General features: G+C 38.5%; 2 protein-coding genes across 8 annotated transcripts; both read right to left on the bottom strand.

Annotated features, from left to right (window-relative positions):
- Positions 1 to 27,122: 27,122 nt before the first annotated feature.
- LOC127788533 (uncharacterized) lies at positions 27,123 to 54,810 on the bottom strand. Of its 7 annotated transcripts, none has more exons than XR_008020418.1 (6): positions 54,343 to 54,810; positions 43,204 to 43,273; positions 42,830 to 42,917; positions 38,685 to 38,908; positions 38,483 to 38,575; positions 27,123 to 27,424 (listed from the first exon to the last, which is right to left on the bottom strand). XR_008020418.1 is itself a non-coding variant. In XM_052316941.1 (4 exons), exons 1-3 carry the CDS (start codon positions 54,718 to 54,720, stop codon positions 42,868 to 42,870), a joined length of 498 nt encoding a protein of 165 aa, XP_052172901.1. In that variant the 5' UTR covers positions 54,721 to 54,808; the 3' UTR covers positions 27,123 to 27,424; positions 42,830 to 42,867. The 7 variants fall into 7 exon arrangements, 3 of the variants coding, with proteins under 3 accessions (XP_052172901.1, XP_052172902.1, XP_052172904.1); XR_008020417.1 differs by having other exon boundaries at positions 38,483 to 38,559; XR_008020416.1 differs by having other exon boundaries at positions 38,483 to 38,544.
- A 7,472-nt stretch (positions 54,811 to 62,282) lies between these two features.
- Positions 62,283 to 63,465, bottom strand: LOC127788149 (uncharacterized). Its single transcript, XM_052316259.1, has 3 exons — positions 62,815 to 63,465; positions 62,409 to 62,619; positions 62,283 to 62,293 (listed from the first exon to the last, which is right to left on the bottom strand). The coding sequence occupies exons 1-3, from the start codon at positions 63,463 to 63,465 to the stop codon at positions 62,283 to 62,285; spliced, it is 873 nt and encodes a 290-aa protein (XP_052172219.1).
- Positions 63,466 to 72,089: the final 8,624 nt, after the last annotated feature.

The raw sequence follows: 72,089 nt of genomic DNA, 5'->3' as shown, positions 1-72,089 counted from the left end.
ATCCACAAATTTTTCTAGGAAGATTATCAATTATTCATAAAAAATTCTAATCCTAAAAGAATTATGAAATACAAGAATGAATATCATCTATAAGAATTCTAATTTCAAACGGATTAGGAAAAATAAAGATATGTAGATGTTAGACCGTACCAACCCAAATCAGGCCTAGCCCACCCCAGCCCTATCTTGGTCCGCGACCATCTTGGCAATCCCGGACCATGACCCAATCTTGGTCATGCGCCATCCTACAACAATATCATTGCAGCTATATACGAGATATTCCCGCGCCCATCCTCATTAATGGCAGATCTCATTCCCATTAATGAGGGGGCTGTCAACACCATGCCACCATTAGGGAGCCTCATCGACACCCAGATATCCAGTCCCATCACCCTGCGATGCTCGAGGCAAGCATGCATACAGAATGACATTTCCTCTCTCTTTATATAGATTAGTTCTCTCGAGAACCAAGCTATGTTCTTCTCCAACCTAATGATACTCTGTCAATTTACTCTCTTACTCACTTGAGTGTCGGAATGCTCGTTGTTAGACTAATTCGCAAGCGTACAAATCACGCAAGTAATATAATGAATGAGTAGAGTATCAATCTCACGAGGATTGGATTAATTACCAAAATTAGATTAACTTTAATATTATTTAAACTATAAAAAGAGCTGAATTTGAATAAATTAAAATAATGAAAACTAAAATTAAACACAAATTAAAAATAACTTAACTTAGATAAAATGGAGGCAACTAGGGTATTTCAAATCCACTTATTAATCCGTCTTAATTTTCAATCAATTGGGTTTCTATCAATTCAATGGGATGAATATCTAAATTGGTTAGTTTCTTTCCCAAGATTTACTAACCTAATTAAATCTCAATTTGTTAATAATCAACCTATTTCCCAATAGTTATAACAAACCGAAATTCATTATTAAGTTCTAATTCATTATCTCTTATAAGATTCAAGTATCAAATCCCTTATCAACTATTTATCTTATGAAATTTATTACTTCAACCTATTACAAAAATCACCTCTCGGTCTCAAATCATAATACAAAATCAATTAAATGATAGTTAAATCACTTAATCACATTAAGAACAAGTAATAAATAATTGAAATCATGGAAAGAAACCCAATTAATAAAAATCAAGAATTAATAACAAGCTTCTTCTCAAACCCTAGTTAAATAAAATTAGTTCATGATGAAATTAATGAAAACCCAGAATAACAGTAGTTGAAAAGAAAATAAGAGCTCCCTGTGCGCTGCTTTAATACAAAATATGTATATATATTGTGTGCGCAGCGGCTTTCTCCAATCTTCAACGCCTTCTGTGCACCTCCAATTTCTTCAATTGCGTCCACTGTGCCACTGAGTCTCACCAAAATCTTCAATTTCTTGTGCGGCACCAGCCTTCTCCTTCCAATTCCATGTTCCTCCATTATTATATAATATATATAATAAAGTATGATGCTGCCGCTGCCATCCTTGCTTCCAATTTCCGCCGCGCAGCAACCTCCAATTTTTCTCCCCCAAGTGCCCTTATTTTATTTATATATATATATATATGATGCATATGGCAGCCCTAATCCCTCCTTTTTAATCTCACGCCACTGCCACATTATTATATATATATATATAAATAATATAATATAATATATAATATAATACATATATATAAATATTATAATTTAATATATAGTATAATATATAATATCTAATATACTATTAATTATAATAACTTTGATTATATTATAATGATAATAATTATATAAAATATTTATTTATTTTTATTTATATTAAAATATTTATTTTAAAATTAACTTTATAATATTTTCTTTTCTTTTCTTTTTACGTCCAAATTTTCGAAATAATATCCTTCGCTGAGTTCCTACAAAAAGAGATTAAAATGATGTAAAATCCATATAAACACGTTTTATGTAGGAAAAATCACATAAGGTTAAGATAAAAAATAGATAAAAATATGCATACAATGAAGTCCTATCACTCGCTAGTGCCAACCACCCCCCGACAGATCGATTGCCAGACCCCATTCCCTGTCGTTGCAAGCCCATGCCCAATCACCCCTTTAGGCAAGAAGGAACATTTGGTGCCCACTGTGGGGCCTGATAAAACTTACCTACCCCCATAAGTCCTATCAAAACATCTCATACCAATCTCAATTACCTTCCTATGGTTAGAACCAGAAGCTTCCCTAACCCAAAAGACCCAAACACTACCCGTCTTCCAAAAAATCCAACAACCATGGAGGTCCTCCTCCAAACCATTTAACAGTTTCGAAACCAAGTTGTTGAGTTAACCCAAAATGAGCAATGTGACCAACACAGCGAACGGGTTGACAACGACGCAGAGGGTAGTAGCCACCAACACAACCAAGCTACCCATACCCCTATTCCCCCACCTTCTACGCCCCTACATTTTTCAAGCCACCACTTCTCAAAGTTTATCGTGGTTGTACCTTTTCCATATGACTTCCGCCTCCCCGGTACCTTGGAGCCATATGATGGCACCACCGACCTACAAGAGCACCTCACCATGTTCAATGTTGCGATGTTCCTAAACGGAGGTACAGACCCAATCATGTGTCGATCATTTCCCAGCACATTGAAGAAGTCAACCATGTTGTAGTTCTCCTCCCTAGAGCCAAACTCCAACCATGACTTTTCTGAGCTGGCCACCCGCTTCCTCACTCTTTTTTCTACTAGCCAAGCTCATCATAAGACGTCGGCCAGCCTTATTAACTTGAAGCAAGGAGAGCACGAGCCACTCTAGGCATTCCTGAACATATTTAATTAGGAGGTCATTTAAATCAGAGATCTCAATCCGGCAATTTTGCTATTATGGCCAGGCTGAAACCAAGCTCCTTGCCAATTCGCTAGCCCAGAAGCCCCCCCGTCTGCCTACATGATCTCAGGATACTGGTTGCAAGTTATATAAACATGGAAGAGGCATCAACTACGACCGGGCACAATGACGCCCAACCACAAGCTCGGCCACAGCCAGTCCACCAACCGAGGCCTTCCACCAGACACCAGCGGAATCCTAAGAAAGACTCCAGTCGAAGGTAGGAAAACAAATACCGCAATAGAGGACAAAGGGAACTAGCTCGGATCCCTGAGCCACCTCGGTTGCGTTACGATAATATACTCCCTTCATAACAAGGTGAGATCAAATTTTTCAGGAGGTCTACAACTCGAGGGTTATCCCCCTCCGAGACACCAACGAGCAATGACCTCCCGTGGCAACATGATACTAGCAAGTGGTGTGATTACCACTGCATGTTTGGGCACACAATTGAAAAATGTGCCGCCTTGAAGGACCAAATCGAACGCCAGGTCAAAGAAGTCAAATAGCTAGGGTCATCAACACCATCTTTAGAGAGTTCGCAAGCGGGGGAGACTTGAGCTCAGCAAGGAAGTAACACCTTCAAGCAGTAATCTTGGTAAGTAACACCGAGGGAAATCCAAAAAGGATTGAACAGCACCCGGTGATCTCTTTCACCCACAAGGACTTCGAGGGGATTGACCAGAACCTTGACGACCCCATGGTAATCTAGGTTGTCACCACCAATTTCTTAGCAAAGAAGGTCCCCGTCGACCAAGGGAGCTCGGTCGACTTGCTGTATTTATTGACTTTAAGAAGGAAGGGAATCCCAAAAGAAGGGTTGAAGCCGTTCCATGGGAACTTAGTTGGTTTCTTCAAAGAGAAGGTATGCGTCAAGGGGTACATCGATCTACTGACTATGTTTGGAATGACCTCGCTCATCAAAACTATCAGTGTTCGATACCTGGTTGTTGATTGTCAAACGCCATACAATGCACTCCTTGACCGCCCATCCCTCAACACTTTGGGTGCAATTGTGTTAACTCCCCACCTAGCCATGAAGTTCCCAATATCACCTACGGAGGTTAGGGTTATTCATGCCGACCAAAAGGAAGCCCAGTAGTGCTAACGATAGCCTTAGGGCTCGTAGCCCCAGACCTACCAAAGACGACGAGGGAAACCAAGCTAATGGAAATAGTAGTCAAGTTACAAGCACTAGCAACCAGGCTTCACACCACAGTGTGTACATAACCGAGTTGGACCCACAAGGTGAGCTCTCTTATAGCCGCCCCCAGCCCACAGAGGAAATTTATCCTGTAATTCTGGGTCCCCTCCCTGAGCAGGTCACCCACATCAGCTCTAGCTTGTCGGACGAGCTGAGAGAAAGACTATTCAGTTTGCTTTAACAAAATACTGACCTTTTTTCCTAGACACTTGCTGATATCTCAAAATCGATCCATCCTTAATCTATCACAGGTTGGCATTGGATTCAAGTGTAAGACAGGTCGCCTAGAGGAAGAGGAAGCTAGGAGAAAAAAGACAGCACACATAGTGGCCGAAAAGATAACAAAACTCCTTAAGGCCGGATAGAATTCATACCAATGTGAATTCGCTTTTTCCTTCATTGAGAGTAAGGAATTTGAAAAACTTAGTGGGAGGCACTATTTGATTTAAAGACTAAAATAAGATAAATAAGATGTCTAACAATCTATTTATTCTCTGCAAATGCATCAATGGTTTCAATTAACCCACTTATCAAATACTTAATAATAATCGCATAAATTAGACCAAATTTAAATGATTGGCTCCGTAATTTGAAAATTGTTTTCATTTTAGAAGGATTACTTATGTATTGGATGTGCTTGTACTTGTGGCCACGACTCAACTAATTGCTCAAGGAGACTAAGATACTATTAAAAGTGGCGAGATGATTATCTCATCACTAGGAGTTATATGCTTGCTTCAATGAGTATGAGTTGTAGCGTCAACATGGAAGATGTTAGACGTATACTCTATGATCACTTGCCTGCAATAGTTGTATGGTGAACAGAGTCGTACTGCTAGATATAAGATATCTAAGACACTCTTCAAGGTAAAAGATGTCACTGGGAGGATCTGTTAGACAATATGTTCTCAAAATGATCTCCCTAACTGAAAAGCTAAAAGATTTGGAGGTTAAGCTTAACGATAACCTACAAATTGATTTAATTTTCTATTTTTTAGATTCATTTGGAGGTTTTATTTCAAACTCCTATATAAATAAGATGGAGTGCACTCTGCCTGAGCTGTTGTACATGCTCAATAAGACGCAAAGTAATTTGAAAGCATGTGTTGTGATGGCCATTGCCTCTTCTAGTAAGACTATGAAAAGAAAGGAAAGAAAAAGATCATACAAACACCAAGGGCATCCAAAGGGATAAGTGAAAAGAAGGGCAAAGCTTTGGTTAACAAAGGAAAGTGTTTCCACTATGGCAAAGACGGGCATTGGCCTATATGTAACTAATAACAAGCAATTGTGTGTCATTAACAATAAGAGACCAAGGGATAACCCAAATCCTAAACATTCCATGGCACTATCGATTAGGTCATATAGGGGATGATAGAATCACTAAATTGGAGAAAAATGGGATTTTAGGCCTATTAGGTTTTGAACCATATCCAACTTGGGAATCTTGTATCCTTGGTAAGATGACCAAATTGCCCTTTGCTAGGCAAGGGATTAAGGCGATAGAATTGTTTGGGCTTATACATTCGGATGTATGTGAGCCTATTAATGTAATAGCCCAAGAGGTTATTAATACTTCAATATCTTTATAGGTGATACATCTAGATATGGATTGTTAGGATTGTATAGCAATGGCACCAACACCCAAGAGGGGGGTGAATTGGCTTGTTTAAAAGATTGATTGAACTTTGAAAATCTTTTTGATGAAAAATAAGATTTTAGTGCAAATGAGAATTATTAAAATGTTTGGAACAATAAATGAAGTAAAAAGCACAAGCAAAGAAGGAACACAACAATATATAGTGGTTCGGTTTAAACCACGTCTAATCCACTACCTTAACTCCTCACTAAAGATTTTTCAACCAATTCACTAAAAACCTCATATCACTCCAGATAAGATTTCTCTTGGTTTATTTGAATCATCCATTTGACTTTTATTTATAGTGTCTTGAGAACCCATTCATGAATCTTGCCGTTGGAAGTGGAAAGAGGTACTTGAGAGAAGTGGACAAACTAGTCGTTGGGTGTTTCTGCAACACAAACGGTCAACAGATGCAAGACATCAGTCGATAGATGAATAAAAATTTTAAATCCGGTTGACAGTTGAGTGAAAATGGTCGACAGATGCAAAATTACATTCTGCTGGTCGACAAATGGTTTTGGCCGGCCAACAAGTGCAAGGCAAGAATCACGTATGGCGACAGAAAGGAGAAAATTGATTAATAGTTGGAGAACAATCAATCAATAGATTACTATGTATATTAGTTTGCACGCATATATGAACAAAGGAGCTTCTAGACTTGAGGCTTAGTGTAACACCCAGTAATACTGGTGTTAAGAGAATGAGAAATGAAGTGAGAAACTTCCAAAAATACCCTTAAGAAGGTGATGGATCCTTGAGAATAATTGTGCCCTATGAGAGGGGTATTTTGGTAAAATAAAAATAATTTCTAGGTGGAATTCAATAAGTAAGTGAATTAAATTCTTATTTTTGTATTTATGTGGTGATAAGTGGGATTAATAATTCACAAAGGGTGTTTTGGTAATTTAGAGCATAATTCCATGAGGGAATTTAATTATTAAGGAAGGAAATTAATTATAGTGTGTTACTATGTGAGAAGTAATTTATTTTTCCCTAAATTGAAGATTAAATGTGGTGGAGTCACATGAATGGCCAAGATAGAGGCTTGGAAGCCAAATTTGGTGTCAAGGATTGACACTTGGTAAGCTCTTGGCCAAGAGAAATGAGAGAGTTAATTAATGAAGAAAGAAATGAAAAGTGGTCATTCTTGCATTAATGGGGAGCAATAATTGTGTGCATTAAAGGAAAATCCAAAATGAAAATAAAAATAGTCTCTCATTAATGCTTTGAAAATGTGGGATTTACTTAAATGGATAAGAAAGGATTTATGTCTCTCGTGGTGATGGGTTGAAAATAGTCCAATTAAATTAATTGGAAATAAAATAAAAACTCCCAAGTGATCCAATGGTTGTGCTTGAGTCTTGGAAGAAGAATTGATCCAATAGCTAGAACTGGATATTGGAGGATGGCATGGATTGCCAACTTATTAAGAGTGTGTTTTCTCTTAAGGGTGGAGATTAATTCTTCCAAAATGAATGGATGGGATTGTGTCTTGTAAGGGCACATGGATTGTGCTTAATTGGAGGGTTGGGATGCATTCTTCCAACTTAAGTAAAATCCTAGGGCTAAGATTTATTCTTGCCATGGAAATAAAATAAGTGAATAATGGGGATTATTTTGGCTATAAAAAAGGAGGTAGAGAAAAGGGCTAAGCTTTTTGGCCAAGTGTTTAGTTGAGAAAGAGAAGAAGAGGAAGAACAAAGCAAAGATTGAAAGCAAGGAAGGCCTTGAAGTTAAAGCTTGTGGAAGACTTCAAATTGGTGCTAAGGTAAGGAATAGCCCCATGGGATGGTGGCTTACAAGTTGTAAATATGTGCTTAAACCTTTAAATGTGTGCATTTGCATGTTTTTCTTGTGTTCAAGGACCTATGGCTATGAAGTTATGTGGGGTAGGGTAGTTTAAAGGCTCAAACCAGGGTGGTTGTGAGGATATGGAAACCCTAACTTTATTGCATTGCATGCATTTGGCATCACATGATATGTTTTTGTTCATACTTATTGTCATTGCACCCTTGTTAAGCTTAATAGCTCATGAGGTTTTTACCCTCGCATATAGGTTGTAAAGGCATCGGAAAAATCAAGGCAAAGTGGAATGGCATGTGAATGCATGGGAATGAAGATCCAAAGACATTGTATGGCTTATGGGAAACCTATTATTGTTGTATTGATTCGTGTGTTGTATTTTTATTTGGATGGTTGTTATGTAAGCATCAAGAGAGTTGTGAAAACCTTATTGTGAAATGAAAGGGAACTTTGGAAGTATGTTTGAGATTTATTTGGTGTTATGGTTTTTTTGTGAAATGAGGCTTTTTGGAATATGAAAAGTGGTTATTTAATTTTTGAAAAATTTGGGTTGAAGGGCCAAAAGAAAAGAAAAAAAAATGGGGGGTAAGATTGGACGGTGGCAGCAGTCGGGGCCCACGTATGGCCCGCAGAGGGCCACAACTGGTAGCAGGTGGCATAGCAAGCGCGCAGGGGCATGCCGAGCTGGGCACGCAAGGGTGTGCCGGGCCGCGTGGCCGCGCAGGTGTGAGGCCCCGCGCGGGCGCGTGGCAGGCGCACGTGGCCCTTATGGCTGGCGCACCGCGAGGCCCCGCCGGCCAAATTTTTTTTAAATTTTGGAAATTTGAGATTTTTAGGGCATTTTTTAATTGATTTTGGGTCCGAAGGAATTTTCAAAATAAAGGGATTTTCGGGCATTTATTAAGATAAATGCCAAATTTTTGAAAAATGGAAATTTTGAGTTTTTTCTCGAATTTTGGGATAATCAATGGGTTGTTTAAAATGGTATTTTTTATGGAGCCCAGTGGACTTCTTGGAAATAAGAAGAATTAAAATAAATAAAAATGGCGATTGAGGCAATCTTAATGGAAATTAAATAGCCAAGTGTAGTAAGGTTAAAGCTCAAATCTGCTAGTGAATCCTGGGGGTGAGGGAAGGGAATGACGAATCCTAGTTCCCATCTAAGGCGTTTCATATTGAAACATAGTATATCCCTCATGGAAGGCCGGGCATGTGAGCAATTCGGTTGATTGTTCACGAGTGGCACCCGTAAGTGGGAATGGAACATCACACTGAGGCTTTGGTTAGATCAAAGGTTTAAGTCAAGGGAGCAACAACACTGGTTTTATTTTTAAAACTCTTTGAAAAAAAAAAATTTTGGAGCTTTTTTTAATCAAAATAAAAATCATAATATTTCAAATATAAATTTATCACATTATAAAATTAATTTTCACTTAAGAAGTATTATTATTATTATTTTAATAAAATAAGAACATAATATTTCAAATGACATTAAGAAATTTATCACAATATATTTTGACATTGGATTTAATTTTTATTTAACAATTTTAAATAAAAACACAATATTTCAAAAGTCATCAAAAAATCTATAACAAGATTTTTAACATTTAATTGTAAGATTGAATTAATTTTTATTTTGGTGCTTAATAAATCACATAAAAGAAATTTAGAGCACCAAGATAATAAAAATTAATAAAATAATTATATCATAAAATACAATTGAATTTCATCATTAAAATCATATCAAAGACAAAAACATCAATCTATAAAGAACATGCATAGTCTTTTGCCTTTGAAAATATTTTACTTCATTTATCCAATGATTCAAAATCAATTTGTACAAATCATTTAGAAAATTCTTTTAAATCTTAATACTTGTTTTTGCAAATCTCCATATGTATAAAAATGTAATTAATTTGGTTTTCATTTTAACAAAATAATACTTGATATTGAAATTAATTTTTTGTTGAAAACCATAAACTTGACTCATGACTTAGGAGATCAAAATCAAATGTTATTTTTCATCATCAAAACTAAACACAGGTGTGACACATCATGGATATGTTTATCTAATGAAGCATAAGTCTGAAACTTTTGAATTGTTCAAAGAATTTAAGGCTAAAGTAAAAAATCAAACCGGTAAAAAGATAAAGGCCTTACGATTAGATTGTAGAGGCGAGTATCTAAGCAACAAGTTTAGAGATTTTCTTAGGGTCTCAGGTATTATATCACAACAAACACTGTTAGTATAGGTGCTTTTGACCCAATTAGATTATGCGCAAATTGTACACTGACATTTGTAATCATATTTATTATTGAATAAAAAGTTTTTTAATTTCACAAAAAGTCGTTTTATTAGTTTCTTGTTATTGTTGTAATGACTAGATGAAACTAGATAGAAATTCATATGATATATATTGTGATTAATCTATAAAGATGTGAGATGATGCATCACAATTTCTAGATATTATTAAATGTCCCAAGTCATAGCAATGTCAAGAATTTACATTGACAATTACAATAAGACTTGTATGTGCTATGTTTTTGCTATGTGATAACGATAGGGGTTTCACACCCATAGGTATGGGGATGCCTCAACAAGTACATAGGTGACCAATGTTGGAGAACGTGTCACTGGACATGACTCACCATGAGAATCCATTTTGGTTATATGTTGATGGAATTCTCATACGAGATGGGTGTAACTAATCCTTGGACCTAAGGTTGTCACAATCATCTCATAAGAATACCGATATGCTTTGATATCATTTCGATGGCCTAGACAAAGGCTGCACATGGGCGATCGTTGGGCATATCGTGAGGCTTATGGAGATGGGTGCATAACCAAGATGAGACTGATATATCCCTTGATAGAGGATGATGTATCTAAGGCGCATTGGTTGATATTCACTTTAAATCCATGGTCATGGTGAAAAAGATCAATAAGTAGTTATTGATTCACTTTCTTTTGAGTGAGGATATCTGAATGACCAAAGGGAACTCATGTGATCGTAATCAAGCAACAAATCGCCAGACTCGAGATCACATAAGATACATTGACGAGAGGATTGAATTACATGGCAACCATGCTTGTGAAAGGTTGTTTACAGATTATGAATCTTTCTAAACAATTAGGTAGGCATGATACCTTACTAGAGGCCAATCTTATCTTATGTGTTCGTACCAACACATTGTCAACATATTCAGAATCCTAATAAGTCATATGCAATAGGTACGGTCACTGATTTAAATCAAGAGAGCAGACGTATGGTTAGTGGGACACTTCGGCAAGGAGTTGTGCCATCGTAGGTTCTCACGGAAAAAGAACAAATAAATTTAATGACGTTGATATGACCAAAGTCGTCATAAAGAAAAGAGTTTCCTAAATTGGAAATTGATTAAATTATGAAGGAGTTTCTAATTTAATAATTTTTTATTTATTGGAGTAGCAAATAGGAAATAAAATATATTTGGGCTTAATTTAATATTTGAGATAAATAAAGTATTTTGGCCAAATATTAAATTAAATATTATATTTGGACTAAATTAGATTTGGAACAAATATTTTATTTAAACTTATAATTGGATTTGCCACTTAATTAATTACTAGTTGAACTATGATAAATGGGCTGGTCCATATCCACTAGGGTTTTAGAAAGCCTAGGAAGTCATGCTCCTCTATAAATACCCCTTTTAGGGGTTCCCCAAATTAACGAATGGTTTTTTGATTTTTCAATAGTTGAAAAAATTGCCATTCACTCTCTCTCTTTTCCTTTCGCATCGATTCAAAACAAGGAGGTTCTTTTCATCCATACACAAGTCTCGAAAAGGAGAGAAAGCTAACACTCCCATTTCGCTCTTCTCACCAACGGACGCGTGTCGTGTATCATGAGTTAGAGGCCAAATGATTGGATGGCTTGGATCTACAAATGACTTAGAAATCTAAAGGTTAGATTTAATTTTATGTGAATGATTTGATTTCAACATTGATCTAGTCGTCAGGATCGGGATAAGGTTCAAAATTTTTTAACTACATTGTTTTCCCTGTAGCGATCTTCCTTTACTTTCAGACACCACCAGGAACACCTCAACTGAATGGAGTTTTAAAGAAGAGAAATTAAATTTTATTAGATATGGTCCGAAGCATGTTGAGTTATACAGACTTACCATTATTCCTAGGGCGTGCTCTTCTAATAACTATTTATATATTAAATAGAGTTCCCTTTAAATCAGTTTCTATGACACCATATGAGATGTGGTTTAGTAGGAAACCAAGTTTTAAACATGTCAAGATTTGAGGATGTACGACTTCTATGAAAAAACTTAAATTAGAAAAACTTGAGACATGGTCTTTGAAAGGTAGTTTCATAGGTTATCCTAAGGATACCTTAGGATATGAGTTCTATATTCTTGAACTGCAACAAATAGTTGTTAGTAGGAACACCATTTTTCTTGAAAAATAGTTTATTCAAGAAGGTGGCAAGGAAAGGAAAATAGAACTTGGCGAAGGGTTTGCCAAACCTGAAGCTATTCCACGAGACATCTAAGTACCTATCGAGGAGCTAGGGCTGAGTGTTGCACCTCCTAATAGAAGAAGTGAGAGGATACCTCGACAACCCGAGAGATATGGTTACCTAAGTGAGCAAGAGTTGATCACTGTAGGGGACAATGATCATTCAGATAATCCCACCACTTACCGAGAGGCCATATCATATAACGATTTAAATAAATGGCTAAAGGCTATGAAATCCGAAATAGATTTCATGTACACAAACCAGGTCTGAACTCTTTTAGATTCACCAAAAGATATAGTACCTATTGGATGTAAATGGGTCTTTAAGAAGGAGATGGGTTTAGATGGAAAAGTAGAGACTTACAAAGCAAGACTTGAGGCGAAAGGTTACCCCTCAAAGGCAAGGTGTTGACTATGAGGAAATCTTCTCTCCAGTCGTTATGCTTAAGTCCATCAAGATTCTACTAACTATTATCACTCATTATGATTATGAGATTTGGCAGTTGAATGTGAAGACAGCTCTCTTGAATGGTTATATAGATCAAGACATCTACATGGAACAACCTAAAAGCTCCACACCCAAGGATCAAGTAGGGAAGTTATGCAAACTTAAGAGATCCATTTATGGTCTTAAGTAAGCATCCAGAAGTTGGAATATCCGTTTTGATGATGAAGTCAAATCGTTTGGTTTCATCCAAAATGTTGATGAACCCTGTGTTTATAAAAGGTTAGTGGGAATGCGATTGTATTTTTGGTGTTATATATGTTAATGATATCCTACTCATTGAGAATGATATAGGATTGTTGTCAACAATAAAGGCATGATTGTCAAGTAGGGTTTTTTTTTTTAAAGTAAAAAAGATATGTATAGATAGAAAGAAAACATTTGTACAGAACACAAACCAGGGCATACCCTAGTATACAATATCACAGAAGTGAAAACAACCACTCAAGATCCACACACGACTAGATCTAAACAACATAGAAGAAAAACAATAGAGGTACATGGAATAGAAAGTGATGAACAACTCCAGGTGAAGTCATCTCCAAGGCCAAAGGTGTTCCAATGCATGTCTTCTTGATCAATGGGAAGACCAGGAACAAACAACGAACATGAAGGCAGCCATAGAAGAGCCACCAAATTGACAATGTGTACAGAGTGAAAACTAGGATCAGAGGGATGTACATGTAAGTGTCACCAAGTGGCCACGGGACACATACAGGAAGACACACTCAGGGCTAGAACCATCAATACATGGAGCAACTTAGGAGTTATCGTTTCACTATGGAGACACATAAGGGTTCTACCCATTCCAAGTTACTAAATATGCCGACGTACCGTTTGACTGTAAAGGCGCACAAGGGTTCTGCCCACTCCAAGTTACTAAGTAGACAACCACCTGAGCAGGCAAGATCAAGAGGCAACCAAGCCACTCTACACGACATCATGTACAAAGTAAGATCTAGGATCGAAAGGATAGCATCAGCTTCGATCACTAGAGTCTCGCAACTCTAGGGAACTTGCTGACACACCCCAACAATCCAAAATCGTTAAATTATACCTGGCATTAGGGCCATCCACCGTTTGACTGTGGAGACATACAAGGGTTCTACCCACTCCAAGTTACTAAGTAGAATTGTTTACCTAAGCCAGGAGTGCTGGTCAGCAGGGAGCCACCAGAAATGCCACAATGCACAGCTTTGTAAAGTATGGGGAAAAGGGATGGTGACGAACTGTGCCCACATGGCACACTGTACCTTTGGGCGAGCTGGTCTGCAGATCACTCGAAACCTTACCAGAACCTATTGTTGCTCTCACACCACAAAAAATAGACCATTGCCTGCAAGACTAAGCGATTAGCAACATGCCAAGGATTTTTACCTTTCCACCGAGCCGCCGCCCATCAGACCCCCATCTCCCATCAACACCAAGGCTATGCAAACTTCTTCGAACGCGAAAAAAAGGACGCCACTTGCCTAGAAAAAGAACACTCAAAGAATAAATGGTTGTGTCTCTCAAAATTTGCCTTGTAAAGATAACATCTATTGGGAAATGGAAGAAACAGGTTAACACGGTCAAGAGTATATAATCATTCCATAACTGTTAACCATAAAATAAATGAATACACAGGGACTCCATACCCAAACCACACAAGTCGATGCCATGGGACCCGGTCTTGTTGCTCTAACAACCCTTGTAAGACAAACTTAACAAAAAAAGCACCATCTTGAGCTGGGGTTCAAACCAATACATCTATTTGGGAGAAGCAACCTACATTCTTGGTATACAAATCTATAGGGATAGTGTAACACCCCGTCTCCTAGAACTGCCCCAGAAGAGGTGCTACTGGGGATAATAAAATAAACCAACTGATAACTGAATTCTGATACCAATACTGTATATATCAATTAACTGTAATAAGACTCTGAGTCAACAAAAACTGAAATCATAATTGCATCTAAGGGAAATTCCCTAAACTGGAAATTAAAATGAATCTAAACTGATCAAGCACTAACTAACAACTAATAACTCCCAGACATCTTTGGTCTTGAGCGGCTCCACGTACACACACTACTGGACACTGCTGCTAGGCCCCACGTCTGGTACTCCCCCACTAGGACCTGGAATGGTGAAGAGTACAAGGTGAGCTATAAAGCTCAGCAAGTAATAAACTGGAAAGAATAACTGAAGCTGAATCGAAGAATATCGATACTAATAAAAATACTTACTGAACTTGTACTGAGAGATATAATAATCACTGGATGGCATTTATAAGATGTAATGCACATAAGCTGTAAACTAAATGCAGGTATGCAACTTTGGCCCATAGGCCCACATAACTGTAACACATACCTGACTGATCTGAGTCCTGCAAACATAAAAACTGTAAGCACATACTTTGGGCAATATGCCCCTAGCTCCCTGGTCGACATCAGGCGAGCAACTCATAACTGAGATATAATTGTATTGATACTAGTGGGATCCCCGCGAACAAGCCGCCTGGCGCGCATAATGCAATGCTCATATAAATGCTGGCACACGATATGTAGTGCTCCACATAAGTCATGCTCAATGCTCATACAATGTGTATGCACATAATCTCACAAAATAATGCTGACCATGTCATAATGAACTGCTAAACATGGTATATGATTTTTTACTAGAAATATTGAGATTCAAATATTCTGAAATTTCTAAGTATAGGCTCGGCATATTGGATTTTATGATATCTTGGCATAAAAATTTCAATATTTGAATAATTGAATATTCATACTAAATTTAAAACTTCAATCAAGAATTTATTGGAAGCTATTTGGATGTCATTTGATACTATTTGGATGATTGAGAAAGTCTAAGGAGGTAATTTGAATGAAAAAGTAGCCCATTCGAATGAAAAAAGGGATTTCAGCAAGCTCATTCGAATGGCAGAAAACTCATTCGAATGACAGGGACTCATTCGAATGACAGAAGGCTCATTCGAATGATAGATGATATTTCAAGGCTATTCGGATCTGATCTGGGACTCATTCGAATGACTCTCAAATTCATTTGAATGAATTTTGAAAATTTCCAACATTTGAACTGGCAAAACTCGACTCATTCGAATGCAACAGTAACCTTATTCGAATCAATTTGAAGATCATTCGAATGACAAGAAGGCTCATTCGAATGCTAAGCTATACAAAGCAACAACTTACTCACATCTTCAAGGGCTCATTCGAATGACAGTCTAAAAACCTCAAAAATTCATACGAATGATATGATAACACATGACTCATTCGAATGACCAAGAATTCATTCGAATGACTGGAATATTATAAGGGAAAAGCTTACGATAACACTGAAACTTATTCGGATGCTTTGAAACTCATTCGAATGACACAAGACTTATTCGAATGACTGGAATCTTATCAGATATACAGCTTACGATATCAGAGATCATAACTTGAATCAAAACTTATCTTCATTACACCATTCCAAAAGAAATCTTGGGAGAACAATCCCAATTGATAAATAAACAACTTGAGAATGATTCAACAACAATATTGATGAGAATCGCTGAAAGGAATTATGCATGCCTACTGTGAACTCACTGTACGCATGTAAATATATATATATATATATATAACATGCACTGAACTGATATAACTCACTATAACGCACATATATGAATATACATGCACTGGAACTGATTCAATTATGGAAATCTGATATCCAACTCAATCAAGACTTGTAAGAAAGGATTACAGGGGAAGGATACTTACCTTATGATCTTCTTGATCGACTTAATGATCTCACGAGAGCCTTCTATGCAAATCCTTGAACTCACTGATTGCTTCTTGGCTCTCTGTTCTTGCGGCGTGAAGAACATATGGCTTATGGAAGTTTATATATGTATAAAGAGAAAACAACCCTAAAAGCCTTCACAATCTCCTTATACAACTAGGAGTCTTCCAATCCGAATCCTCCTCACGTATGGATTCATTAATCCTTTAATCACACTAATTCTGTTTAACAATTAAACTCTAATATCAAACCCTTAAATGACCCTTAAGTCCTTGCATTTAATTTCTCATAAATAAAAAGAATTAAATGCTATTTAAAAGCTATTTTCTCAATTAAAATCTCTAAATTGCCATATTAACAATTAATTGGCAAAAATCCTCTAAACAATACTAATTAAGAAATTCAGAAATTTCTAAATAAAATCTAAACCCTCCAATGGGTCGTTACAGATAGAACCAAGAGATTGATAAGACTCTTTCAAAACCAAGTACATAGAAAGAGTGTTGAAGAGTTTCAACATTGAGGATTCTAAGAGAAGACTACCACCCTTTAGACATGGAATCAATCTCTCTCGTGATATATGCCCCAAGACACAAGAAAAGAGAGAACGCATGTCTAGAATTCCTTATGCTTCGGCAATAGGAAGTCTAATATATGTGATGTTATGTACTAGGCCTAATATCGCTCATGTTGTAAGTGTTACAAGCAGATATCAATCTAATCCAGGTAAGCAACACTGGATTGCAGTTAAGAACAACCTTAAGTACATGAGAAGGACTAAGGATTTGATTCTTACCTATGGGGCAAGAGAACTTAAAGTGAAAGGTTACACAGATTTTGATTTCCAATCAAATGTTGATGATAGAAAGTTAATCTCAGATTATGTGTTTACCTACAATGGAGGAGTATTTAGTTGGAAGAATTTCAAACAAGAGACTACTTTCGATTCTACGACAGAAGACGAATATATCGCGACATCGAATGCTGCAAAATAAATGGTCTGGATTAAGAAGTTTGTGATAAAACTTGGAGTGGCTCCTTCTGTTGAGTCTTTCGTGCCCTTGTTCCGTGACAACAATGGAGCTATAGCGTAAGCTAAGGAACTAAGGTCTCACCAAAAGTCTAAACATATTGAGAGACATTTTCACCTCATCAGAGAGATCATTGGTAGATGAGATGTTAATAAACAAATAATAGATACATCAGAGAATGCAACAGATCCACTGATTAAGGCCATGAACCAAAAGCAACTAGATTTTCATCTAGATAGGTGGAGATTGTTATATATGAGCCCTTAAAACCAATTCTAGTGACACAAAGGGGCTCGATCTTATAATTCTTTAAATGTTATTTAAATGGCAAGTTTATGTTTTATTTAAATTGTAATATGGTTTAAATTAAACATATATATATCCTTTAGTATAATAAGGAGTGGATATCATTTTTAAGTGTTAAGATTATGCGTGACGGATAATCCATAATTCATTATACTATAAACATGTTCCTATCCATAGAGTTCTTAACCTAGATATTAGCAAGTCGCAAAGGCTAACACATCATCTTCCTCCTTATTTAGTATGAGATATTGAAAGATAAGATTGGTGACTCTCATGCCATTCTATATGAGATATAGAAGGAAGATGAGTGGGTATTCGTTATAGAAACAAGTTCACTAAATGGGACTGTTAACACTAAATCACATAGATTTTATCTCACGAGTCAATGATTCAATGTTAACTACAGATGTGCAACTAGTCCTTAGACTTGAGATGATATGGATATATGTGTATTGGTGGATCAGGTTATCAGAAATACTATATGGTCGTTCTAATTAGGGACAATCATACGTATCTATGTGCCTAGTTTAGTGATGCTTAAGGTATGTGTGCATCAGATATGGAATCTATCACCTCGAGATTTATGAGGAGAATATCCTATGCGATCCAGTAATCACTTGACAATAAATCTTTGGCCGAGGTAATATGACGATGGAATGTGTGTTTCATAATGATTGTGTCGTATTAGTCAAGATTGATTTTGGATTTGGTCATATGACGAGATTAAGAGATTTGACTTGCCGACCATGATCCCATATCTTGTGGGGATATAGGATTATAGAGGGATTGTATTGCATAGTATTGTAGTAAAAGGTTCACAATATCCACTTCACATTAAATTGGGTAATCATGACATATTGTTAGATGTCACTCATTATTTATGGGAATTAATAATTGATTAATTCTCGTTTCTAATTTAATTGTGAACCCAGAAAGTCCCACTCAATAAGAAATCACTTTTAAAGAGAAGAATGATAAATTAGTAATTATGTAATTACTAATTATGGTGCATTTATTTATTAGATAAATAAAAATAATTAAATGATTATATTATGACTATAATTATTTAATTATTAATAATTGGATCGTGTTTTTTGCTAGCACATTAAGCTCGGCCCAATGGCACCTAGGGTTTTCAATGGTGCTCTATAAATAGGATCATAAACCCTAAATCAAAAATAAGTGAATCCATTTTTCAGTAAAAAATTTTCAGAAAATTTATGTTTCTTCTCTCAAGTCTCTTGGATCAAGGTAATTTTGAGTGGACCGACAAGGCATCCTACATTTGGAAGATTTTACAACGGGTTACCAACTGGTAGAATTTGATTTCGTTAAAAAGTATTCTTCTGTCTAGTCTTCAATTTTGTAAATTGTATTTTTTGAAAAATGTGATATCTGTAAAATCAGATTTTGTTTCCACTGCGTATGATCAAATCATAATTTCCTAACACAAGGCTCTCAGTCATCTCTTTCCTCGCCCCTTACATATCTTCAAAAATGTCCTTCCCAGATAAGTGCCTCAATCTGGTTTTTTAATTCTTAACACTGGTCAGTGGAGTGGGCATGGGTTATATGGTATCTGCAGTACTCATCCTAATTCTTCCCCATAGGCCAATAAGCCTTTTTCGGGATCCTTATGAGGCTCGATCCTTCCACTATTGCTAGTTTTGTCAATCGGGCTTCATTAAGCTGAGTATAGTGATGTAACTAAGGTCAAGGTCTTTCTGGCCTCCTAACCTTATCCTATCGTCGACTAAGGCCTTCATCCACATCTTTCTCCTTCCTTTTTCGGTCTTTCTTTTCATTCACCCCAATCATCCTCATGACCTCCAAACGGTGTATGTATTTGTTGGCTCTCAAACAAGTCAGTCAGGTTTGTAGACTGATCTAGCGTTAAGGATTCTTGCAAGGGAATAGACCGCATTCCTTGTAGCCTAACGACCACCACCACTCTAACTTGCAAGTCATGGACTTCAAGGGTTGAATTCCAGAACCTGTCCACATATTGTTGAAGGGATTCTTTGCCTCCTTCTCGAATATTGAGGAGATAAATGGCGTCCTTTTTACTCTGACTATTGATAACAAACGCCTTAATGAATTTCGATCTCAACTATTCAAAGAAGGACATGGACCCTTTAAGCAAACCATTAAACCAAGCCCAGGCATACCCAACTAGGGTTAAGGAGAAAGCCTAGAACATTATTTCATCTTCCCAGTCATAGAGCATCATTAAGGATTCAAAGTTCTATATATGATCACAAGGATCATCCTTGCCCAAATAGGGGGGTCTTTGGAGGCATCTTGAATTTCTTTGGCAGGAGATTTTCCATTACATCCGTAGTGAATGGGAATCTCCTTCAGGACTGCTCCTTCGAGGCTAGCAATAGTCTCTTCTACTCAAGTACCTCCTTAATCATTTTCCTCATATCAACCATCTCACGAGCACTAAAGGTCGACCTCATTGTTCCTCTTTCTCATAACTCTCAGAAGGTTTCCATCTCAATCAATGGGGGTACTAGCCATGGTTTTCAAGTATTTCCCCTTTCAGGGGCTTCACTTGCTCTCTCTTGCCCTCTGTCGATCATCTTCTCCTTTTTTTATTTTTGTGAAAGGGGAAAGTTTGAGGGTGAGTTCCCCGAGAAAGGGATCTTAGTTGATTCTTTTGGGGAGGAGTAGATTGTGACTGAATCTTGGGAGTGACCTCCTAGTAAGAACTATCTCCTAGCACCTCATGTTGGGTCCTATGCGATGGAGCCACTTTCGAAACAAACTTCCTCAAGATGGATAGCATCACACCTCGAGGTACTAGGTTTTGCAACATTCTTGCCATTTCTCGAAGCGCTTGCATCCCCTCAATGTGTTGTTGTTATAGGGCTTCATATTCAACCTAAGAGACCATAAGCGCAACTTGTTCACTTAAGCCTAGATGACCAGAGGTGTAACGCCCCATTTTTCGAGCGCGTTATAACTCAAGACAATTCTGGGATAATTTTTTTTTTCAATACTACTAAAACTAAACCATGTCAATCCTTATATCCATCCCAAAATCTCCATACATTTATCTCGAAAGAGAATCATCATAAATATCAAATGCGGAAGCTATAATTGAACCTAACATCATAACATTAATCATAAATCAGTTCTTACATCACGGGAACATAAATTTCTCAAAATGACTTAATACATAACATAAGTTCTCAACTAACATTAACCCTAGATAGGGTTCTACATCATCATTTCTCAAAACGTTCAGAATTTGAAGTAGCAGAACTTAAATACATGAGCTACATAACATACATTCAACTGATCATACAACTCATCATGCACTTTGTTAAGTGTCATTTCATGCCTCATTCATCCTCGTTTCTGCTACAATTTCCATCTAGAACGTTTGAATATTCTAGAGACAAAGCCTAAGTTAAATGTAGATGATGAATCATCTAAGGGAAACAAAACATTTAATGCTCATGTATGTATATAATACATATAACATCATAACTCTCATTTTTGGCTCGATTGCACCTTAAGATTACCTGCCATTTTTTCAGTCTCCCTACCAGACCAAGGTGTATGGGTGCACCCTTGACAAAGTAACGGAACCAGTACCTAATCCCAAACCCATGCAACGTATGATCGTGAATCTCATCATGTTCATATACATATTTCATATATCAAAACATGTAAATGCAATCTACATGACATACTCATAACAAGGCATGACAACATGATAAGATCATAACACTTAGTCCAGTTGGGAAGTACCACTTACCTTGCAAAAAGATAATTTTGTCCCTAACGTAATTTTGCCTCAAAATTCACCTCGAACTTCTAATCATACTCAATTATGAACCTTGGCGTACCCTGGGCATCATAATTATTTAAGAAAATCATATTTCTAATTTTCCTAATTTCTCTCATTTTCTCCTATTATTTCCTTAAGATTATGAAATAAATATTTCCTTATAAAATTTTCTCAATTTCTCTTCTTAATAATTCCTAAAGCAATATTCCTAAGCCCTAAAAATTTCCTCATAATTTTCAGAATCCATGTTCTATTTATTTCTCATTTTTTCTTTGATTTTCAAGCATCTATTGCCTCAAAAAATCAATAATTAATACCAATCATGCATTTCTCTTCCAATTTCATCGTCAAAAATTCTAAAATATCATTCACATATTTTTGAAATTTTTGAAGATAACTTACCTTCCCCCGGAGCAATTCGGTATTCTTCAATACTGCGATGAAATCTCGATTTGCGTATCCAACAACGCCTTCTGTCACAAATTTTCACACAAACTACTAAACCCAGCCTATAGGATTTTTCTAGAAATTTTTGGTATTTTTCTCTCTCTATTTTTTTTTCTTTCTCTTTTTCAAATCTCTCTCTCACTCTCAAATCTTTCTTTCTTACAACCTTTCTCTTTCTAATCTAAGTCCTCAAACCTTTCAAGTTTCCTCTATTTATAGACGGTTGAGTTAAGCTTAGCATAATTGTAGTAACCCACTATCTTTAATTATTTTGTCACATTTCTTAATTATTTTTCATTAAATCTCACTCATAATCTTTAATTATTTATTCACACCCTACTTTATCTCCCACATTTCTCAATTATTTCACCCATTATCTTTTATTATTTGTCCACACCTTACTTTGTCTCCCACATTTCTCAATTATTTCATCCATTATCTTTAATTATTTTGTCACATTTCTTAATTATTTTTCACTAAATCTCACACATAATCTTTAATTATTTGTCCACACCCTACTTTGTCTCCCACATTTCTCTATTAATTCACCCATTATCTTTGATTATTTGTCCACATCCTATTTTTTCTCTTACATTTCTCAATTATTTCATCCATTATCTTTAATTATTTTGTCACATTTCTTAATTATTTCCCACTAAATCTCACCCATAATCTTTAATTATTTGTTCACACCCTACTTTGTCTCCCACATTTCTCTATTAATTCACCCATTATCTTTGATTATTTGTTCACATCCTATTTTGTCTCCCACATTTCTCAATTATTTCATCCATTATCTTTAATTATTTTGTTACATTTCTTAATTATTTCCTACTAAATCTCACTCATAATCTTTAATTATTTCTCCACACCCTACTTTGTCTCCCACATTTCTCAATTATTTCACCCACTATCTTTAATTATTTGTCACCTTAATTATTTTTCACTAAATCTTCTATTAAATAGATTATTATTTAGTTCATTAATTTTAAGCCCACTTTTTTAGCCTACTAACTCTAAGCCCATTTACTTGGCCTTTATTTTTTTCAACTTAGCCCACTAACTCTAAACCATTAGTTTTCTCAATTATAATCTCTAATTGATGTCAAAAAATCTTTTAAATACAAAATTAATTATTATCAAAATACTAGGATATTACAATAGAGATGAGTCTCTTATGGGACATGTTAGACGTTGATGTACGAGACTTGGAATTAAGTCTCTAGTGGGTAAAGATGCCCTATAAAGGGTCATTGACCCTCACGCCAGTGTTGAAGGTGTCATTCTGTATGAGAAGGTCTCTCACATGGATGAATGAGCATCACGAGAGAAAGTCTATTAGCTATTTCTTGTTTGTGCCATCCTAAGTGAGTTTTCTTTAGTTTTTGTTGATTTCCCACAAACAACACTAATTGTTGTTGTGAAACTACAACAATGTATTTATAGTATGGGAGACCATCTCAAGGTGGCATACAAGTGACCTCTCGAATTGAAGGTGACCCTCTTGTGATGAGTAACCTATTGAGAAAGAAACCAGTTAGGGGCACGAGTGAGTATCCCTTGCTTAAACCCTTCGATGCCTCAGTTAATCTCTAGAGAATATTGAGTGCATGTGCTCAATGAAAGAGTGTGAGTGTGAGAGTGAACGTCCTTGAATGAATGAAGGACTCCCCATATTTATAGTTGTTGTGGGGTGCCCTAAAAATTTCCTAAGTTACAAGAAGTATCCCGCTAAGTCTAAAGACCCCAGATAGTCTCTGGGGAAATAATCCCCCGGGGCCTCCAAAGAGTCCCTGGGATGGTCTGACCTTCTCATTTGCATAGCCCAAAGACTCAGAGTCTCCTGGGCACAAGTTACTCAGTAGCCTCAAAAAGATCTTCGGGACCACCCAGAGACATTTATCGAGGCACTATCACCCCGAAGATTTCTCCAAACCCCCCAGCCTCTCCTGATGCATCTCCCAAAGGAGTCTGAGAACTCATCTCTAGACCCTAGCAAGCATCTATAAATACTTGTTGCCTCCATGGAAAATGAATCTTGTTGGATCTTTTGGAACCTTTTTGGACCTTCTCTCTCTCTCTCTCTCTCTCTCTCTCTCTCTCTAAGACTCACCTAGAATACCTTCTCCCTACACTACCATTCGGGACACCAAAAGACTCCCTAATACATAGCATGTACGCATCTCTCACTCTAAGACTCACCCAAAAGACCTTCTCCCTACATTACCCTTAAGGACACCAAAAGGTTCCCTTAAACATAGCATATATGCATCTGCATATTTTTATAGGATCATCACAAACTACATTTTTTGACTTAGGCATCAAAAGGCCCACGTGAGGAATATCCACGCGTGCCTTTTGATTGTCTCTTTGGTTGTAGATCCATCAAGAGCCAAAGCCACGTATAGTGACCGAGGGCTCCTCTTGGAGACCTTCCAAGACTCCACCAGCCTTGGCCTCCAAAAGACCCCATAGACTCCCTCCGTCCCCCAAGTCTCAGCTCTCCCGAACAACAATTTTTGCTCAACCCTTTATGGCACCTCAAACCTCACCCTCCTCACCTGAACTCTACTTTGGTTGTTCTCAAGACAAATAAATTTAATTATTATAGTTTAGAAACAACAATAGTGATTGAGGAGACCAACAGGTAGTGTGTGACTTGATATTTTCTGTGAGTATCTTAGGGGTAGTTTTGATTGGGTCTCATAGGGTTCGTAATCTCCCGGATGGGTTTCTTACATGGCTTGGAGAGAGACTCACAAGTTTAGGTGGCCCATGAGGGTCTCCTAGTGTCTTCGAAGGAGGCGACTTGTGGATCCCCTAGGAAGGTCTCTCGGTGATGCCTTAAGAGAGGCTCCCTGAAGGTCACTGATGTGCTAATATTTTCTATACCATTCTTACTTGATTTTATGTTTAATTCTTATGCTTATATATATTTTTTATATTAATTTTAGGTAATTTATCATGTTGACAGGATTTAAAGGAAAAGTGAGAAAGAAGAGCAGAAGTTATGGATTTTCGCTACTCAATGGTCTGATTAAAAATAAAAGTTGTACCAATTGAAATGTCAAAAAATTATGAAAAAAAAAATACGTGAGCTCTATATTCTAATTTTCTACGCTTCAAACGGTGCATAAATTCAATTTTTTTTACAGAAAGTTATAGCTGTTGAAGTGACATAAGGTCAAAGCTATCAAAAATTCAGCATTACCTACGAATTTTTCATTTCATTTTCTCCAAGTTGGGCTAATTTGTAGATGGATTAAAAGGCCTTTTAAGGGTTATTTGGGCTACCTCTTTCCTGAAGAATTAGGCCCAATTGGACCTAAGAAGGCTAGCTCAAAAATCTAATCAAATTAAGCCCATATTTTATAAAAATTCTTAAATTGTAATTCTTGATATTTTGAGGGATTATTTTGTATTGAATATGGAAACTAAACTTTTGAGTGGACATGGGTGGCATGAAACGTGGAGAGAAAAACATGGAGGAGAAAACTATGGAGGTAGAGTATCCCATGTTTTAAGAAAAAAATTAAGAAAAAATATGAAATTGAGCAATATAAATTGAAAAGAGAGATTGAAAAAATAGAAGAGTTGGAGGTGAGAGAGCTTGAAGAATTGGAGAATTAGAGCATTCTTGGTGGAATATTTCTTGTATTTTTTTTAAGAATTTATGACTATTTTTGGAGAACGAAATCTTACATATCAAAAGAGTTTTATTCTCTTCTTCCTTTTGCTTTAAATTCTATATTTATATTCATTTGTTTTGTTATAGATTCTATCATTTGTAATATGAACTAAACTCTATAATTAGCGTGCTTTGATATAATCTAATTATGATAATTTGATTTTCATGGATTAATTTTCTTTATTCATGCAAGTGTTTATTATTATGCTTAATGCTATCAAATACTTGGTCAATGTTTGATTGATATATTGATATAGATTTAGATTGGAAGAAAAAATTCATAACTTGATCTAGTTAATAAACAATAATAAAATTAGAACAGAAGTAAAAATATGACTTATGTGGTTAATTACTATTGTATGAATAATTAAATTTAGATTATCAACTATTTAAATTAAATTAGATTAATTAGGTGAAATCGAAATGTTCCAGTGTTCTCCAAATCTTGAAACTCTTCATATTTACTTTATGTGTTATTATTTTGTTTTCTTAAATTAATTTCCGTTAATCAATTGTTTAAATAACATTTGAATTAATATAATTTTAATAATTGTCATCCGATTCTTGTGGGAATGATATTCTACTCACTATTCTATTACTTGTACGATCCGTACACTTGTAAAAAATTGCCATCAATCACTCGAGTGTCTTCCACATGGCTCATGACTTTGGTCTGGTTAGGGTCTCTTAGCATAGGGGTTTCTCGGTGCATGGCTTACATGGCTCTCGCATGGGCATGGTGGTCTTCAGGCGTGAGTGTTTGCTCGGACACAAGGCCCATGGGTGGCACGAGCTAGGCTACATGGCCATGTGTGGATACTTGCATGGTCGTGCAGCTTGTGTGCACTTAGCCGTGCGGTTTGCACGGTGGGGGGCTCATGGCCTAGTGATCCCCACTCGACTATAAGCCCAAGGGTGGTCTCTCGGCATGTACAGCTTGCAAATTGCGAGGGTGACCGCCTCTTGCGTGGCCTGGTTGCACGTGTTTGCCCGCTTTGACTCTTTTGGTCCACTTCGGCTAATTTTTGGCCCGATCATACGGTGGGCTTATTTTATCAGGCATAACAAAATCTGTAGTAGTAAATTACTAAATTCAATTCTACAGGATGAGAAATTAGGAGGCCCAGAGGTTTTTTTTTTTTTTTTTTTTTCTTTTGCTAATAATGAAAAATAGACACAACAGGAATAAACCATTTAACCACATCCACTACAAATACCATCATCTTGACAACAGCAGGAACTGCAAATATAATCAAATTGCAGTCCACCGAGCCATAAATCCATTCAATTTTAGCTGCCATTCTGTCCCCAAATAAGAACCAAGACTACATGAAACTGGTTTAGTTGATGAAAATGAGAAGCCAACTAATTTTGTCGAACAGAGTCTCTTATGCCGAACCATTTTGATTTAAGACTTTTATGCATGGACAAAAGAGAGAATTTTTATCTCACTCGCCAAAATCAATCACATCTCTGGTCAATTTACAAAAAGAAAAAAAAAAAAAGATTATGGTCAAATCCATCATTTAAGAAACAATAAAAAGGTAATTTTACAAACTCTGAAAATTGATCTCATATACAAAAAAGCAAATGATAGAATGTCTCAGCAATGTCTGCTTCCTGCTTCCAAAATAATCATCAAACAAAAGATAATCAGAAAACTCAAATCTGTAACCAATCAGGCCCATAGAGTTCAATTGTTTCCTTAACAGCAACAAACAGTAAAACAATTTTATCTGTGCACAAAAACAAAAAGAACTTTTACAGAAGCTGGTGATATTTTCATGGGCAAATCTATCGAAGCAAACATGTAGAAAGCCAACGGCCCTGCAAAAGATAAAAGATGGAAGAAAAGATTAAAATAGGACGTGCAATTCAAGATTCCACTAAATTATACATCTTAACATGCAAATTGTGGAAGGCCATATCAACAAGAATAGGTTATTGAAAAGCGAATCAAACATGTTATGAAATAGAGAATTTTTGTAGAGAATGGAGTTCAGGATTAAGCATCTTGGATTGGAGAAGTACCTTAAATTTACAGAGGCATACGTAGAATGAATCCAATCAGCATTAGTGACACCAAGACAACAGCAACCAAGATCAAGGGGCGAATGAAAAGAGTCTTAAGAAATCAGGGTTGTAATTCCAGCGGGTTCATGTAACTAGGATTTTTAGTTCCATTGGTATAGGGCCCAATTATCCTTTTCTTACCCAGATAATAGTATGAGTAGCAAATATGGAAGAGGTGGAATGAGGAAATACAATTCACCAATCTTCTCGTCTTTTCTTCTTTCCCTACTCTCATTCCTCCCTTGTCCTCCTTCAGCACAATAAAACTCAAAACATACGATTTTATCAATGGTGTAAATTTAGCATGAGGCCCTAGGATGGGCCTGGCCATGCCTAATGAACGATCCCCTATGGCTGAGTAGAGACTTGAGTTCATGGTAAACCAATGGCCATCAGTCCTAGCAATTAAAAAAATAAATAAAAAACAAAAAAAGAAGAGAAAGGAAAAAAGAATTTACTCCTCATTCCACCCTCCTACTACTACGTGGCCTATCCCTCTTACCACTTTTATCTAGTCCACTCATATTATTTTTCAAATTTCTATTTCCTCTATTTAGTAGGCATATAATCACCAGCTCTCTACTCTGCTCATGTTATACTAAATGTCTAATTCTCATAACCACTGATTAATATCTTTATATAATTTCTAGATCCTCTATTTGTTTGGTACATAATATCTAGTTCTCTATCATCACTCCTATTTCACTTAATGTCTAATTCTCTCAACTACCTAGTTTTATCAAATCAAAAGTTCCACATAATCTTGGTTTTGAGGGGCAAGTTATGCTTTAAGTATCTTGTATTGTATTTGAAAAGATTTAATTTATTTATTTATTACTTACACTAACGTTAATTTATTAATTTGGGCAAATTTCACATACCACCCTTGAGGTTTGCCTAAATTGCACCAACTACCCCTATGTTTACACCAACCTCCGTCGTCGTTAAAAGAGTACTGCAATTGACAATTTAACCCCTATATTTCCCTCTCTTTATCCTTTCCCTCTCAAAGATACTCTTTTCACTGTTGGTCACCACCATCTCTGCTTTCACTTCCTGACCTCCCTTCATCACCATTGGTTGGGTTCCGACCTCCCTTCATTGCTAGTCACCACTACATCTACCTTCTCTATCGCCAAGTGAGTTCCAATCAAAACCCAAGTTCTAGAATGGTAAGTGATAATATCAAAGAAAACAAGATATGACAAGGACAAACCATGTCATTAGTCAACGCCAGGTTATTTGGGACTTTAAATTTGACTAGAATTAGATTTCTCACCTAAAGGCAGTCAAATTAGTCTCAACAGTGAAAAATGACTCCAATCAAACTCATCATCTTAACAAAAACCAAAATAGCGAAAGACAAGGAGATCCAGTAGAAGTATACTCCAAATAAGGATAAGTATATGATCTATTCAACATCAAAATTACATTCCTAGAAGCAGACTCTAAAAACCTATTGGGGTATTGGGGTATGCCCTGATCTAAGGCAATCCTAACATCTAGGAAGACGATAGATTCACACCTAGTCAAGGACAATCAAGGGGTGTGTAATCTGGGTTCCAATAATGCAACGTGTCCTTACCTTTACAATCCAGGTCAAGATAACAATAACTAACTTAGCAATCACAATTCAACTGCATTCCGAGCTTGTGTAACAAAAAGGAATCAACCCACCCTTTACGATAAGGGTAGGGCAGGCCACGTTTATTATCATCCTCAGCCAAAGGGTATAAAAACACCTCAAGGGGAGGACAAAAGTACGACATTCATACCAACTCTCATAGCTCTCGAAATCTCAATCCAACATTTCACTAGCTTAAGCATCAAAGGAGTAATCCTGGTAAGACCCAAGCCAGTCCGCATTGTTTTTGTCTACGCAAATAATTCAAGTCTAGCTCATCATAGTTCATGATCCAAGTCTCATACAAGTCATATATTGGTGACCAAATCTTAGTGTCATCAATGAGTTTCTCCCCCCCCCCCCCCCCCCCCCCTCCTTTCTGTGTTCAATGAACCTAGATGAATCTGGCTGTTAAACCCTTCATCTAGTCATCTCGAGATTCATCTGTGCCCGACAAACCCAAATTCATTTGCTTGAACCCCATACAAGTTTGGGTTCAAATGAACCTAGATTCGCTAATGATGGTGATGGATTCCAATGATGTCATCATCAATGATACCATCTCCAACCACCTGTTTTTTATTTTTTGTTTTCTTTATTTTTTATAATAATAGTGGGCGATGGGCATTTGGAAATTTAGAAATACCAGGTGTTTTGTTAATGGTAGAGGGTAAATGATTCACGTTTATAAAACTCAAGGAAGGTATTATGTTATTTTAAAAAACATAGGGGTGGTCTATGCAATTTAGGCAAACCTTAGGGATGGTCTGTGAAATTTACCCTATTGTTTTGTGTTAATTGTGTAATTACTTCTTTCTAGTGATTTGCACTAGAAAATAATGTAAAATCAATGTCAAGGAAAACATTGTCAATATTGAAAACTAGTCATTATCTAGATTTAGTGTCAGATCAACATATAAAAGGAGAATTATTCATCAAAATGAAATGCTAAAGACAATTCTCCAAGTCATCACAATGATGTTTTATCTTTCTATCAAGTAAAATTGAAATCAAGAACACAGATGGTGTGAAAAAGTGTGACTGGCTAAGCCAAAAGGAAATTATCTAGTATTTTAAGAGATTCAAGAATGCACCCATATGCAGTATATCACCTAGTTTTCTAGCGCTTCCCCTCACTGCCACATTCTATTAATGAGAAAAATTTAATTGCAAGTGGTAAAGCATGAGAAGCATGGAGTAGGTATTCATTACCAATGTTAAGAAGTAATATACCTCATCATTACTATAGCATGTTGATAGTAAGATACCCCTAATTTTGGCATCATATAACCCCCTTCACTCTCCCAAACCATCAAAAAAAGAAAGAAAATAAATAAAAAACCACCACAATCAACTGGGAAAACAAGGTTCCAACTCATTCTTAGATGGTGCTTATGACACCACATTTCGCATACACTTAGCTTAATACTCCATTTGTTCATTCAACCAAAAATATTAGAACTTAACTTCTTAATATATGAAATTGAACTACCCTTTTACCTAGTCTTGGATAATAAAAACCCCAGATATATATTAGTGTCATAGGCAACTAAAATAAAATCTGAAGTGGTATTGTTGTTCCATTCCACGCGCATTAAGCTATCCATGTATCTATGCTTGCTAATTGTGCGTAAATCATTTTATTTCATATTACAAAAACATTGGATAGATTTATTATTTTTACAACTAATAGAGGCAATGGTATGGAACAAGTATATAAGAACAGAGGTAGAGGATGATAAAGAAAAACTTGGTGGGAGATTCTTAGATAAGATATGAGCAACAACAGTGTTTTAAAAAGTGCACTTAACTCCCTCTTTAAGCACAAAGTGCAAAGGCCAACTCCTTTAGAGCTTTTTGTGGATGAAGCACAGTGACTTTCTTTTAACATAGTCAAACAACACTGAGTTGTGCTTTTATCTATGCTGTGAAGCACTCTAAAGTGAGCTTTTAATATGGATTGTTGGATTTGTTTAAATTTGTGTTTGGTGTGATTAATGTTATGGAATCCTTACCCAGAAACATCTGTCATCAGATCTTGAAAAGATCCGAACAAAGTGAAATAACAAAGTGAAATATGTATTTATTAAAAAATAAGACTTCAGATTCCTATAAATGCCAGACTTCTAATGGAAGATGAAGAGTTCAGCATTTCAATGAAGAGTTTAGACCTTTCATCTTTTCTTTTTAATGATTGCTTTAATAGTGTATACTTTTTATGCTTAAAACGTTTATACCCTTTATTTCATTTGTGTGTTCCATTTGGCTTAAGCATGCACTTGGGTTTTGTGCTTTGCACTGAAGCTCCGTAGGCCTCCACAATTATGTATGCTTAGCACTTTTGAAAACACCTAGTGGCAAGGGACTTATAGAAGAAGGTAAGAACATAGATAAACACAATTGGCAGGATAGAATTCACCTGGTTAACACAGTGAAATTAAGGCTTCATATGTTGTTTCTATTGATTATTCAATAACTAAAACTTGCCAAAGCTAATGATGGTATCAAAATCCCAAGGATGCCAAAACATGCATGTCTAGTCTTAACCCAAGGCCACAAATTGATGATAAGACAACTTCTCAATGTCTTCTGTGACAAAAAAATTTGGCCTGCCAGGCACATTTTATGAGGACATTGTTTATTTCAACACCTAGGTCCCACAAGGATCTTCTTTAAATGATAAATTATACAGTTGTGTCATTCAGAGGTCCAATGTCTTCTTCTTGGAAAAGACAGTACCTGGCTAAAGGAGGGAGGCTTAAGCTTATTAAGAGTCTCTTTACTTGTGTCCCTATTAATATATGTCCTTAATAAACAACAACAACAACATATCCAGCCTTTATCCCACTATGTGAGGTCGGCTACATGAATTCTAGACTTCCATGTATTTCTGTCTTTTGTCATATCCTCATTTAGATCCATATATTTCATATCAAATTTTAATGTCTCTCCCAAAGTCTTATTGGGTCTACCTCTACCTCTTTTTGTGACTAATTGTTCCATTTCATCAACTCTCCTCACAGGAGCGTCTCTTAGTCTCATTCTCACATGACCAAACCATCTTAGTCTAGTCTCTCTCATCTTCTCCTCGATTGGCACTACTCCTACCTTATTACGAATAACTTCATTTCTAATTTTATCCTTTCTTGTATGTCCGCACATCCATCTTAACATCCTCATCTCCGCTAAGAGATGCTCCTGTGAGGAGAGTTGATGAAAGAGGTGCTTATGGAGGAATTTACAGAGATACTTCTGTTGGAAGAGGTGCTTATGGAGGAATTTAAGCACCAGTTGTCTCCCTGGGATAAGGTTTCTTTCCCTGGGTGTAAGAGAGGTTTAGGTATTAGCAAAGTAATTTCTCAAAAATGCTCTCCTAAGAAGTGGAAATAGAGGTTCATCACTAATAGAGACTTTTTTGAGACATATGATAGTAAGTTTGGCTCTCTTTGGGGACATTGGCAAATAGGACCACCCACTTGCTCTTATTGAAATGAATCTTGAAGGGAATTAATGAAGAATCAAGTTGAATTCTTCACATTTGTCTCTCCTTTAAGATTCAAAGTGGGAGAAGAGTTCGATTCTGGATTAACAGGGTCCTTTGATTGTGTTATTCTTAAGAACAATTTTTCACAACTGATTCTAGCTTTACTTGACTTTCTTCACATTCATTACTTCCACAAGCCTCTTAGTGACAAAGGCAGATTGTATTTTCTCTGAGATTGTAAGGAAATAGAGTGTGTTTACCACGATTTTCTTTGTTGTCTGGATGGCCACACATGGAGCCATTTTGACAGCTAATGACCTGATGAAAATTGTAATTAGCTGGTCCCGTTTATGTAAGCTAGGATGCTGGGACCAAAGGAAGGTGGAGAGATAAAACAAGAACTGAAGTGGAGGAGATACAGAAACTGAGAAGAGTTTCAAAGAGCAGAGAAGCAGAATTTGAGGAGGAGAAACAGCGATGAAATGGGAACGAGAATACCAAGGAAAAAACCAAATTTTCTATTCAATTATCAGTAATCAAAATGTGAATGTTGGAAGAATCCGACGCGTGAAACGTGGCATACATGGCACCGATTAAACTCCTAGATTAAGAAGGAGTTCTGGAAGATAATGCTAACTAAAATCTAGGAATGTTTTTAGATATTTCTCATGTACATTTGTAATTTAAATGTATATTATCTATTGCTGTAAAGTATAGATTTTAGAAGATATCTTAGGAGAGATTGTAGGAGATTTTTTAGGACTTTTGCTTTATAAATTTCTCCCTAAAGCTGATGTATCATTCACGGGTGAAAGATTGATTTTACCCTAGCTATTTCTTCATGGTATCAGAGCCATCTCCTATGGCGCTTGATTTTTTTCCATTAATCCATCTCAAGAAGTCGGGTTAATACTCCAAGATGACAAACGACTCCAACAGTGAGGTGACCACCTCTAATCCTCCACCGGTGAGGACTTTTACTTTGGTTCCACCTCTCTCAACAGCCTTACACAGTCCTCTCCAAATTACACAACACAAATTGAATGGAACTAATTTCCGATAATGGTTCCAATCAATCTTGTTGGTTGTTAGAGGCAAAGGCAAGGAAGGCTACCTAACTGGAGATACAGCAAGGCCAAGTTTAGAATCTGCTGCTTCAAGTGTATGGGAGGCCGAGAATGCCATTGTTATGGCTTGGTTAGTTAATTCAATGGAACCTAAAATCGGTAAGACATATCTCTTCTACAAAACGGCTTGTGAGATTGGCAGGCTGCCCAAGAAATATACTTTGACTTAGAAAACAATACTCAATGTTTTCAAGTTCGATCTCTCATTCGAAACACAAAACAAGGTACAAACTCGGTCACTGAATATTTTAATATTCTAACAGCTTTGCGGCAAGAGATGGATCTCTTCTATGAGATTAAATGGAAGTGCACAGCAGGTGGTAAAAAATATGGTAAGATGATGGAGAATACGAAAGTGTTTGATTTCCTTCATGGATTAAACTCTGAGTTAGATGAAGTTAGGGGTCGACTACTAGGGATGAAACTTTTTCCAACCATCAAGGAAGTATTTGCTGAAGTTAGGAGGGAAGAAAGTAGGAAGGAAGTCATGTTCTTGGAGTCGAGACACTCTTCTAATGAAGTCTATTCCCCTACGTCAGCCTTAAATACTTTTAAGGGAAAGACTCCTCTATCTTCTAGAGGGGAGACTGCAAAAGAAAAACAATGGTGTGACCATTGTAACCGACCCTCACACACACGAGAGACATGCTAGAAAATCCATGAAAAACTAACAAACTAAAGCCTAAGAATCAAAGAAGAGGACAAGCTGGAGGCCAATCAGCCTATATGGTGGAAGCCGAGAAAGGGAATCCAACACCTCTTACCATCATAGCAACTCAATTGGAAGTATTACAACAACTTCTCAACCAAACAAAGGTGACTAAATCAGAGAATACAGAAAATCCTACTCCTACAATTTCTTTGGCCACAAAAGATAATATTGCCTATTCTCTTATATCTTAAAGAATACCTACCAACAGTTGGATCATAGACATTGGTGCCTCATATCACATGACAGGTTCTTTAAATTTATTATCCAATTTTGAATCATGTGATAAACCTATAAGTGTCTCTATGGCTGATTGTACAGTATCCTTTGCAAATGGAAAAGGAACAGCTATGGTAGGAGGATTAATATTTAAATCAGTCATTTATGTCCCGAACTTGCACTGTAATTTAATATCAGTAAGCAGATTTACAACTGACAGGGACTACAGTGTGATATTCTCCACAAATTTTTGTGCTTTTCAAAATCTATCCTTGGGGAAGATGATTGGCAGTGCTGAGATGAAAGGAGGGCCCTATCAAATACCAAGCCATGATCATTCTACTGATTCTAGGACTCGGTTTTTAAATTCTTTAGCTCTTGTTTCAAATTCAGACATTATGTTATGGCATAAGCGGTTAGGACACCTAAGTTTTGAGTATCTTAAACTCTTGTATCCTTCTTTATCGAGCAATAAAATTCACAATCATTCTTGTGAACAGTGAATCCTTGCAAAACAGACCAGGTTACCTCATCCTAATCACATTTATACTTCCTTCACACCTTTTCACTTAGTTCATAGTGATATTTGGGGGCCTTCTCGAACCACAACCCTCACCAATACATGATGGTTTATCACCTTTATTGATGACCATACAAGGGTGTGCTGGGTTTTTTTTATGAAAGAAAAATCTGAAGCCTTTTCTATATTTAAAAGGTTTCATCATATAGTGCAAAATATGTTTCAATCCTCAATTCATGTTTTGAAAACTGATAATGACAGGGAATATTTTTCTAATGAATTCAACACATACTTAATTGAGCATGGTATCATTCACCAAAGCTCATATCCTTATAACCCTCAACAAAATGGAATTGCCAAAAGGAAGAATCGTCATCTGCTTGAAATAGCTAGAGCAATGATGTTTACTACTTCTGTTCCAAATTCATATTGGGGGAAGCCGTTTTGACCTCTGCCTATCTTATCAATCGCCTACCTTCCAAAATCCTAAAGTTTAGGACCCCTTTGGCTGTCCTCCTTGATGTTTTTCCTCATCATGCTAGAGTTCTAAACTCTCTCACTCCTAGTGTGTTTGGATGTACTGTTTTTGTACACCAAAATCCATTCACTCCATCCAAACTCGATCCTAAGGCCATCAAATGCATTTTTGTGGGCTACTCTCCAACACAACAAGGATACAAATGCTACAATCCTAGTACCCAAAATTTGTTGTTTCCTATGATGTTTCTTTTCTTGAAAACTAGCCTTTCTTTCAGCCTCACTCTCAACCAGCCCATGTTCCAGAAACAGCCACCAGTTGGAATTCTCTATTTTTTGATATAGCTCCCTCTCTTTCTCTTCCTACTGTTAATCCTAATCATGTGCCTAAATTTGATCAAGAGGGAGAACATAAGAGAGACCAAGCCCAGAAGAGTGATCAAATTCAAGCTGAACCACCCTTATTGGTGTATTCAAGAAGGCCTTGTGACCCTCAGCATCAGCAGCAGCCCATGTCATCTGAACCGAAATTAAGTCTAGAAAAGGCAAAGGAAAAAGAGGTTGATATTACTAACAAGGAGAATAGAGATGAAGTACAGCAGGAGCATGAGTTGGAATATGATCTAGAAAATGCCTTCTTGAATGGTGAGTTGGAAGAAGAAATCTACATGAGAATTCCCCCTAGTTTTGAAGAAAAGATACAAGAGGAAAGGTATGTAGATTGAAAAAATCCTTATATGGCCTAAAGCAATCTCCTAGGGCATGGTTCAAGAGGTTTAGTGACACACTAAACCACTTAGGATACAAACAAGAGCAAGCGGATCACACTCTCTTCACAAAAGTTGATAGCAAGGGTAAGAGAACAATCCTAATAGTCTATGTAGATGATATAATCATCACCAAAGACAATGATCAAGAGATAGAAAGATTAAAGCAACAACTGAAAGTAGCATTTGAGGTAAAAGACTTGGGAGAAATGAGATATTTCTTGGGAATTGAAGTAGCAAGAAGTAAAGAGGGTATTTTCATATCTCAAAGAAAATACACTCTTGATCTGCTAAAAGAGACAGGAAAGCTTGGGTGTAAGCCTGCAAGCACTCCATTAGAACCCAACTAGAAAAACAGAAAAGAGGACAACGAGGAACAACCAGTGGAGATTGGAAGGTATCAACGTTTGGTGGGGAAATTGATTTATCTTTCACTTATGCATCCAGATATTGCATATGCAGTGAGTATAATTAGCCAATTCATGCATTCCCCAATCGAAAGACACCTAGAAACTGCCTACCATATCCTGAGGTATTTAAAGGGGACTCCCGAGAAGGGAATGCTATTCGAGAAAAGCAAGGATAGAGGAATAAGAAGCTTTGCAAATGCAGATTGGGCTGGATCCATTGAGGATAGCAGGTCTATATCAGGGTGTTGCACTAAGATTTAGGGGAATTTGGTCGCATGGAGAAGCAAGAAACAACAAGCTGTCTCTTGTAGCAGTGTTGAGGCAGAGTATAGAGCCATTGCACAATGCATTTGTGAGGTAATTTGGGTGGAAAGGTTCATGGAAGACTTGTCTATTCCTATAACTGAACCTAAAGTATTTTATAGCGATAGTAAAACAGCTATAAGTATAGTAAATAATCCAGTCTAGCATGACCGAATGAAACATGTTCGAATTAACAGGCATTTTGTCAAGGGGGAGCTGAAAAATGGAGACATAAACTTGACTTATGTTCCCACCAAAGATCAAAAGGCAGACATCTTAACCAAAGCAATACAAAAGCAGGGTTTTGAAGGTGATTAGAAGCAAGTTGGGAATGATTGACATCTATTCACCAACTTGAGGGGGAGTGTTGGAAGAATCCGAGGCATGAAACGTGGCATACATGGCACAAATTAAACTCCTAGATTAAGAAAGAGTTTTGGAAGATAATGCTAGCTAAAATCTAGGAATGTTTTAAGATATTTCTCATGTATATTTGTAGTTTAAATGTATATTATCTACTGTTGTAAAATATGAGAGATTTTAGGAGATATCTTAGGAGAGATTGTAGGAGATTTTTTAGGACTTTTGTTGTATAAGTTTCTCACTAAAGCTGATGTATCATTCACGGATGAAAGATTGATTTTACCCTAGCTATTTCTTCAGTGAACAATCCGTACATTTTTGAGGTATTTATATAGTCACAAACCCTGGAGAACTGGAATCCAATCTAAGCCAGGAAACAAATAGATACATTGAAAGAACTCATCTCTATGATTCTCCATGATTGAGTAGAAATCTCATCCAAAAATATATATATATATATATATAGTGCTACTAAGAATTATTTGAGATAAAAATAATGGATCTACGCTTAAAAAATTGGCATGGTATCAATTTTGATATGATTAGATAACTCCATTAGTCATCTTGGAAAGGAACATCATCTCCAACTGGCCTTTCTCTGACATTCATGCTGCTGGAATTCCTCTGTTTTTCCCCCTTTAACAATTGGACAATTGGATCTTTAATTACCCCACCTATGGGATTAAGGCTTCATGTGTTGTTGTGGATTGCTCAGATAAGTTGCAGGCAAAATATCACAGGTCATGCGGATTAAAAAACCAAGTTGGATCAAGAGTAATTGGTACAACTTTAAGGGGTTAACAAAACACCTTTTCTTCAGCATCTTTCTCCTCACAATCACAAGAAAAGGAGCCCTGCGTGTATGTGTCCTCTGCATCAACATCATCTGGTGAATAAGAGGACTGGAAAACATTTGGTCAAAGCAAGAAAACACCAGTGAAACCTAGTTATAACTGTTTTGCTGACCCTGTACTTCTTGTGAAGCTGTGATTAAGAGAATGGATGATGAACCTGAACAAGGAGACGGTTGCTGGTGCTGCACCTCTGCTGTAGGTACCTATTTTCTCTACGTTGATACATTTGATAAAGTAGTCAGCTGATGGCGAAGGGAGATTGTTTGTGTATTCAGTAGTTGTTGACTATTGATTCTGTAGTTTCTGTAGTTGTCAGCTATTGATATCTGAGATGCTGGGATACTGTAACAGCAGCAACTTTATGCCCTCAGCAAATGATGACTACAGCAGATGGTAACAATAGATCAAAACTGAGCTCTGATACAAATTAGTGTGGGACCAAAAGAAAATGAAGAAGAGAGAGAAAAGTAAGAAAAGAATGAGGGAAGGATTTATGCCAGAAGCAGAAGAAACTGAGAAGAGTTGCAGAGGAGAGACAGGCAGCAGTTGAGAGGAAGAAGAAAAAGAAAAAGGGAAAAATCAAAGAGGGGGAATACCAATAAAAAAGAATCCATATTTGGTATTCAATAATCAAAATCTGAATAACCACCACACTTGGGAGGTATTTATATACATAGATAATCCCTACCAAATTAAACTAAGAAACTAAAGCACAACATTCACAATATTCTAAAGTTCCAAAATAAATAAAATTTGAAAATAATTAGAACTTGTCTTCTATGTTAGATGTGGAGTTGATGGATCATTTACACCTTGTATTATTCTAGCAATGTTCATATTTGAAGCTTGTTCTTTTTCTCTTTTACTATTCAGTGGGAGCTGACTATAGGCATGAATACCATACCATGCCACCAGTACCAGCATGCACCGTAGTGGAGCTAATCCAGTACATCAAAACACATTTTTGTCCAGGCTGGAATACCAGTTAGTACGGGCCAGTATCAGCTGCCACTGGTCAGTACTCCGTGAATACTGGTATACCAGCTGGTGCCAATGTGTAAACATTCCTGGACTGTTTTAATCTGCAGCTCTTATGTACTTTTATTCACCACTCAAAGAGAAAGAAAAACAGAGATTGAGAGAGAGCCCGAGTTTTTTTCTTTTAATTTTTCTTTTAAACAGATATATACAGAAGGCTGTATATATTCTCTGAATGCAAAAAGAAATTCTGTCTCCCTAAGCAGTAACCAAGATCTTGTGTATGTATATTATATAAGTGCTGTTAATTTCTACAAGGTCTCTTCATTTGGTATTTCAATAATCTTTGTTTTTGATTTTTAATTAAATTGATCTCTGCAGGTTGAGAAGCCCAACCAAAAGGTTGAAGACAATAGATTGGTCTCACCAGTCAAAATGAGCTTATGAGGTTTTGTTGGTCATGTTGCCATGCTCGGCTTTGCTGTGAGTAGTGAGTGTCTCTCTGCCAGAGAGAAAACATTACGGGCTTTACAACAACGAAATAAGGGAAAGCAAAGAGAAAAAGTGCAGAACGCCCCCAACAGCCAAGGAAAAGAGAGCGGAAGGCAACCAAACTATAACTTTAACAGGCTTTCCACAATGGGGTGCAGCATCACTGGCAATTTGCATCCTGGACATATCATATGTGTATATATATTATAATATATAAAAAACATATCAAGCCTTAACCTATATATATTAAAAATCAAAATTTATATACCGTGCGAATTTTAATTTGGATTATGTTATTTTGTTGTATTTTTTTAATATTAAGGTAAAGAACGATAAATTATTTTATTAAGTATTATTTCTTTTATATAACTTTATATTCTTAAATTGCTTAGTTTATAAACTTATTCGTTATAGATATTTTTTAGTAGAGATTTTTCATTTTGTGACTTCTATTTATTTATCTTTTATTCCCTTAATCAACATATCATATCATATCAATAACAAATTCAGTATTATTCGATAAATATACACAACTATAATATATATTTAAGTTATTCATGTAGTATATCAATATATCCAAAATGGTACCCTAGTACTATCTGGTATCCGTACCATACCAATGACAAGTCAGAAATCTTGTCTAGTATAGCATTGCTCACAGCTTTTGGTATGGACTTTTTTTTTTCTTTTTTTGGGTTTAGTAATACTCATGGAGACAGAGTTCCCCACCTAATGGGATAAGGTTTGATGTGTTTATTACTCATGGGGATGGTCTTGTCTGAGTAGGAGACAAGACTTTTGGAATGTGAGTCCTTTTTGAGTTTGGTGGCATCAGTGTTTTTAAAGGCTATAAGCATACTTAAGTGCAAACGCCTTCTAGAGCTTGCACAAAGCATGAAGCGCAAAGCACAAGCATGTGGTTAATTGAAGCAAAGCACAAATGTTAGAAAGAGAGATAGAGAGAGACAGAGAATATATAACAACTGCAACTAAATTACTAGATAATATTGCCAAGACAAAAAATTCATGCTAAAAGAGAACAAAATAGAGTTTTCTAATTAATTTTCAACCATTTAGTCGATAGTGAGAAAGTCATATTCATCATTAGACTTGTAGTCCTCATTATCTTCCTTATCAGTGCCATTTAGCTGACTTCTTCAACCAAAAATGGTCTTGAACGAGAAGTTGAAACGGGTGTGCAGTTGTTTCATTGCCTCCTTAAGTTGCTTCTAATATTAAATCTAGACTCTCCAACTCTAGCTATATTAGGAACAACACCCCATGTCACAAGATCATGACCACATATTGAATCATTCTCTTCTACAAGACTCCAAGACATTTATATAATGGTTGTGTTTGATGTATTAGGGTACACAATAACAACTCTTTTTTTTTTTCTAACAGTAAAACAAGACAAAATTAAAAATAAATAAATAAGCATGCACGTGTTTTGCACTTAACAAAAAGGCATGCAGTTAAGTGATAGGATTCCAATAGAATTCCAATACAATCTAATATCAATATATTCTAATCCCTTTCAACAGAAAAACAAGAATGAAACAGAGCATTCGAGAGGCCCTAACTCTCCCAATTCTCTACCAAAAGCTCGCTGTCCAATTCTCCATCTCCTATCCTACTTATACCCCCTTCCCACGCTTTCCTAACAGAATTCCCCATTCACACTGTTGATTATTCCTTCAGCAGTGTGGATTACAACTTTACCCCTCCTTCCCCATGCGCACATGCTGGTTGTTACACCTGCATGTGCGGTCCCCTTAATTCCAGCGTCAAGCCTTCAATTGCTTGTTACGCCTATGATAGGTTTGTTGCACCGGCGGCCTATCATTAAGCTGCGATTTATGATTTGCACTTCACTTTGACAAGAAAAAACACTAGAACTGTGCTTTGTGCTTAAGCTCACTTTTACCAACACTGGCAGGTTTGGTTGAGAGAACTGGGAGAGCTATATACAAGTATTGAGAATAATTTTCTTTTTTTTATTTGTTTAAGGAAACCATTTTTTTTTTCAGGCTCTTGCTTAGATTCTTGACGATCACCAAAGTTGCTTATTGGGCTTCCTTTTTTTTTTTTTTTGGCTAGTTTTTTTTTTTTTTTTTTTTTTGTGCGGGGGCAGGAGTTGCGGAATCAACTCAACGGTACAAAACCACTTCCATGGCAGCATATTTGCAACAGCTACAGAGAGATAAAGCCAGCACCTGATGCATTCAGCACAAAGGTTCCAGGTAATCTCACTTGGTTTAAAGAATGGATATTGATTTTATTCAAGTTTCTAAAAGATGATCATCCACCCCCAACGGAATATAGAGGAGACTATTACTAAAAAAGAAACTGAAACTTATAATCATTCTTAGCTACTTCTCTTGCATAGTTATTTATCTTCCGGAGACATGAAATTACCAAGAACCGATATATGAAATTCATGACAAAGACTTCCTTTCTCTTGTGCTTTCACAATAAAAAACCCCTAAAACTCTCAAGGAGTAATAACAACAGAAAAGAAGTCTTCTTTCACAACAATGTCCAAGTTACACAACAGAAAAGTAAACACAAATTATCTGCACACAAATATATGACACATAAACCATCATATATTCTTTACCATAAGAAGAAATCTGACAGGAAATAAAAGTAATACTCTGTAAACAACAAAACATCAAAAACAACATATCAAGTCTTTACCCACTATGCAGCATCAAAAAACAAAAAAGGCGGGAGAATTAAGCAGAGAGCCACCAAAAGAACATAAAAGCAGTGGAATGAGAAGATTTTTTGGAGGAAAAAAAGGAAAAGAGTGTTGGAGAATTCACGCACTTTCAAATGCACTGGTTGGAAACGCCAAGCTGGTCTAGTCAGGAGTTGCCATTTAGCTCATCTGAATCAGAATCACTTGCATTGTAACCTACAAAGGCCGAAAGAATCAACAAAAGAAGAACAATGAATAGCAACATTCCAGCTAAATTTGCATGTGTAGGGGCCACAAGCATTTGCACGCATCCCCACACACACACAGACCATTGGTGTCTGTTGCAAATTGCCAAACAATCAATAACTACTCCCTTCACCACCAGCCCCGCCCCCCTCCCGCCCCAAAAATAATAATAATAATAATAAATAAAAATAAAATGCATGCATGAGTTAGGAAACACAAGCAGCATATGCAGACAAGGATAGAGCAAATAGACTACCTGGGCGTTTATTGCTCACTTTCCAAACTGAAGATCGGACTCTCGAAGCTCTCGTCATCCAAATCCTTCCCTGAAATCAGAACATAGGAACTTGTGGAAAAATATGGCAATAATTTTCACTGAACTGTTAGACACATATACATACGATGCTTACCTGACTATGGAAACAAATTTCTTAATTGAATAATCTTCTATTTACAATAACTACATATAATCATATCCTAATTACAGCTTTTAAATCTATAGAATATTGACCAATCACACATATAATCAAAGTCTTGATTCACGACACTCCCTCTCAAACTGATGAATAGACATTAATCATTCCCAGCTTGGCTGTAAGCTTGTGAAAGACCTAACTATTGAGTTCTTTGGTTAGAACATCAACTAGTTGTGATTTACTTGGTATATAAGGTGTGCAGATAAGACCACTGTCCAATTTCTCTTTAATAAAATGTCGATCCACCTCGGTGTATTTTGTTCGGTCATGCTACATAGAATTGTGTGCAATACTAATAGCGGACTTATTGTCACAATAGAGTTTCATAGGGCCATCCCACTTGAGTCTTAGATCTTCCGGAATAATCTTTAACCAAAATAGTTCACATATCCCTTGTGCCATTGCCTGGAATTCTAATTCTGCACTTGATCTTGCCATGACAAGTTGTTTCTTGCTCCTCCAAGTAACCAAGTTTCCACCCAAGAAAGTACAATATTCCATGGTAGACCTTCTATCAACCATCAAACTTACATAATCTGCATTAGTGTAAGCCTCTAAGATAAGTCTACCCCCCTTTTTGAATAAAATTCCCTTTCCTAAAATAACCTTGAGGTAATGCAAAATTCCATAGACTACTTGCAGGTGAAGTTCCTTGGGTTTGTGCATGAATTGACTTACTATACTAATATCATAGGCTATATCTGACCGTGTGTGAGATAGGTAAATTAGCTTGCCGACCAACCTCTGATATGCCTATTTGTCTATCTCTATCTCCTTTCGCTTCACCAAGTTTGTGATTAGGGTCAATTGGAATGCTAGATGGTTTGCAAGCCATTTTGCCTATGTCTCGCAAAAGATCAAGGACATACTTGTGTTGGGATATAAATATCCCATGTCTAGACCATGCCACTTCAATACCTAGGAAATATTTCAAATTCCCTAATTCCTTGATCTCAAACTCCTCAGCCAAACATTTGTCCAAGTTCTACCTCTCCTTTTCGTCATTTCCTATCACTATAATGTCATCAACAAAAACAATAAGAGTTGTGACAGAACCTAAACCTGAGTGTTTTATGAATAAAGTGTAGTCCCTTTGGCTCGATTTGTAACACATGACCTGCATTACTTTGGAAAATCTCTCGAACCAAGCTCTAGGTGATTGTTTCAGGCCATATAATGCCTTCTTGAGTCTACAAACCTTAGTCTCAAGTCTGTTTCTATTGAACCTAAGGGAATGTCCATGTAAATTTTCTCAAGGTCTCTGTGCAAGAAAGCATTCTTCACATCAAACTGTAATAAAGTCTAGTCAAAGTTAGTTACAAGGGATAAGAGAATTCTCACCGTATTCATCTTGGCTACCGAAGCAAAGGTTTCTTCCGTCTATTCCATATGTTTGGGTGTAATCTTTAGCTACCAACCTACCTTTGTATCTTTCAAGCATCTCATCTGCTTTATACTTGATTGTGAAGACCCATTTGCACCCAAAAAGGTTTCTTCCCTTTTGGTAAATCCACAATCTCCCATGTATTATTCTTCTCCAAAACCAGCATTTCAACATTCACGCCATTCCTCCAATTTTCACAGTTTCAAGCCTCTGATAATGTGGTAGAAATGAATGTTGTATGAATGTTGGTAAGAAAGCTTCTATGAGATGGAGAGCATTTTTTAAAGAATACAGAGTGGGAGAGTGGATATAAGGGATATTTCATGCACTCTTAACTCCTTTCCTTAGTGCTATAGGTAGGTCAATATCAGTCATAGAATCAACATTAGAAGGTGAGCCAAGAGATGTTATCTCGTTTCCAGACATTGGACTTGATGATAGGTACAGCCTTGGTTCAGGTTCTAGATTAGTCCTTGAGTAAATCTAGAAAAATCATTTGTCAATGGTGGCCTCTCTGCTTGTAATTTGGAAACCAAGTTGTAGGGAGGATTCAAGTTCATGAGTTTGTGGAGTAAATCAAGTGCAGGTTCCGACAATAGGTCAAGAGGAGGTTCAAATGCAAGTTTGGTGGATTTAGATGCAGGTTTGAGCAAAGGTTTAGGAGCTAGCAGAGGTTTAGGAGCTAATGATAAGTTAGGAAGGAACAACTCATCCTCATCTTCCATACTTTAGGTCTCCCTCTAAAAAAAATGGTGAGTAAAATAGAGTTCAGTCTCAACAAAGGTAACATCCGCAGAAACCAAAAAATTTTTAGTTGGAGTATGATAGCATTTGTACCCCTTTTTGTGTAGAAGAATAGCTCACAAGGACGCACTTAAGAGCTCTACGATACAACTTCCCCCGATTAAGGCTGTGAACATGAACAAATGAAACACACCCGAATACCTTAGGGCTAAGTTGATTAGTGGTAGGAAGAGAAGAATACAAGTGGGATAAAATTGCCATTGGAGTCAAAAAATGTAACACTCTAGAGGGTAACTGGTTGATGACATGAGTAGCTGTGAGGACGACTTCCCCCCAAAATTGTTTAGCACATTTTTTTTGAAACAACAATGCCCTAGTAGTATCCCGAAGATGGTTGTTCTTTTGTTCTATAATCCCATTCTGTTGAGGGGTAGAAACACACGAGAACTCATGAATAACTCCTCGTTGAAGTTGAAGGAAATAAGTGGAAAGGGTTTGGTTGAAATAATCCCTTGCATTGTCTAACCTAAACCGTTTGATTTGTCCACCAAATTGATTGTGGATCATAGAAAAGAAATTGGGAAAAATATCACTCACATCATATTTCGATTTAAGAAGAAAGACCCATGTAACCCTTGTGCAATCATCAGTAAATGAAACAAAACCAATGTGCCCTAGAAACATCTGGAATGGTTAATGGACCCCAGATATTACTATGAATTAATTCAAAAAGAAAAAGAAAACCTACAACACAAAGGACAAAATTTACGTGATTCTACAAAGAATCCCTATATCCACGACCGCACAAGGTGTTTTTCACTATTAGAGAAGGTTGCAATTGCAAGAATTACGCCCACATATTTATAAACGAAAACTAGGGCAAATAGAACTCCAAATTCGATCAAAATTTCTAATCTATTTAGGATTCTTCTGATTCTAGTTGGTCTTGGACATAACTTCCCATGTAGAGGTCACATTATTTCTTGTTTAGGTTTTGAGGGCTTCACCCTCAAGTCCCCTCAAGGTGCACTACCCCCTTAACCCCCTCCTACTGACCGAGCAATGGGACTCCCATGTCAACTCTACATAGGTGTCAAATCGAATCAGTCTCCACATCTCCAACAATCTTCTACTTAGAGACTAATCTTTAAACAAATCTTTAAACAGTGGCAAACTCTTGTAACTTTGCTTCTTCCTTGTAGCCCAAATGCTCCTAGTGAGAAGAAACAAATAATGAACCTTTCGACATGTCAGAACCCTAGGATGTATAAGAGCTTACAGTAGGTTGAGTATAGCAAATTATTCCTCAAGAGGAGTAGTTAATTCTGTTGAGTTGTTACAGTTAACTACTAGTATTTTCTATTAAGCTATTGTAGCAACTATAACAGGCTGTTGTAATGGGGATTATCTAGAATAGCAATTGAACTTCTGATTTTTCTCTCCAAACTCTCTCCCTCTCGGACCTGTCTTTTCTCCTCCTCAGCTTCTCTTTCTCCCTTCCAATTCCTTTTGATTCTCCCTCTATTCTCTCTCTCAATCTCCCTGTTTCTTCCGCCTCTTTCTATTTTCCCCTTTCTTTCTCACATTCTACCCTAATTTTTCCTAAAATTGGTCATAATTCTCTATTGAAACCCTAGGAACATGATAATTTCGTATCTGAGCAATTAATCCTTAACTATGATTTTGATTCGATCTGAAGGTGAATAGAGCCAATCGTTCCTTAGTTGTGAATTATGGTAGTTCGTGTTCAAATTTTGCAGGTGAAATCAGTTTTAAAGATCCCGACGGTGGAATTCTCAACTGAGAATCTAGAATTTTTAGCAACTGGTTCACGATCACTACAAGTGACAACGGCAAATTAGTGGAGCTGATACAAAGGTGACTTTCCTGTGGCTGTAATAGAGCAGTTGATCAGAAATTCCTATTCAGCTTTTTAAGGCGTCTTGGCCAGGCGGTTCCGACAGTGTTTCCAATGATTGCTATAGTAGTTCAAGTTATCAAAAATTGTAGGCAAGCAAACGAGGCAACTCCGATTGGAAGTCCGACAACTCATAGAAGCAGAATAGCAAGTTGATTCGCAACTGTTTTTTAAGGTCGTTGTAGTGTGCATTAGTAAGGCAAACTCGACAACAAGCAGAGTCAACGAATTCAAGCATTCCAACGAGATTGATTGGTCTTGACTGTTGAAATCAAAGACTGAACATAACCAAAAGGAAGACGCAACTCTCAACTCAAAAATTGCAGTTGGTTTTGACTAAGATTCCAAACAATTTTAAAGTCGATCTAGGAAGGCGAAGTAGATTCAAGAGATTTTGTAACCCTAGGTGATAGTAGTAGGCCGTAAGAAGGCGAAATCAACGGTGGAATTTTGGTGACCACAATCATTTGCGATTGAGATTGAATTGTCAAAGCAATGGTGTTTAATTGCTGCCCGAACCTTGCAAATTCCTCCCAAATTCCTCTTGAAGGTGGGAGAAATCTCCTTGCAAGTTCCTCTCTACTACCATCGTCTCTACGCATCCTCAACTAACCTCTTCTTGAGTTTGTTGGAGGCCATGTTCCATCGTCTCTAGCCTTTCCTCAATTTGCTCTCGGTTCTGACGGATAGCCACCTCCATTGCATCTAACCGCGATTCCAATTGCTTCCCTCAGCCATCATCGTTTCTTCTGCTAACAACCCACAAAAACAATTGATTGATGAGAACCTATTGTTTTCACCTGGGTCGCCGATTATAGGGCTAGGGATCGCCTAGCTCTGATACCAATTGTTAGATTGTTGAATCTAAAAAAGGGTATTTGAGGAGCAACCAAAGGGAATTAAGAGAAGAGAGGGGGGAGGGATAGAGAGAACGAGAGAGAGATAGAGAAGAAGATATGAGGGAACTAGAGAATATTTAGTCAATTTTCCATTCATAAAATCCAACCTCCAACTGTGGCTCAATATATAGGCTCACAGTTGTAACCGCTTAGCTACAAGATAAAGGCATGGTTACCGCCTTAGCTACAGGACAAAAGAAATAAAGACAAAAGAGAAAATATCCTAACAGAATGTAGGGACACAATTACATAGCTACCCTTGGGCATGTAACACTCAGTTGACATGTTAACTACAACTTAGTTGCCAAGTTCACGGATTGGTTGGACTTGATTGGTGTTTCCAATGTTTGAGCTAGCCCTAACGGACTTTCTTGGAGAAAGTAGAGATATCTACTAGTTGTTTGAGGTACTAGGTGTGAGATTTAAGAGATGTCTAATCTTCCATGTCTAGAATGTGTATATAATCAGCTGATGATTAGATGATAATTAGGATAATTAGCTATCCTCCCATGATTAGCTCCATCATTGATTGTAATTAGCCTATAAATAATAGAATTGAGAGGCTAATCTCTCAAGTTTTCTCTCCCAATCACTCTCACATGGTATCAGAGCCTGTGTTGAGAAAACCCTAAAAAATTTCCCGTTGTGTCTCCATTTCCAGCAAAACTCAAACCCTAGCTTTTCTTCTACCCGCAATTTGTCGAATCTATTAGCACATTGTCCAGTGGTAATTTCGAAAAACCACCCATACCATCATCCTCGAAATCTCTAGATCGACCGACCCCCGGTGCCATGTAGCCATCGAAAAAGCCACGTACCCCCACATGTCGATTGCTTCCGCCTCCACGCGTCGGCGCGTGTAGGCACGTCCATTGTTGTTTCACCTCCATCCGCTCCGGATCGAACCTCCGGCATCCTCCAAGCCCATCTCCATTGTTAAAATTGTCACCATGTCAAACTTCAATGACACCATCTCTGCCTTTGGTGCTTCTGTTTCAGCATCTGATGCCTCTGAAGTCTCTCAAACCTTTGTTGTCTCCAATCTCAGTACACCCAACATCACCACTATCAAGTTGATATGGTCTGCCAACTATCTCTCATGGGCAATCTCTATCAAAATGTGGTTTAAAGGACAAGGTCAAGTTGATCATCTTACCGCAAAGGCTGAAAGTGTGCCGGCAGCCAACCGAGCTAGATGGGAACAAGTTGATGCCTAGTTGTGCAGCATCCTATGGCAATCCATTGACCCATCAATCTTGCAGCTCTTTCGCCCCTTTGAAACTTGTGTTGATGTATGGAAGGAAGCTGAAGAGTGCTATACGAATGATATCCAACGTTTGTACACTGTGATCTCCAATATCAAGAATCTCAAGCAAGAAACATCCATGGAATCTTATCTAGGACAGGTTCACGCATTCATGCAAGAATTTGATGCTATTCTTCCTCTTACTACGACCCACACCGAACAGATTACCCAAATAGAGAAGTTTTTCATGGTTATTGCTCTCTCTAGACTGAAACCAGAATTTGACACCATCAGGCATCAAATCCTGACCAGCTCCACTAATCCTACCATGAATGACTCTTTCTAAAGGTTGTTGAACATGACAGGTGAACATGGTGTGTCCTCTTCCTCTACTATTGTTCCTCCAACCAAATATTTGGCTCTTGTATCTCAAGCCTCCAACTTAGGAAAAAATAGAGGACGTAATAATAGTTGCCCACGTCCACAATGTACCTTTTGCAAGAAAATGGGTCATCTTGAGGAAAAATGCTAGAAGAAACATGGTCGGCCAGCTGCTCCGCCTGCATCATCTACTAGTGCAGCTCATGCGTTTCAGAGTGATCCTAGTCCTACCCTATCTCCACTGGGTTCACAGTTGATACCTATATCTGCAGCTGAGTACGATGCTTTCCTAAAGTTCCAAGCCACACAGTAGTCCCACCCTAGCAATCTCGTTGCTTGCGTTGCTACAAGCCCATCTCTTGGTCCTTGGATTATAGATTCTGGCGCCACTGACCATATGTGTGGTAATGAACTTCTTTTCTCCTCACTTACCTATTCTGATACCTGGCCCAATGTTACCCTGGCTGATGGCACCAAAACTGCAATTAAGGAGTTAGGCCAAACCACACTCACCTTGTCTTTATCTTTAAATTTTGTTTTATATGTCCTTGATAGTCCTTTTAATTTGATCTCAGTTAGCCAACTCACTAAAACCCTTAACTGCTCAGTCACCTTAACTCCTAACTCTGTTTGTGTACAGGACCAGGGTACGAGACGGACAATTGGCGTCAGGCATGAGTTGCAAGGTCACTACCATCTAGCTACGCCTAGTCCACCAGTAGCTTCCACCGGTATCACCTCTCCTGAGCTCTTCCATCATCGTCTTGGTCACCCAAGACTCTCTAAATTCAAGAAATTGGTTCAAGTTTATCTTCTTTATCTGTTTTCAATTGTGAGTCTTGTCAATGTGGAAATTACACTCGTAGTCATTTTCCACATCACATCTCCAATAGAGCTAAGTCCCCTTTCTCTCTTATTCACACGGATGTATGGGGTGCTAGTCATGTTCAATCTACTTTGGGTTTTTCTTACTTTGTTATCTTCATTGATGACTATTCTCGTTGTACTTGACTCTTCTTATTGAAAAGTCATTCAGAATTATTTTTCATGTTTCAAACATTTTGTGCTAAAATAAAGACTTAGTTTGGTAAAACCATTTGTACCTTGCGTAGTGATAATGCTCTAGAATATTTTTCCTCTCAATTTACAACATTTATGGCTACTTAGGGTATTTTACATTAATCTTCTTGTCCATATACTCCACAACATAATGGCGTCGCTGAAAGGAAAAATCGTCATTTGATTGAGACTGCCCGAACTCTATTATTGCATGCTAATCTTCCCTCTCAATTATGGGGTGATGCAATTCTTATTGCCTGTTATCTTATTAATTGCATGCCCTATTCTATTCTGCAGGACCAAATCCCTCATCGTGTTTTATTTCCTACACAGCCGCTTTCCTTCCTTCCCTTTCATGCCTTTGGTTGTGTTTGTTTTGTGCATCATCTTTCTTCCAAGGAAGATAAGCTTGCTACTAAGGTTCTTAAATGCATTTTCTTAGGCTATTCTTGGTTAAAGAAGGGCTACAAATGTTATTCTCTTGAGTTATGCAGATACATCATGTCTGCTGATGTTACTTTCTTTGAACAGCAATCCTTCTTTCTAGTTGCTCAACCCGACCTGCAACGCATTGTCAGGTTTTACCCATTCCCTTTTATTCTCCTTCCTTGTCTTTAAGGGATTTGCATGTTTCTTCTTCCATCGATCCTCCTCTTCTCACTTACCATCGTCATCCTCGTCCTACTACTGATGCTAGCCCACCAACTGCACCGACCCGTGTGGACTCACTCTCTCTGCCAAATGTCCCTCCTCCCATGGATCTGGACACATATAGTCTCCCTATTACCCAACGCAAAGGTAAACGGTCTACTCTCAATCCTTACCCTATTTATCATTTTTTAAAGTATGATCGCCTACCACCTACCTATTGTGCCTTTGTTTCAAGTCTTTCTTCAGTCCCTATTCCTAAAGATACAGGTGAAGCTTGATCATATCTTGGTTAGCGTCAGGATATGCTTTGATGAGATGAAAGCCTCGCACCCTAATGCAACATGGGACCTGGTTCCTTTCCCGTCAAGAAAGAATACTGTTGCGCGTCGATGGATTTTTACTCCCAAGATTGGCCCTGATGGAACCATTGATTGCCTCAAAGCACGTTTGGTCGATAAAGGGTATAGTCAAATCTTCAAGCTGGATTACAGTGATACCTTCTCTTCGGTGGTGAATATAATATGGCCTTTGTTCATCTATTCCTTTCTCTAGCTACTATGTATCATTGGTCAATCCACCATCTTGATATTAAAAATGCATTTCTTCATGGTGACTTGCAGGAAGAAGTATACATGGAGCAACCATCTGGGTCAGTTGCTCAGGGGGGGTCTAAATTAGTTTGCAAACTTCGTAAGTCACTCTATGGATTAAAATAATCTCCGCGAGCATGGTTTGACCAGTTTAGTATTGTGGTTCAGGCCTTTGGAATAACCTAGAGTGAAGCCGATCATTTTATTTTTTATCGACACTCACCATCGCAACAATGCATCTACCTCGTGGCTTATGTAGATGACATTGTCATCACTGGGAGTAATCGAGTAGGCATACAATAGCTAAAGGAACATCTGTTCAGACATTTTTAGACAAAAGATATGAGGCAACTTAGATACTTCTTGGGTATTGAGGTGGCTCAGTCAAGAGATGGTATTTCTATATCATAGAGAAAGTACGCATTGGATATCCTAGAAGAAACTAGCCTATTAGATTCCAAACTAGTCAACACTCCAATGGATCCTAACATCAAACTTCTACCAGGTTAGGGGAGCCATTGTTAGACCCTAGAAGATGTCGAAGACTAGTGGCAAAGTTGAATTATCTCACAGTAACAAGACCAAACATCTCTTTCGTTGTGAGTGTAGTCAGTCAGTTTCTCAACTCTCCATGCAACTTTCACTGGGATGTTGTTCTCCGTATTTTGAAGTATATCAAGAGTGCACCAGGGAAAGGATTGCTCTATGAGGATAGGGGACATTCAGAGATTTGGTGCTATTCAAATGCTGACTGGGCAGGATCTCCCTCTGATAGGAGATTGACTTCAGGGTATTGTGCTCTGATTGGAGGTAATTTGGTTTCTTGAAAAAGTAAAAAGCAAAATATGGTAGCAAGGTCAAGTGTCGAAGTAGAGTACCGAGCTATGGCTAATGCAACATGTGAGCTTATATAACTCAGACAACTTCTTCAAGAACTAAAGTTGTGTAGAATGTCTCCTATGAAACTTGTGTGTGACAATCAGGCCGCACTCCATATCGCCTCAAATCCAATATTTTATGAAGGACCAAGTATATTAAGATTAACTGTCACTTTATCAAAGAAAAACTAACTGAAAGTATTATTGTCATTGAGTTTGTCAATGCCAATAATCAACTAGCAGGTGCCTTCACAAAGTCACTCAGGGGTTATCGGATAAACTACATTTGTAACAAGGTTGGCACATATCATATATGTGCTCCAACTTATGGGAGAGTGAGATTTATGAGATGTCTAATCTTCCATGTATAGAATGTGTATATAATCAACTCATGATTAGATATTATCAGGGTAATTAGCTAGGTTGTAATTATCCCAATCACTCTCAAAGTGGGATTCAACCAATGGAATGGGGAGATTTCTTATGTCTTGAATTCTAATCATGGGCTTGACCGCACAATAGCTGTGTTTACACAAGTAGTTACTTCCTTATGAGCAGGTATAGCTATAGTTTATTTTTGAGTGAAGTGAAAAAAAGCCAGTGAAAAGTGGGTGTGAGAGAATTGATTTTCTGATTTTGATGAGATTTTTGGTATTCCCAGAGAATTCTCATCTTCGTACCTGATTACTTTTAATTAGTGGATTTCTCTCCCTTTGGCCCTTGGATGTAGGACAAAGGCTGGACCGCATCACATCATTTTCTGTTGATTCTCTTCTATTTATATTTTCTTTGTTTTCTCCTACGTTCTCTATCAAAATTTTGGGATATTCTGCAACAAATTTTATTTTTGTTTCAATATTCTTCATCTTGACAAACGCTAGTTCCTAGACGGCCAAGAAACACCTCGAATGAAAGATATAATTCTTTCTTTTTTGCTCAGTTATGCATACAAGTGTTCAAATGTTCCTTAGGGTAAAACAAAAACAAAAAACCCGTTGTGTTGGTAGGAAAAAATAGACTCACCAAACCTCGGAAACTCAGAAAGCCGAATCAAGACATCCAAGTCACATAATCGGCAGATGATGGTAAAAATGGAAGCATGAATCCAGTTCGGCGTGAAGAAATAAAGGGGGGGGGGGGGGGGGGGGGGGGCGAGAGAGAGAGGAGACCTTCTGGGCATCCTTGGCGACGCCGTAGCCGTTGTAATACATCTGGCCGACCAAGACCTGCATCGAGACGTCTCCGGCTTTAGCCTCCTTGAGCGTGTCCTGGAACCACCGCTTCACGCAATCCGACACTACCCCTGACAGCGGCGTCCGCCCTAACTGGTTGCTGCTGTTGCTGCTGCTTCCGCTTCCGCCGCCGCCGCCGCAGTTGTTCTCCATCTTCCTCTTCTTCAAATTCCGCCGCTCCACTTGGCCGCAGCCGGTCCTGGCAGTATCCGCCGGCGATATGGGTTTAGTAGGACTACTGATAAGCTGCGCTGTTATGCCACCGAGCTGTCGTAGCGTAGCTGTCGCTGCGGCTTTGGTCAGAGGTTTTCCCATAAACTAAACCGCCTTTGGCTTTCGCCTTTGGAAAAAGACGCACATACAGAGAGACAGAGAGAGAGTTGAATTTTTGGCGACTCGGGGTCGGGTTTGGATCCTGGTAACTGGTAAGATAATACGAGAAATATTTTAGGAAAAATAAAAGAGGTCAAATTAATCCTAATTTTTTTTTATTTTTTGTGAATTTAAAATACCTCAAATTCATTTTAAATAGCCTAATTTAAGGTGAATTTAAGCTAAACTAATTAGAATTAAATGAATTAAAAAATCATAATAATAATAATAATATTTGCTTAGAAAAAGTCAAGTCAAAAGGCTGATCTGTCATTACCGCGGCTTTGCCCTCAGCGCGGTTTAGGCTTCTTCTGTTAAAGGATCAATTACCGGAGTTTATAAATAACTATTAACTAGTGCCTTTGACATGCAGCAATAAATGTGAGATCCCCCCTCTCTATTGGTGAGTAAACAAATTACAATAATCACTTATAAAGTTTGATCAAATCTACACAAGGAAATAAGTAAACAGTGGGATCCAACACTTTTCAAACTTTTAGCACTTCAACCAATACACTCTCCTTCACTTGTGATTAAATAGTCATTCCCGCAAGCCTTACAAGTCTTTCTTAATACCGGATGTACTTGACTTTTCCAACAAGAAATGCATCCATTGGAACCTTTAGCTGTAACCCAAATTTGAATTTCAAATTCAAAAGATGTTGTATCTCTTTCCCATTAAAAATTTATCTTGCTTTTTGCGGATAATTAAATCAAATATATTCAACCAAAAAAAAATTGCCTTCAAATAGTTAGTGTTTAAGTTTATAGACTAATATAATAGTTTAAAAGCCAAGTAAAACTATTGTTGCATAGCCTTTAGGAGACCCTTCGACATGGTAGCTTCCTTGGAGGCACTGTGTTGTGGAAGAGAGTCTTCAAGGACCTCTGAAAACCCATCCACATGCCCCTTCAAGGTTGGTTAGCCTCGAAGGGGCAGCTGGCTGTGCACTATAGCCTGCGAGATTAATGGCACCTCCGGAGACATTCAAAGAGATCCTCCAATAACTTAACCCATGTCCTCCCTCCCGAAGACCTGGTTGACCTTCTTTTTAGGGCTTTCTATACTTGAAGGTCACCTTTTAGGCATTTCAGGGCCTTCCAATCCTAGCCGGGACATCTAAAGGCTTGGTGCTTACACCCAAAGGGTTCTACTAGATGCCATAATGCATGTGTGCCACGTGTTCTCATGTGCCACTTATCCTTATCATCTAGTGACTATAAATACCCCCTAGACCCACACATTCGGGAACTAGGATAGAACCTGAAGCCTTGGCTCATCAGAAGGGCACAACCCTCATTTGAAGCCTTTGCCTTTTCAAGCGCACCCTATTCAAATGGTCTCAACCTTCCGAAGACTAGCTCACTACACCCACACTTTGCATTTGCGACCCCATTTGCCTCATTAACATGGCTAACTTGGGCACCAGAAGACCCACGCAGGAGGAATTCCTGCGTGTCTTCTAACTATCCTCTATTTTTGCACCTCCAAACCTAAAAACCCTTTTGGGACAACCCATTCGTGAGAGCCGACCTAGGATTCTTTAGACCCATCAATCCTTTCTGAGTTCTGCCACCACCAAAAACCCTTTTAGGGTTCAACCACAGAAACCAGCCCCCAAAGCCTTCATTAGGTTATTTACCCACCAAAGACCCTTCATGCCTCATCTTTTTCGAATACCTCTACAAACTACCACCTCTAAAGACCCCTTTGGGACCAACTAGCTACCAAGCCTTTTGTAGCCAAAGACCCTTGGAATCTGCCTCCATCCAAAGGCCTTTCAGGACCCTATTCCAAGTAACCACTCAAGGCAATTACCGAGGCCTTCTCATCACTCTCCCATATAGTGGATTGAGCCAGTCCCCAGTCATCTCCCTAATTCCTCGTTGTCTTACCTCCGCTGACCCCTAAGTTTCCCTTGAGACAAACAAGCTTCAATTGTTGTATTATAATAACAACAAATTGTAGCCATTTGTGAGAATCATACTAAAGGCCTTCAAGATGATGAGGAAACCCCGATCCACCCATGCTAGTAGCCAACAACACAAAGAGAAAGAATACTTAACATCATAACAAGTCAACCCATATCCTCACAAGCTTCGATTGGGGAGCCCCCATCAACCCATTTGTTACAATAATCCCCAATTGGTCCTTCAAAAGAGGCGAGCCTATATTTTCTTTCTCTTCAAGTCCTATTACATGCTTCGATCAAGTTGTACTACAACCCCCACGCGAGTCTTAGAACCAATCATTAAGGATCCAAAACTCATTTCGCTAGTTGAGCTCTAGGAGCTCGAAAGGAATTATGCCAAGTTATAAGAGATAAATTACCTAGTAGCAACTCAAAAAAAGTTTTATGCTCCTGAACAACCAATAACCTTGAAAATACATTATTATAATAAATCCACTATGATTAACGAGTGTAAGATCACTAAATGTCAGTATAGCAAGTGAACTCACGTCATGGTTCGAGATGAAGACACCAATTGCCCTCTTGCTAACCCACCTATCCTACTCATTATCCACAAAGATATATGAGAACTAAATACATGTCATCATACACAAGTTCTTAAGTAATAATTCAAAATTTTAAAGAAATCATACATTTCATTCAAAATTGTAGCTTATGCAAATAAAATGGGAATAATTACAATAGTAAATAAGTTGCAAGTGGCTCATCAAATTTTATAAAAAACGGAAGTAAAATGCAAAAATTTCATAAAATATTAGGCTTAAGGGCAATAACCAAGAAAGTTTGGTTAAAAGGGTTACCTAGACAAATTTAGATATTTTCTGAAAATGATAAACGTGTTCTTGTCTTTTCCAAGGAGTTCATTCATTGTCGATAACCACTCAGGCGCGTTTTGATGACAGCAAATGTCACACCCGTAACTTACTTACATGCTTAATGATAATAATATTCATATAAAAATATTCGGAGCTTAAAACCAAAAATCATACTTCCTTTAAATCAAATAAAATTCCAAGACATGCTTTATGGCATACATATAGGAAAAGATCAGAGTTCAACCCTAAAAACATTGTTTTCAAAAGAAAACTAAACTTAAGTTCTTGAAAATCCTTTTTAGACAACCCACCACGCTCCACGTCCATGTCCTGGTCTCCTCATTCATGCTCACCTGGGGGAGGGGGAAACATAAGGGGGGTGAGATTACGCAAATCTCAGTAAGTACAAGAGAACCATCATATGTATTTAAACAAGTCATGACATAACATAACATATCGTATGGAGACACGAGAGGTTCCACCAACTTGCAGGGGTAAGAACCCTCGTGCGTAGCGCTACCGAGCTCCGGTCCCGAAACTTGCGTGAACATAACATAACATGAGGGACCACATAACATAGTTCATAGTCATGCTTAAACATCATAAATAGTTCATAATGTACTTACCTTAACTTGGTTTGATGAGATTTGAATGCTGAAGGCTTCACCTTTACAAAAAGCTCGAAGCACTCCCGTCTAGCACGAATTTATCCCAACTTAGAATGAGGAAACTCTTGGCCATGAGCCCTATTTATAGGCTTGGAAACTTGGTCACCAAGTAAGTCACAATCATTTCAAATCTTTTCTAAACTTTCAAGATATTCCAATCATTTCAAATCTTCTAAAATATTCTCTAATCATTCCATATCTTTTAAGATATTCTGCAATGATTCTTATCTGAATCAAATCTTATCCACATAAGATCTTATCAAATCTTATCCAAATCATATCAAATCTTATCCTTAAAGTCATCATGAGCCTTCATCTTATCTCTAATATCATCATGACTCTAATATCATCATGAGGCTTCATCCTTATCTCTAAAATCATTTATAAGGCTTTTCTTGAATCTCCCAAATGCCCTTAGGAAAAATATTTCAAGAATTACACTTTGGCCCAAACTTTTCAGGTAATTGCACTTAGACCCTTTTCAACTTGGTCCCTAGGCCAATTTTTAATTGCATTTTAGTCCCCGAAGAAAGGACTAATTACGCTAATACCCCTAGTTTTTAGGTAAATTACACTTTTACCCGAACCTCAATATTTACGATTTTGCCACTGGCTCAAAAACTGAACCTTTGTCTCAAGGCTTCTATAATCCCTTGAAAGGACATATTTGCTCAAGTATTAGAAGCTAAAAATCCCAAGTATTACATTATATTTCAGTTTAAAAATCTTGGGCGTTACAATCTACCTTCCTAAAACAATTTTCGTCCTCGAAAATTTACCTTACTTCTCGTCATCAAACAGCTGGGGATATTTGGATCGCATATCGTCCTCGTGCTCCCATGTTGCTTCTTCGACTGAATGATGTTTCCATAACACCTTGACCAATGGTATATCTTTATTGCGAAGCCTTCTTACTTCCCGAGTAACAATGCTTATTGGTGCCTCCTCATATTTCAGGTCTTGCTGTATCTCTAATGGTTGATGCTTTATTACATGGGTTGGGTCGGGGACATACTTTCTGAGCATTGATATGTGGAAAACGTCATGTACTGCTGAGAGATCTGGTGGTAAGGCTAGCTGATAAGCAACATTCCCAACCCGCTTTAAGATCTCAAATGGGCCTATAAACCGAGGTCTAAGCTTTCCTTTCTTCCCAAATCGTAAAACTCCTTTTATGGGTGTAACTTTTAAGAATACCTTATCACCAATGGAAAACTCCAAATCCCTTCTTCTTTTATCTACATAGTTTTTCTGTCTATCTTGAGCCTTCTTCATACTATCTTTGATCTTTTCAATGGCTTGTACAGTTTGTTCCACAATTTCTGGACCCAAAATCTTCCGCTCGCCTACTTCATTCCAATGAACAGGTGATCTGCATTTCCTTCCATATAGCGCCTCATAGGGTGCCATGCCAATAGATGCATGGTGACTGTTGTTGTATGCGAATTCAATTAATGGTAGATGTTTCTCCCAATGTCCACCAAATTCTAGGGTACAAATACGAAGCATATCCTCTAAAGTTTGTATTGTCCTTTCAGATTGTCCATCTGTCTGAGGATGAAAAGCTGTACTAAAACTCAATTTGGTTCCCATGGCTCTATGTAAGCTCTTCCAAAAGTTGGATGTGAACCTCGGGTCCCTATCCGATACAATGGAAACTAGAACACCATGTAGTCTTACTATTTCCTTAACATACAGTCGTGCAAGCTGATCCATTGTAAATGTCATCCGAATAGGTAAGAAGTGAGCTGATTTGGTAAGTCGATCCACGATCACCCAAATAGCCTCATGTCCTGTTACTGATTTTGGAAATCCTACAACAAAGTCCATCATCACATGTTCCTATTTCCACTCTGGGACCTCCAATGGTTGCAGTAACCCTGTTGGTCGTTGGTGCTCAGCTTTCACTTGCTGACATATCAAACACTTCTCGACAAATTTAGCTATGTCTTCTTTCATATTCCTCCACCAAAACACTGCCTTTAGATCACGATACATCTTTGTACTTCCAGGATGTATAGAATAAGGAGTGGAGTGGGCTTCTTCTAGAATTTCTTGCCTTAGTTCCTCAAAGTTTGGCACACACAGTCTCCCTTGGTAGTGGAGTGTGTCATCACTAGCTATTGTGAAGTCCTTCCGCTTCTCAGTGTTAACCTCAGCTTTGATGTATTCAAAGAATTGGTCTCCCTTCTGATGGCTCTTAATCCGATCACGGAGAGTCGGTCGAACAGAGAGTGTTGCCATACGAGCATTAGAATTAGATGGCGTAGCAACAAACTCGAGGCTTAACCTCTCAAACTCCTTCCACAAAGGCTTTTGTGCTGTCAAAGCTGCTACTTGGCTCATTTTCTTTCTACTCAAGGCGTCCGCCACCACGTTTGCTTTGCCGGGGTGGTAGTGGATTTCACAATCATAATCCTTCACTAATTCCAGCCATCTCCTTTGACTCATATTTAACTCTTTTTGTGTGAAAATGTACTTAAGGCTCTTATGATCGGTATAGATATCGCATTTACCTCCGTATAGATAGTGTCTCCAGATTTTCAAGGCATGCACTACTGCAGCAAGTTCTAGGTCATGTGTAGGATAGTTTTGCTCATAAGGCTTCAACTGCCTTGATGCATATGCAACTACCTTACCTTTTTGCATCAATACGCATCCAATTCCTTGTTTGGACGCATCACTATAAATAACAAAACCTTCTGACCCTTGAGGAATAGTTAATACTGGCGCATTGACCAGCCTCTTCTTTAATTCTTCAAAACTAGTTTCACATTTCTCTATCCATTCAAACTTAGTACCTTTGCGAGTCAACTGTGTCAAAGGCCCCGCCAATTTGGAGAACCCTTCGATGAACCTCCTATAGTATCCAGCTAAACCCAAAAAGCTGCGAACCTCATTTACATTGGTTGGTCTTGACCAATTTAATACCGCTTCTACCTTGCTGGGGTCCACTTCTATTCCTTGAGCTGTGACAACATGTCCAAGGAATACCACTCGCTCCAACCAAAACTCGCACTTCTTGAATTTTGCAAATAGCTTCTTTTCCTTCAAGATCCCTAAAACAACCCTCAAATGTTTTTCATGCTCTTCTTCACTTCGAGAATACACCAATATATCATCAATAAAGACAATGACAAATTTATCCAAGTACTCATAGAAAACTCGATTCATTAGGTCCATAAAAACTCCAGGCGCATTAGTCAAGCCAAAGGGCATGACTAAAAACTCATAATGACCATACCGAGTTCTGAAAGCTGTCTTCGAGATGTCACTAGATTTGATCCTCAACTGGTGATATCCTGACCTTAGATCAATCTTTGAGAATACTTGTGCACCTTGTAACTGATCAAACAAGTCCTCGATCCTGGGAAGAGGATACTTGTTCTTAATAGTAATCTTATTCAATTCTCGATAATCGATGCACATCCTCATTGATCCGTCTTTCTTCTTGACGAATAATACCGGTGCTCCCCAGGGGGATACACTTGGTCGAATAAATCCTTTCCCCAATAGTTCCTCTAACTGGGTTTTCAACTCGTGTAGCTCCTTTGGTGCCATCCTGTAAGGAGCTTTAGAAATAGGTGCGGAACCGGGCACCAGATCAATAGTGAACTCTACTTCTCGTTCTGGTGGCATTTCAATCAAGTCATCAGGGAAAACCTCTGGAAAGTCCTTTACTACTTTAACGTCATTCACTGTTAATTCTTTTCCTCCCTTAACCACCACTGACATTAAGAATCCAATACATCCTTCCGACTGTAATAGTTTCTTGGCTTTTAATGCTGAAATGACACGGGGAAGGTATTTTGTCTCAGCCACTGAAAGGCAAAGTTCTATCCCTTCAGGATACTTACAAACTATTTCCTTTTCAAAGCATAGAATGGTCGCATGGTGCTTGGAAAGCCAGTCCATTCCCAAAATCACATCGAATTCTTGCATATCTAAGACATATAAGGTTGTTTCTAAAAACTTTCCCCCGACCTCCACCTTAGTTGTTCTTACTACATGATTCGTGCCTATTATATCTCCTGAGGGTATTGCTACTCCTAAGCGAGTACTTACATGTTCCACATGTGCATTGCATTTACTTGCAAACTTAGGGGATATAAAAGAATGGGTGGAACCAGAATCAAACAAAGTATAAGCAGGTATTCTAGAGATGAGGATGTTACCTGCCAACACGTTGCGGTCCTGATCCTCCTCCTGTCCTGTGAGTGCATACACCCTAGCTTGCCCCTTAGGGGGATTTCCTGGCTTCTGTTGATATGGTTGTTGCTGCTGTTTCTTTACTTGACCCTTGGGACAGAATTTGGCAATATGACCCATTTCACCACAACTGTAACAGGCGCCGGTTCCCATGAGACATAGTCCAGTATGACGCTTCTGACATTTGTCACACACTGGGTTCAGTTGATAATACCTTGATGTTGGACCGCCTCCTTTATTCTTCTTCGAATAATCCTGCTTTCCTTTACCTTTATCCTCCCACTTACATTTTTCTAGTGGTCCAGACTATGATAGCTTGCTATTGCTACTGGAGCTTTCTCTAAAGTTCGCTAATTGGGCCTTAGCTAGCACCTCATGATACGTGCCTAACTCAAAAGTTACGACTTCCTGCCGTAAATCATCTCTCAACCCTTGTTCAAAGCGCCTTGCCCGCTTTTGTTCTGTATCCACTAAGGCTGGGGCAAAACGTGATAGCTCATCAAACTTCCTTTCGTATTCAATCAAGGTCAAGCTACCTTGTTTTAACATGAGGAACTCTGCTTCCTTCTGGTTACGGATGTTAGCGGGGTAATACTTCTTAAGAAAAAGTTCCTTGAACTGATCCCAGGTCCATACATGTCCCTGGGGTCGGGATCTGGCAGTAGAATCCCACCAATGCCTTGCTCCATGTTGTAACATATATATAGCGCAAGTTACCTTCCTAGGGTCTGGACAATCTATGAGATTAAAGATCCGTTCAATTGTTGCTATCCAATCTTCAGCTACTAGAGGGTCTAACCCACCCTCAAAAGCTGGAGGTTGAAGCTTCCAAAACTGCTCTACCAAGGTAGCATTGTTTCTTAGGTTTTCTTGGGGAGGTGCAACTGGTGGTGTGGCAAGTGGCGTCATGTTGCGAATGGCATCAATGAACTGCATGAACTGCCCGTTGAGGTTGTTGGTTTCGCTAGCCTCATTTTGCGGCTGCCTGCCCCTACTATTGGCACTTCTTGCACGGGTTTCCATAACCTTATGTGAAAAAGAATAATTAATTCCTAAATGTAGTGTCCTTAAAGATAAAGAGTACTACGATTCATTTTGCAAGCTCTTCTTGATGGACTTGATTCCTAATTGCTTTCATTCTAATAGGCCTTTCCTAAACAAATATTTCTGCTATAATCATGAACTCTTGAGTTTGGAGCAATATCACTAGCGAAAAACGCATACTAATTAATGAAAAATAAGAATCATATCTCTCACATACTTATTCCAACATGAGCTTCATACGTGTGCATACATATAACAGCATATGCTCGTAAATATAGCTTGAGAGAATAACTGCATAGTTAAGGGGGATATGACTTGCATGAGCATAGTATCCGTAAAGAATAAGCATAGCAATTCTTATAACTTACCCGGAGATCAGAAGCTTGAACGGGACGTGGTGGATTTTCATGTTTCCTTAAAAGCATTTCCTTAAAAATTTTACTAAAAGCACAAAAATTTTCTTTAAAAACAATTTGAGTCTACAGGAAAGTAAACTTTGCTCTGATACCACAATGTCACACCCGTAACTTACTTACATGCTTAATGATAATAATATTCATATAAAAATATTCGGAGCTTAAAACCAAAAATCATACTTTCTTTAAATCAAATAAAATTCCAAGACATGCTTTATGGCATACATATAGGAAAAGATCAGAGTTCAACCCTAAAAACATTGTTTTCAAAAGAAAACTAAACTTAAGTTCTTGAAAATCCTTTTTAGACAACCCACCACGCTCCACGTCCATGTCCTGGTCTCCTCATTCATGCTCACCTGGGGGAGGGGGAAACATAAGGGGGGTGAGATTACGCAAATCTCAGTAAGTACAAGAGAACCATCATATGTATTTAAACAAGTCATGACATAACATAACATATCGTATGGAGACACGAGAGGTTCCACCAACTTGCAGGGGTAAGAACCCTCGTGCGTAGCGCTACCGAGCTCCGGTCCCGAAACTTGCGTGAACATAACATAACATGAGGGACCACATAACATAGTTCATAGTCATGCTTAAACATCATAAATAGTTCATAATGTACTTACCTTAACTTGGTTTGATGAGATTTGAATGCTGAAGGCTTCACCTTTACAAAAAGCTCGAAGCACTCCCGTCTAGCACGAATTTATCCCAACTTAGAATGAGGAAACTCTTGGCCATGAGCCCTATTTATAGGCTTGGAAACTTGGTCACCAAGTAAGTCACAATCATTTCAAATCTTTTCTAAACTTTCAAGATATTCCAATCATTTCAAATCTTCTAAAATATTCTCTAATCATTCCATATCTTTTAAGATATTCTGCAATGATTCTTATCTGAATCAAATCTTATCCACATAAGATCTTATCAAATCTTATCCAAATCATATCAAATCTTATCCTTAAAGTCATCATGAGCCTTCATCTTATCTCTAATATCATCATGACTCTAATATCATCATGAGGCTTCATCCTTATCTCTAAAATCATTTATAAGGCTTTTCTTGAATCTCCCAAATGCCCTTAGGAAAAATATTTCAAGAATTACACTTTGGCCCAAACTTTTCAGGTAATTGCACTTAGACCCTTTTCAACTTGGTCCCTAGGCCAATTTTTAATTGCATTTTAGTCCCCGAAGAAAGGACTAATTACGCTAATACCCCTAGTTTTTAGGTAAATTACACTTTTACCCGAACCTCAATATTTACGATTTTGCCACTGGCTCAAAAACTGAACCTTTGTCTCAAGGCTTCTATAATCCCTTGAAAGGACATATTTGCTCAAGTATTAGAAGCTAAAAATCCCAAGTATTACATTATATTTCAGTCTAAAAATCTTGGGCGTTACAGCAAAAGTGCTTCGTCCCTCGCCACCATTTTTTAATCGTAGTGTTCACCGAAAAATGCTCATTTAGTCACCCTAAGTACTCCGTAACTCCTTTTCTTCCTTTCACTCTTTTTCTCTCAATTGGTAGATCTAAAACAAGTGGTGGAGCCACATATGGTCAAGGGTGGGCCATTGCCCATCCTGAATTTTTATTTTTTTAATTAGTTAAAAATTAATTATTAAAAAAATTAAGAAATAACAAGCAAAGTCACAAAACTTATTCAACACAACATTTAAAAGCCTTCAGCTCCACCTCTTTCACTTTCTTGGTCTCTTATCATTCTCTTTCACTATCGTCGATTAAGCAAAATTAGTTGCCGGACGTTAGTTGACGATAGTGTTTTCTCTTTCTTTATTATCTCTTTTTCTATTTTGGATGTTTTGAAGGGTTTTTTTTTAAAAGGATCTAAGGGCTTAAGGTTGTGGTTTTTTTTGAAGAATTTAGAGACTGAATTTTGGGACTATTTTGAAAGATTTATGGACTATTTTTTTAGGATTTTTTTGAAGTATTTAGGGATTGATTTTTTGGGGCATTTTTAAAAATTTTAGAATTGCAATTTGAAGGTGTTGTGTCAAAGAAATTGGGGCAAGAAATTAAGCAAATAAGTTGTGCAAAGCACGCGGCAGTGTGCGGCTAGTTCGAGGCACACTACTGCAAGCCCCTCAATCGTTCACATAGGCTCGCGGCGTTTAATGCCGCGAGCTCACGGCACACTGCCGCAAGCCTTCTCGACCATCCACTCGGCTAGCGGCAAATGCCGAGATCTCGCGGCACAATGTATTGTGCTGCGAGCCCGATCGGTTAAGCTCGCGGCAATTGCTGCGAGCTCGGGGCACAATGAGCATGGGCTTGCGGCATAATCCAAGTGTGCTACGAGCCCGACCGCTTGCACTCATGGCACACTGCTGCAAGCCCCCAAGCTTGCGGCAAGCTAAAGTCATATGCGCCTCACAAGCTTGCGGCCAACCTGACCTTGCGGCACACTCAATGGCTTGCGGCAATGTGCGTCTCCCAAAAAAGCCAAAAGCCCCACTCGGCAAGTGCCACGTGTCGACACCAGCCACCCTTGAAAATCGCGCCCTATAAATATCCTACTATAAGACAATGAATAGGACTTCCAACTTCGGTAAAAACTTGTCACTTTAAATAGACTTTTATTATTTTCGTAAATAGTCATTGGGATCTGGGATTGACATAGGCATCGGAGGGTCTTCGGGGGGGGGGGCAAGATTCCCGCGAGCCTTCTAACCCATTTTCTCAGCATTAACAAGGTCAAATCCTTGCGGCGAACCTAGCGGCGAAGGCAAAGTCTTGTAGCGAACCATGTGGAGAAGCTAGTGGCAAAACCTTGTGGCAAAGCTAGTGGCGAAGTCTTGTGACGAACCTAGCGGCGAAACTAGTAGCAAAACCTTATGGCAAAGGTAGTGAAAAAACCTTGTGGTGAAGCTAGTGGCAAAGGTAGTGGCAAAACCTTGTGGCAAAGCTAGTGGCAAAACCTTGTGGTGAAGCTAGAGGCAAAACTAGTGGCGAAACCTTGTGGCGAATCTAGTGGCGAAACCTTGTGGCGAAGCTTGTGGAGAAGCCTTGTGGCAAAAGCTAGTGGCGAGAGCTGGTGGTGAGAGCTAGTGACAAGAGCTTGTGGCCAAACCTTGTGGTGAAGGCTTATGGCAAAAGCTAGTGGCGAAGGCTTGTGGCAAGAGCTAGTGGCGAATCCTTACGGCGAGCATCCTAGCGGCAATTTCCCTTTAGGCAACATCTCTTACGACAACCTAACTTCACTAGACACCAACCTCGAGTGGACCCCACATCATAAAATTTAATTGTTGTATTTTGGCAACAACAATTTGGCGCCATCTGTGGGAAATCGCAACAAAAAGCCAATCTTAACACGAGATGCCGAGAGGGACAAGATCAACTGGTTTGGCAAACTAGCCTAACCCTACCCAGAGGAGCGCTCGCACATGGACATGTGACCCCAGCCAAGTACACCCTATAGTACCAAGACCTTTAGAAGATCATCTAGACAATGAGGTGTGCTCGGGAAACATTCTAATGCTCGAAGGCAATCAGGCTACTAGATTTGGGGGTTTGGAGCACTAGGAACAGGGGGAGATACACGCTGTCGGATGGGGGAGACAGGCGATCAGACAAGGGAGGCAGGTCCTGCCCCCAATACCGACAAATCAAGAACAACACTCCCTAGGATAGTCCTCGATTCCTCGAAGGAACCCAGCGGCGACATCGGTGCCCCCGGAACCATCTGGGATAGCCCCCCCACGGTCCCACTATCGGATTACGAGTTGTTGCGGAAGAATTTTGAAGAACTAAAACACTAGAATGATGATTTAACGACAAACAACGAGGAGAGTATGAAAAGATTACAAGGGATTATTGCCCTTTTGCATGAATTGATGATGGACGTCCACATTCCCCGCATGGGACAAACAGGGGCAGGGGGAGAACACTGGAGATCCCAAAACAACCCCCTGAGGACCCCAAGACAAGGGAAAAAAATTGGGACTCCTAGGCCTAATGACCCAGTCAGGGAAACAACAAACCCAAGGGAAAATCACGACAGGAGACCAGGGAAAGCCCCCATGTACGAAGAAACGGTAGAAAGTACCCACTCAAGAGCTCTTTGCGTCTTGTCTCCGCACAAGAACGAAACGAAAAAAGAAGCGCTTAGAGCGTCCGACGTCAAACGTCTCATAGAAGAAGTGCTAGAGCAGAAACAAGTTGTGATGACGCCAAGGGAAATCCCTACAAAAGATTTTCCTCTATCCGAGGAACTCCAGAAGTAACCGGTGCAACCAGGGTTCAAGCTGCAGCAACTTTCGGTGTACCTGGGAAATGAGGATCCTGTGAAGCATGTACAACACTTCGTGGCGATAGCTGTGTTGCATGAATGGGACGAAGTCACTACGTGCCGAGCCTTCCCACTCTCCTTGGCAGGGTAGGCTCAACAATGGTTCACAGACTTACCAGTTGGACATATCTAGTCATTCGAACAACTAAAAAAAGAATTTCTAGAAGCATTCTCTGCCTATGTCTCAAAGAAGAAGAGCGCCATGTATTTAATGAGCTTGCAACAAAGACCCAATAAGTCCCTAAAGCAATACACTAAGCGGTTCAGAGCGGCCACACAGGAAGTAAGGGACCTCTCGGTCAGTTTGGCAGCCTCGGCCTTGCTTAACGGAACCACGTATGCCCCGCTTAGAAGATTTCTAGCATTTTCTGAGCCAAATTCAATGACTGAACTGTTCGCCCAAGCAGAGCAATTTATTGTCCAAATGGAAATCCTTGAAGCTTGGGAAGGAAAAAGAAAGGGGAGGCAAAATGACGTTGGGCCAGATTGAGCTATAAGGGTACAAAGGAGAGATGAGCCCCCAAAGATGCAATTTCGGAGCTTCACCCCCCTCACTGAGCCAAGAGCTGCAATCCTCCCATCCATTGCCCATACAAGACTCATTAACTTTCCCCCATATTCCAGCCAGCCTCTAGGCAAGAGCATGGACGCTTTTTGCAAATTTCATAAGTCCACGGGGCACACTACAGAGTAGTGCAGAGAGTTACACAACCAGATTGAACAGCTTATCAGGGAAGGGAAGCTTGACTGGTTTATATTGGATAAGCCAAAAAATCAACAGAATATGGGAGATAGGTCCAGGAGGGATAATCAGAGGAGGCCCCCCCGTCCTAAGTATGATGCCACAAACAGAAGGGAAAACCAGCAGCCCTGACAGAGGGAAGGAGGAAGAAACAATTAGAAGAGGGAAGAGGCAGGACTAAGCGTCGGAGAAAATGACAATGAGCCCATTATGGAAAAAATACACGTGATCTCAAGAGGAGAAAATTTAGCAGGTGATTCCTCTTCTGCCAGAAAGGTATATGCGCGACAGGCGCTGCATGTAAACTCGATGGCTAAGATTCAAGAAGATGAAGACCCCATTATTTTCACACCTGAAGACCGGGGGGATGTGCTTCTACCTCACGATGATCCCTTGGTTATCTTTGCCGTCATTGCTAAGCACCCCATTGAAAGGATACTAGTAGACAGCGGAAGCTCTGTTAATCTGTTATACTGGAACTGTTTCGAAAAGATGCATGTTGCCCATGACCGATTAAAGACGGTCACTTCGCCCCTGTACAGTTTCACAAGAGAGGTGGTGCTAGTGGTCGGGTCGGTGCAGTTGCCCATTACACTGGGAGACTACCCTCAAGTGATCACTCGGCATGTTAATTTCATGGTAGTCAAGACCTTTTCTCCTGCCTACAACGTGATCCTGGGACGTTCCCTCATTAATGCTATGAGAGCTGCCATTTTTTCGGGATATTTGCTAATGAAATTCCCTATGCCCCAGGGGGTGGGCCAGGTAAGAGGTAATCAGAAACAAGCCAAAGTGAGTTACATGAGCTCTACAAGAGGCACCAAGGGGAAAGAGAAAACAACGACCGAAGAGACTTTAATAATCAGCGAACAAACTCTTGAAGCTAACAAGCCTTATCCAGTAGAAACACTTGGAGCCATCCCTCTAAACCATGGTGATAACAAAAGACAAGTGTGGGTGGGGAGCCAACTAGAGAGTCCAGAGAAAGAGGAGGTCATTAAATGCCTATGGTCCTATGCAGACATATTTGCTTGGACGCCTGCCGACATGCCTGGAATTAACCAGAGATCATATCTCACAGACTGAATGTCTGTTCGGGGGCTCGGCCAGTCAAGCAGAAGAAAAGGCACCTCGCCCCAGAGAGATTGAGGTACCTGGAAGAAGAAGTAGACAAACTCCTCGATGTAGGATTCATCAAGAAGGTCCAATATCCTGAATGGCTAGCCAATGTTGTGATGGTACCCAAGGCCAATGGGAAATGGAGGGTATGCATCGATTTTACCAATCTGAATAAGGCTTGCCCAAAGAACTCCTACCTGCTCCCTCAGATAGACAGGCTGGTTTATGATACCTCCGGATATGCTGTGTTGAGCTTCCTAGATGCCTTCTCGGGTTACCACCAAATCAGTATGTATCCACCCGACGTTGAGAAAACAGCCTTCATCACAGAAAATGGGACGTACTGCTATCAAGTGATGCCTTTCGGCTTAAAAAATGCAGGAGCCATGTATCAAATGATGGTTAACAAGGTGTTCAAAGACCTGCTGGGGGAGGTAATGGAGGCGTACGTGGACGACATGATAGTTAAAAGCAAGTAGGGCGAGTCACACTCCAGACAACTTGAGAAAGTTTTTGCCGTGTTTAGGAAAAAAAATATGCACTTGAATCCGAACAAATGCGCGTTCGAGGTGAAGTCCGAAAAATTCCTGAGATACATGATTACCCACAGGGGGATAGAGGCTAACCCAGAAAAAGTGCAAGTAGTAATCGACATAGAGTCCCCCACCTCAATGAAGGAGGTTCAGAGCCTGATAAGTCGTCTAACTGCTTTGGGCAGTTTCTCTCTAAATATGCTGAACGCAGCCTTCCCTTCTTCAAGGCCTTAAAAGGAGGCAAGAACTTACAATGGACCCCTGAGTGTGAGAAAGCCTTTCAGGAATTGAAAGAGTACTTAAAAGAAATTCCCCTATTGACCCGACCAGAAACTGAAGAAAAGCTATACTTGTATTTGGGAGTCAGCCATCAGGCGATAAGCGCAGTTCTCATCAGGTAGGTCGGACAGGTTGACAACCCGGTCTATTATGTGAGCAAGGTATTGCAAGGGGTAAAGATGCGATACCCTTACGCGGAGAAAATTGCCTTGGCATTGGTGGCGGCAGCTAGGAAGTTAAGACCCTACTTCTAGGCCCACGCCGTGGCAGTATTGACAGATCAACCATTGAAACAGATTCTACAGAAACCCGAATGTTCAGGAAGACTAACCAAATGGGCCATTGAACTCAGTGAGTATGATATTAGCTTTGAGCCAAGAAAGGCAATAAAAGGACAAGCATTGGCAGATTTCATAGTCGAATACACTCACCCACCCGCGACGGAAGAAACTCGCAATAACGAATGGATATTGTTCATTGATGGGGCCTCAAATGCTAAAGAGAGTAGGGCATGGCTAGTGTTGATTTCTTTGGAATAGGAAATCTTGGAATACTCGCTTCGCTTCACCTTTCCCAGTACAAATAACGTAGCAAAATACGAAGCTTTGCTTACCGGAATGACATTAGCAGAAAGACTATAAGTAAAAAACTTGACAACCCACAACGACTCTCAGCTGGTGGTATAACAGTTTCAAGGTACCTACGAAGCAAAGGAGCCAGTGCTGGCCCGCTACCTGCAGAAGGTGAAAGAACTCGCCCATAGGTTTGGGCATTTCGAGCTGATTCAGATTAATAGGTCCCTCAACCAGCATGCGAACGCACTATCAAAATTAGCTTCTGCCCGAGACACCCCGGACACCTAATCCACATGGAAGTCCTCCAACAGCCTAGTGTAGGAGAGGAAGGCATCGTGGTGCATTGCATTACGAAGATCGAAGATTGGAGAAGCCCAATATTGAAATATTTTCTTGGTCAAGAACTGCCAGTAACCCCCCCAGAAGCAAGGAGATTAAAAACCAACGCAGCCCATTTCACAATAATTGGCCAGAAATTATACAAAATAGGGTACTCCATACCGTTGTTAAAATGTCTTGGACCAAGGGAAGCACAACAGGCACTGGAAGAAGTGCATGAGGGGGATTGTGGTGAACACCTCGGAGGAAGGGCATTAGCTGGGAAAATCCTGCGAGCCGGTT

The sequence above is a fragment of the Diospyros lotus genome, chromosome 13 (genome assembly GCF_014633365.1).
Source record: "Diospyros lotus cultivar Yz01 chromosome 13, ASM1463336v1, whole genome shotgun sequence".
NCBI lineage: Eukaryota > Viridiplantae > Streptophyta > Magnoliopsida > Ericales > Ebenaceae > Diospyros > Diospyros lotus.
This window is presented reverse-complemented; position numbering and strand designations above follow the sequence as displayed.

What these genes read in the sequence shown, in the direction of transcription:
- LOC127788533 (XM_052316941.1), bottom strand. Translation starts at nt 54,720, where the DNA reads ATGGGAAAACCTCTGACCAAAGCCGCAGCGACAGCTACGCTACGACAG. An exon ending in TCGCCAAGGATGCCCAGAAG is followed by an intron (nt 43,274 to 54,342) that starts GTCTCCTCTCTC and finishes TTCTGATTTCAG; the next exon opens with GGAAGGATTTGGATGACGAG. An exon ending in AGTGAGCAATAAACGCCCAG is followed by an intron (nt 42,918 to 43,203) that starts GTAGTCTATTTG and finishes CGGCCTTTGTAG; the next exon opens with GTTACAATGCAAGTGATTCT.
- LOC127788149 (XM_052316259.1), bottom strand. Translation starts at nt 63,465, where the DNA reads ATGGAAACCCGTGCAAGAAGTGCCAATAGTAGGGGCAGGCAGCCGCAA. An exon ending in AGTTAGGCACGTATCATGAG is followed by an intron (nt 62,620 to 62,814) that starts GTGCTAGCTAAG and finishes GACAAATGTCAG; the next exon opens with AAGCGTCATACTGGACTATG.